General features: G+C 36.4%; 5 protein-coding genes, 1 long non-coding RNA gene and 2 other non-coding genes across 9 annotated transcripts; 4 read left to right on the top strand and 4 right to left on the bottom strand.

The window, feature by feature from the left end:
* Positions 1-913: 913 nt before the first annotated feature.
* On the bottom strand, positions 914-987 carry TRNAV-AAC (transfer RNA valine (anticodon AAC)). The gene has a single exon. It is a non-coding gene; the product is annotated as a tRNA-Val (tRNA).
* Positions 988-2,036: 1,049 nt separating this feature from the next.
* LOC137709701 (3-oxoacyl-[acyl-carrier-protein] synthase I, chloroplastic-like) lies at positions 2,037-5,460 on the top strand. The gene is made up of 8 exons (XM_068448682.2): positions 2,037-2,409; positions 3,008-3,366; positions 3,464-3,895; positions 4,010-4,183; positions 4,293-4,406; positions 4,576-4,677; positions 4,787-4,853; positions 4,962-5,460. The coding sequence occupies exons 1-8, from the start codon at positions 2,244-2,246 to the stop codon at positions 5,027-5,029; spliced, it is 1,482 nt and encodes a 493-aa protein (XP_068304783.2). The 5' UTR covers positions 2,037-2,243; the 3' UTR covers positions 5,030-5,460.
* Positions 5,461-11,544: 6,084 nt separating this feature from the next.
* On the bottom strand, positions 11,545-12,409 carry LOC148696218 (uncharacterized). The gene is made up of 3 exons (XR_015963273.1): positions 12,338-12,409; positions 12,133-12,243; positions 11,545-11,601 (listed from the first exon to the last, which is right to left on the bottom strand). It is a non-coding gene; the product is annotated as an uncharacterized LOC148696218 (long non-coding RNA).
* Positions 12,410-28,541: 16,132 nt separating this feature from the next.
* Positions 28,542-33,452, top strand: LOC137710375 (auxin response factor 9). Of its 2 annotated transcripts, none has more exons than XM_068449333.2 (14): positions 28,542-29,145; positions 29,252-29,358; positions 29,486-29,587; positions 29,882-29,938; positions 30,034-30,186; positions 30,301-30,385; positions 30,566-30,656; positions 30,825-30,989; positions 31,096-31,209; positions 31,311-31,383; positions 31,514-31,667; positions 31,803-32,416; positions 32,515-32,702; positions 32,812-33,452. In XM_068449333.2, the coding sequence occupies exons 1-14, from the start codon at positions 29,130-29,132 to the stop codon at positions 32,939-32,941; spliced, it is 2,049 nt and encodes a 682-aa protein (XP_068305434.2). In that variant the 5' UTR covers positions 28,542-29,129; the 3' UTR covers positions 32,942-33,452. The 2 variants fall into 2 exon arrangements, with proteins under 2 accessions (XP_068305434.2, XP_088551821.1); XM_088695695.1 differs by having other exon boundaries at positions 28,983-29,145; positions 29,882-29,932.
* A 4,401-nt stretch (positions 33,453-37,853) lies between these two features.
* On the top strand, positions 37,854-37,935 carry TRNAS-UGA (transfer RNA serine (anticodon UGA)). Its single transcript has one exon. It is a non-coding gene; the product is annotated as a tRNA-Ser (tRNA).
* Positions 37,936-38,103: 168 nt separating this feature from the next.
* Positions 38,104-40,839, bottom strand: LOC137709709 (putative E3 ubiquitin-protein ligase RHA4A). The gene is made up of 3 exons (XM_068448690.2): positions 40,422-40,839; positions 39,945-40,030; positions 38,104-38,945 (listed from the first exon to the last, which is right to left on the bottom strand). Exons 1-3 carry the CDS (start codon positions 40,671-40,673, stop codon positions 38,480-38,482), a joined length of 804 nt encoding a protein of 267 aa, XP_068304791.1. The 5' UTR covers positions 40,674-40,839; the 3' UTR covers positions 38,104-38,479.
* A 12,717-nt stretch (positions 40,840-53,556) lies between these two features.
* LOC137710686 (small ribosomal subunit protein bS6c) lies at positions 53,557-55,869 on the bottom strand. The gene is made up of 2 exons (XM_068449785.2): positions 55,446-55,869; positions 53,557-54,031 (listed from the first exon to the last, which is right to left on the bottom strand). Exons 1-2 carry the CDS (start codon positions 55,815-55,817, stop codon positions 53,792-53,794), a joined length of 612 nt encoding a protein of 203 aa, XP_068305886.2. The 5' UTR covers positions 55,818-55,869; the 3' UTR covers positions 53,557-53,791.
* Positions 55,870-56,799: 930 nt separating this feature from the next.
* LOC137710475 (26S proteasome non-ATPase regulatory subunit 8 homolog A) lies at positions 56,800-59,376 on the top strand. Its single transcript, XM_068449504.2, has 6 exons — positions 56,800-57,004; positions 57,437-57,515; positions 57,756-57,858; positions 57,976-58,239; positions 58,520-58,631; positions 59,032-59,376. Exons 1-6 carry the CDS (start codon positions 56,900-56,902, stop codon positions 59,170-59,172), a joined length of 804 nt encoding a protein of 267 aa, XP_068305605.2. The 5' UTR covers positions 56,800-56,899; the 3' UTR covers positions 59,173-59,376.
* The last annotated feature ends 1,572 nt before the right edge of the window (positions 59,377-60,948 follow it).

Below are 60,948 nucleotides of genomic sequence, written 5' to 3'. Positions count from 1 at the left end.
ACAGTTCTAAGACATCTTCAACCGAATAGTCCAGAGGGTCAAAAATAGCCTTAAAATCGTCTTCAACCGAAAATCAGACCAAAGGGTTCGTAGGTCTCACTGGATAAAAAAGGATCAAAGGACCAACTGGCCGGCCCCTGGCCGGGCCACATGATGACGTCGTATTTGATTTGATTTGATTTTTTTTTTTACAATTTTTTTTAACTGTTTTTTTTTGTTTTTTTTTTAATTTTTTTTTTACATTAAATAACATTAAACAATATTAAATAACATTAAGTAACATTAAACAACATAAAAAATTTTAACAACATGAAACTTAAACAATATTTTTAAAAACATTTAACAACATAACAATTGTTGACAATCCATAACATAAATTTATTGAGGTAATTTAATTTAAGTAACCATAGTAATTCAATTAAAATAATAAATTATGTTTGGCCACATGATCCTCAGTTGGAGATGGTTTTTTGTGATAGAGTTATGTTTAGCCTGGTCCTCGGTTGGAGATGATAAGAAATATAGTCCTCTGACCCTCCTTCGGTTGGAGATGGTCTAAGGTGAGGTGGGCGAGGGTAGCCAAGGAATGAAAGGGAAGAAGAAGGATAATTAATTTTTTTAATAAATTAATTTCTTGTCCATGTGGTACCAAAATGTGGGTCTCACATTTGACATTCATCACTTAACATAAAAATTAATGAAAATCTAACATTGCTACGTATTTGTAAGATAAGGTATGACATTGCAATGTTTAAAACACGAGGCATGAGACTGTCGTGTAATCTATAGTTGAGGTAGTTTTGTGTAACACGAGGTATAAGATTGTGGTGTGATTTATAATTGAGGTAGTGTTGTGTAATTTATCCAAAAAAATAAAAGGGATTAAGCGCAAAATAATGTATATGTATATATATGGCTTCGCCCGGGTTCGAACCGGAGACCTTCAGTGTGTTAGACTGACGTGATAACCAACTACACCACGAAACCGTTGTTACCAAGTTGCCTAATAGTCGTATATAACTGAAAATGTTAGCAGAGAGGTCTCTTCCTCTTCCTGAGACAGTCTGCGCTTGTTGGTATTGTCCATGATAATTTGACTAATTCATCCTTTTGTTAAAAAAAAATGGACTACTGGTAGTTACGGGTTTTCCACCATTTCATAGAATATTATGTGACAGATGCAATGAAATAAGAAAGTAAAACATCAATGTCACATTTCATATACATGTAGAACTTGTGTCTACGTGCAATCTCACCTGGGATCATTTTATAAGATCAATATATAATTAGTTATGACACTTGTTTTAACAATACTTTTCTTCTAATTAAAACTTTTAGTGACATGTTTACTTATTAGGAATGGGAAAGTATGAGCATCATTTGTAATTTTCTGACAAATCTATCATTTACTAACACACAAGAAATGAACAAATTAGTACGTCTCATGTTGAAAATGTGTTCTATTCAACGTTGACAAAGCATCATTACCAAGGGGATATGTGGGAAACAAATTTCAAACAAGCATAGAATTACTTGGATGCCTGCAACCAAGAAAGAGAAGAAACATGTTTGACCTTGTCGCACCGACTTGGCGTGAGCCAAGGGCTCTCTGATGTCTTAAGTGTGACTTAGAGCTCAAGTTTCTTAGAACATTACCTGTTACGGTTGACAGCCAAATCCTTATATAGTGGCAAATCTAAACTTGCAGATGATTCAATAGGACACGCTTGGTGTCCCATAATTGGCTAAAAATAGACAATACAACCTTTGAATCCCCGGATGTAATGTTCGTTGTGCACAGCAATCTGCTAGCAGGCAACAAAACATCGTAATAAACTACCACTGGAACAGGTAAGAATTGAAGAGCAAGTCATCCAAAACCGCAACAACAATTCTTCGTTTTCTTAGGTATTTGCATTGAATAAGTTGAACCCCAAGTTGTTTGTGGTAGCTAAGCTGCCGCAAAGAAACAAAAATGAAACCAAAACCGAAAGCAATCCAAGGACTATTTTGCTTTCATCGCCCTCTAAAACTTTGTTCACTAAACCAATTAGATCGGTGGCGGATTTTCCAACCATATTATCTAAAGCCAAAACAAAACCCTCTCTTTGTTACCTCCTTCAAGTTTCTCTCTCTCTCTCTCTCTCTCTCTCTGAGTTACCTTTTATCTATTAAACCCTCATCTTGTTTTTGGAAAAATAGTTAGAGAGAGGAAGAGGAGAGGAGAGAGGAGAGAAGAAATCATGGCTGGTATTGCTGGTCCTTGTTCTTCTGGTGTGCTGTTTAGATCAAGAGAAGCTGGGAGCATTAATGGAGCTTCCATGGCACAGTTTGATGGGCTTAGGCAAGTGGAGACCATGCATATGCCTGTAAATGGTAACATGTCAAATGGCTTGAGTTTTACCTCAGGTAAATAAACTCTCTTTCCTCTGTTCTTATGATGCAACTGCATTATAGTTAATATAAGTGATGGAGATAAGAAATGGTATTAAACGAAGTTAGGTTCCACTATAAAATCAATTAGCGGGTAAGAAGAGACGACTATTTTGTTCGAGAAGGGCCAAGTATTTTCCTTCCAAATGTAGAAATAAGTCTAGTAGCTGACTATACGTGTCTATGACACCTTTCCTAGCTGTAGTGAGGCTTGAGATGCAACCATGGTTGGATAAATATGCTAAATTGGTCCATCTTTCTGGTAATTGTTCTGTCTTGCGCCGTTGCTACTACTATAAATATTTTCTTGAGAGATGTCAGTCTGGTCAAATCTGAAGTTCTGAATTGTTGATCAAATACGTTTTTGTTCGAGATTGAGGCCTATACTCCAATCTGACAACATAACACGCGAGATATATTGCAAAATAACTTACTTATCAAGTCATTCAATTAATTTGAATTCTCATCTTTGCATTGTGTGGCATTTGTATCGGCTTGATACTTTGGTCGAGTAATCGGAGAAGTGATTTTTCTCAATTGGGTGTCCATTTCTAATCTAGTTCTTCATTCTCAGCACCAAAATGCAGGACAATCAAGGCCATGATATCTTCAACTGTTTCTGTTCCCAAAAGAGAAACAGATCCCAAGAAACGAACTGTAATAACAGGGATGGGTCTAGTCTCAGTTTTCGGAAGTGACATTGACACATTCTACAACAGACTCCTCGAGGGAGAGAGTGGGATTACTCTAATAGACAGATTTGATGCTTCAACTTTCTCAGTTCGGTTTGCCGGACAGATACGTGATTTCTCCTCTAAGGGCTACATTGATGGGAAGAATGATCGCCGTCTTGATGATTGCTGGAGATATGGTATTGTTGCTGGCAAAAAGGCCCTTGAAGATGCCAATCTTGGACCTGAAGTTCTCCCAACTGTCAGTCACATTCTACTTGCTCCAAAATGCATTTCAGGGTTTCTTGCCCCTTATGACATCGAGCGCTTATATAATTCATTCTTTTCATGTTTAACAGATGGACAGAACCAGGATTGGAGTGATCGTGGGAACTGGAATGGGAGGCTTAACAGCTTTCAGCGCCGGAGTTGAATCTCTTATTCAAAAGGGATTCAAAAAGATTAGCCCATTTTTCATTCCTTACTCCATTACCAACATGGGATCAGCATTGTTAGCAATCGACACAGGCTTAATGGGACCCAATTACTCCATCTCCACTGCTTGTGCCACAGCGAATTACTGCTTTTACGCAGCTGCAAATCACATTAGAAGAGGTGAAGCAGATATCATGGTAGTTGGTGGGACTGAGGCTGCAGTCATGCCTACTGGTGTTGGTGGGTTTATTGCTTGCCGGGCTTTGTCTCAGAGAAACGATGAACCTCACAGAGCTTCCAGACCATGGGACAAGAATCGTGATGGTTTCGTTATGGGAGAAGGCGCTGGTGTACTGGTAATTGAAAAATCATATATCATTCTTCTGTGTGGCTTTACGTATGACTACATTGTGTATTTGATGCATGTATCCTGGATCTTACCAAATATTTTTTTGTTTCGTTGTGTGAAGGTCATGGAGAGCTTGGAGAGTGCATTGAAAAGAGGAGCACTGATAATCGCAGAGTACTTGGGAGGTGCTGTGACGTGCGATGCTCATCACATGACTGATCCTAGGTCAGATGGTCTTGGTGTATCGTCTTGCATAACCAAGAGTTTAGAAGATGCTGGAGTTTCCCCTGAAGAGGTAAGAGCATTTGTTGTTTTCCGAAACTAAGGCAATTTTTATTTGCCAATTGATTTATCTACGGTCAATCGAGATTCTGATTTGTTGTTGACAAATTTATGATTCACAGGTGAACTATGTGAATGCTCATGCAACATCTACACTAGCAGGGGATTTGGCTGAGTTTAATGCTATCAAAAAGGTCTTCAAGAACACGTCCGAGATGAAGATCAACGGGACCAAGGCAAGAAACCTGAATCCCATTAACATATTTACTCTCAAACAAATGATTTAGTAACTCAGTGTGCATACTATTTCGCACTTAAAATCCGGCAAGATGGATTATTTTCATATTTCACTTATCACATGAAAACAGCATATTCTAATTATCTTTTTCTTTTATCGTGTTTCAGTCGATGATTGGACACGGTCTTGGAGCTTCCGGTGGATTGGAAGCCATTGCAACCATTAAAGCAATCAACACTGGCTGGCTCCATCCTACAATTAATCAAGATGTATTGCTTTTTCCCCCTCTACATTTACTTTCCCCTGCTTTTGCTTCAACTTTTTCATGTCAAATTATGCTCTTTTAATTCAATACTTGCTAATACTTGTGGTTCTTAGGACTTGGAGCCCGCTGTTACAATTGACACTGTCCCGAATGTGAAGAAGCAACATGAGGTTAACGTTGGTAAGTGCTTTTACACTCTCATAAAAAGCCCAAAATATAGTATCTGAGTTCCTTGTATTACAAGATACTTAGCTTCGTTTGGCTAATCAAAAGATTTCCCACTTGCAGCTATTTCAAACTCATTCGGCTTTGGCGGACACAACTCTGTGGTTGTCTTTGCCCCTTTTAGTCCCTAAATAACATTCAAGCCATGCAGAAAAGAAGTATCTTCCCTCACTATTATTTCGCTATTTAGAACCATTGATTCGGTGATGTTTCCATTTCTCTGAAGCATACAAGATGAGTATCAGAATCAAGTGCACTGTAGGGAGTCCTCAAGCTCACATAGCCCTTTTTCAACGTGTGCAAACAGTCGAATTTAGTGTGAGAATCAAGTGCACTGTCAAGAGTCTTCACGCGCATGTGACGGATTTAGGTTTCTACATTTTTTTTTTTTCCATTGAATAAAACATGAAATCAACTTTTTCTTTTTTTTTGGTTCTTGTCCCAGAGTGTCTTGTTTTCTGATTTTCTGTTTGTAATATAAGTGGATTTTGTATGGAAGAGGTCAAAACATTGACCCAATAAGGGCTTGAATAAAATTCCTTTCACCTTGTTCTTTGTCCAAGTTAATTGCCATCGTTTAACCAATTTGAATATAACTAATATGTATTAGGAACTAACATTCTGCTAAGCTCCAGAAATTAAATATGACCATTATATAAACGATATTAGCAACAATTAGGGAACTAAACCAATGGAAGATATCGTAGCTTTTCCTCTAAGAAATTGTTTTCTGGACAATCTTCTTTGAGAAATTAAGAATAAGACTGATAATCCTTCATCAAAGTATGTAGCAGATTTAAGATTAATCTCCAACAATGAGGATTAAATAATTGTTCAGGTTTTAATGAAAAGTCACCTGGAAGTGCTGTGTAGTCAGCCGGAGTAACCATCTTCTTATTTGCCTCAGGCACCAGAGTCGTAGTAGCAGCAGATAATTGAGTAGGCTGCAGAGGAGGGAGCAATGAGCTGCGGCTGATGAGGAGCTCCATTTATCGTAACAAAAAGAACATTGGTAGTATGTTAGAGAACTGCCCAAAAGCTTAACTTCTATTAGGAAATGAGTCAACAATTACTAAATTAACACTCTCCCTCGCATGCAGCACCCGTGATCTACATGGAGAGACAATCGGACAAATGCATGGCAAGTTTGAACAACTGCAGCAGCCTAAGGTAAGTAGCTGAAAACATGTGGGGGATCGGGGTTCCTCTTTGAACCGGAGCTCTGATACCAAGTTAGAAAATCACCATCTCAAAAGTTTAAGATATTAGAGAATGAGCTAACAATATATATCAAGCTAGCGTAATAGCTAGTGGTCGAAGGATCAAGGGTTGTTAATTGTTCTTTATAACTATGAGTTGTTGTATACCCCAGAAGAAAATTAAATCTCAAGTCCTGCTATCATCGCCTTAGAAGTGGTGTAATGCTGAAGGGACTCTGGAATGGATGCCCGATGGGAGCACAGTACGAGGTCGTTACCGTATCACAGAAGGAAATTAAATCTCAAGTCCTGCTATCATATCAGTACCGCACTGTAGTGATGTCAAGTGTTATGCCCTAACTCCAATATGATGCTATGACGTGACATGCAAGGGAATAAGAGAGGAGGATCCGTGCATCAATTACAACAAACTGATCGTGATTTGACTGACCTAAGCTTTCGGCTTTGGGTGCTGAGAAGAACTAGGGTTTTGGCAATTATTCAACATCCTCTGGCTAGCACAAAACCTAGAAGCTCTTGCAGCAGGTTTACCAAATGGACCTAAATGCATAGTGATTAGTGAGTGTAAGGAAGCCATCTCAAGAAGGCATATATTTTATTCAACTAAAGCTATCATCTACATTCAACCAAAATACAATCTAATTTTGTAAGGATTTAAAATAAGATGAATCTAGTTAAAAACCTTGACTGTAAATGATTGATAGCTTTAGTTGAATAAACTCAAGAGCAATTACTTTTTGATATTTGGTTACAGAAATGATTATCTTTTAATAAAGACGATATATTGATTTATATTGAGGACACAACGATGACATAACAAGCACACAACAATGACATAACACCTGGTCATTTCTATAACCAAATGTAAAAAAGATAAACATTCCTGCTAATTTACATTATTTTAGATTCTTCCGACAAGATTGAAAGGAGTTTTTCAAATTGCAGTCCTATGACATAAAGGTTCATTGAAACGGTCTACTGCCATTTTTTTCTTTCTAAAATTAACTATGTGGATTTAAACTTCGAGACTATAGCAATCAATCCTGTATCTTTTTCTAGGTTTTGCATTTGTATACAAGTACAAGTTTCAAAGTGATCTGGGGATTAATACAAGAGACACAAAAACCACTATATCAATTCACAACAACCGCCTCTCAAAGATCCGAATTTGACTGCTACAAAAGTTCACTTTGATAGAACGGGAAAACGAACAAAACCACAAAAATTCTTCTCACCAAATGAAAAGAGAGAAGGAGCGACACAACCGGGGGATCAAGATGTTTAGAAGATACAAGAAACATGGAAGGAAAGAGAGGGAAGAGATCAAGAGTCAGCGGGGAAGAATTTTATGAATAATGTAATCGTAGAAAATCATTTCCTTTTATTTTAGCAAAGATATATGAATTCATTCTTATTTATATTCATTTTTATGAAGAGAAATGTTAAGGAGACTGTTTTAAAAGTGGGACTCTCTGTCACTTCATGTTTTTGTCACAATGTTTTATAATATTGATATGAAATTGACGTTAAATTGTAAGATGATACAAAATCCATGAACAGTCTTATTTTAAGAGAATTTCCTTAGTATGTATCTTCTACGAAACTCTGGCTCTTGTGTATAGCCATCATTAATCGATTGATTAATTATGTGTTGCTGCCTTTTACTTTTCTATAAATGTCACTCTCTAACTAATAGTTTAATTATAATTAAGCAGAAAAAGAAAGTTCAAATTAGAAACAGAAAAAGATAGATTCCAAGATACATGAATTAATTGGGTTTTTAAAATTTTGTGTGATTCCAACCACTAGGTGCTGCAACTTGCTAGAGACTATAAGCCCTTGTCAATCATTCACTCGAAATAAAAATTCCAATCAAGTGAGAAGTTGCTTCTGAGTCTCAATGTGTGGACCGTATTAGTACCCCAATTATAATCTAATTAACCATGGCTTTAGGCCGACATTAAAGTTATAACTAGTAAACCCACTTGCTTGGTGCTGATTACTGTTCTCTGATGGCTGATGAATCAGTGAATAATGCGATCCAAGACAATTAGGAGAGTTGGTAAACCCTAACTATATTTAGCTAGGGTTTGTTAGTTGTTATTAGGCGGAGAATATTTAATCTTTTTTTCCTGGTTTTGAAAGTTCACACTTTTAAGTCCTTTGATGCTGAAGCATCATAAGCTTTAGTGTAATAGAGTATATAATCCTTTGTTTAATAACCAATTAATAAACAATAAGAATATGCCTTTACAAGATCCTCATTTTTCTTCAACGATTCTATGCGATTGTATATCTCATCTGACTTTCAAGACTCGTTTGGGAGTGCTTTTAAAATAATTGGAAACGCTTTTGGTAAAATTGGTGAAATTAATTTTGGATTCCAAAAACACTTTAAGCGTCTGCAGAAGAAAACATTTTCAGTCATTTTTACCAAAAGCGTTTTCAGTCATTTTAAAAAGCACTTCCAAACGAGTCATTGATCTTTTTATGTGTGCGTGTGTGTGTGTGTGCATATATATATGCATATTTTTGTTAGGCTTTTTAGCCAAAATGATCCCTGAGATTTGCATAACACTTCACTTTGGTCCCTGAGATTGTCTACCATCAATGTCCTTCCATGCAAAATTATGTTAAATAAAGATCAAAATGACAAATATACCCTCAATTAATAAGCAATGGGCCAAAATGATTTGACAAAAATTAAGGGTATTTTAGTCATTGTATTCTTATTTAATGGAGATTTTTCAAGAAAGAACTAAAATGATTGATGGTGGACAAACTTAGGGATCAGTTCTATTGATTTCAAATCTCAAGGACCAAAGTGAGGAGTTACGCAAATATCAGAGATCATTTTGAATAAAAAGCCTTTTGGTTAAGATGTCTCCTCTTTCCATACACCAAATGTGAAGTATACATGAACTAGTTAGTTTACTGTCAAATGTGTAAGTATTATATGTAAGATGGTATATATATGAGATTTGGACGAGCAAGAAACCACAAAACATTAGATTGAAGGATTTGAAATGACGTAGATAATGTTTGAGCCCAAAATAATATTATTGGGCCGAGCTTAGGTTTGTTGTCAGTCCAGTACTCTTCCAGAAGTATTATGGGCTGTCCAGCCACCATAGTCAGCCCAATCAGGTTAGCCGAGTCTTATTGTGAGAAGGATTTGATTTGGATAAAGGCAAAGAGGTCGAATCCTGGTATAACAAGGGGTCTCAAAGCTGAAGATGCTGGGAATTAGGAATTGAATATGGTTCATTATAGAGCTTAGTTCAGCAACCTATTGGAACTAGGATTGTCCGAATCATAATCAGATTGGGATAAGGAATTCTAGTTTGATTACGTCTTTGGTTCGGCTAGGAGTAGGTTCACTGCTATAAATAAAGGAGGGAGTGCATCATTCAAACCCTCTCCAACTTAACACACAAACTGCTCTGCGCAAATTCTCGCTCTACATGAAACCTCTCAACAACCTTGAGATTTTTATTTTCTTTTTCCGCCAACACATCTTCAGTTTGGATAAACAGTTCTGTGAGGGCAACCGGCGGCATCTTCAGTTTGGATAAACAGCACTGGAGCCGTAAAATCAGCCGATCGAGGAGCACCTTCAGTTTGGATAAACAACATTGCTTCGAGGCCGACTGGTTACCTATCCAAGCCTCGGTCAACAAGGATTTTCGAATCCTTGTTGGTAAAGGTCATCTCATCAACCTTCTCGGCAAAGTGAGGTGTTACTAGGTTACTATGTTCGGCACATTGAAAGCTAAATTTGATATTTAAACTTCGCAGAACTAGCAGCCTTGTCTTCAAGCTCTATAACCCGAAGGCCGAGACGTGTTCCTTCCTCGGCCGCAGTCACAAGATCAAGAAGTCAGCAGCGCGCCCAACTCCACTTCGACATATTTTACTCCCCAGCCAAGCTCGCCCGAAGAGTTGGCACTCCCCATACATAACCGAATGACGTAGTTAGCTCATTAGTTATTCAGCTTGTGCGTCACATAAGCTTGGTAGTTTTTAGGGTCAACAGATACACAAAAGAGGTTTGTAAATGACTACTTGAAAAGAGCAGTCATTTCAAATATCTCTCTATGATATTTTGCATTACTTATGTAACTACTTCAACCTAAATCTCTTGGTACTTGAACATCCTCTGTTTGAACAACCCAAGAGCATAGAAATGGCAAAGAGAGAAAAAACTGAGTTTTGAAGCAGGAAAGAGGCTGCTTCTAGATGTACACTACTTCTCTATATTTAAGTCACTTAGTACTACAATCTTATGATATTTGACACACCCCGACCGAGATCGGAGCGTGCTGGCCGTCACACAAAGGTGACGTAACCATGTGCACGTGCGGAAGCTAGTAAAGTAGAAATAAAAGTACGAATAATTAAAAACTAGCATACAAGTACTAGAATAAGTGCTAGTAAGTGCGATACAAATTCAGAGCAGGTCTATAGCAGTCCAAATAAAACGACAACAGTAGTACGCCCGAAGGCGACCCTACAATGTGGAGTGTCTGTCAGAACGCCGAAAAGCTCACAAGGGAGACCACCGCAACGGCTAAGCAACTAGAACCTGGAGGGGCGCAAAACAAAAGCGTGAGTGGGCAAAAACAAAACTCTTTGAAAACCATTTAGCAAAAATACATTATAACCCCTCGCCGTAAAACCTGTATACTTCCCAGAAAATAAACATATATACGTATGTATAGATATACCAAACATGCTCAAGGGTATGCTAATCATGCTCGAGAATATGCCATGTCAAAACCTCATAATGATATGTAAGTGCCCAGGTATAAATCATATCAACATCATAACATCTGGCAGCCGGAGTCACCTAACGTGACCTGTACGGTTGCATCTAGAGCTCAAATCTCAATCTCAATATCTAAACCTGCCCACGAGTCGGAACCACCTAAAGTGGTCTGTACGACAGGCCTGGGTGTAAACAAGTGCTACGATCACGTGAAGACTGGGCGAATAATCGCGGGTCACCTACGAGTCGGAACCACCTAAAGTGGTCTGTACGACAGGCCTATGCACCTAACTTGGATCCAAACTGAGCGTGTGGTGCGGGAGGTGAACATCACGTGAAGGACTGTGCCCTACTCTGGGCGGGAGCACTAACACCAGGGGTGCAGGTTATGAGCTCTCTAAGCATCTCTAACCACTATTTAATGCAATCGTTAAATAACGCTTACCTGGCACTTACCTATGCCTCCACAGCACCAACATATAAATATATATAACATATGCATAATTGAATATATAATTAAACGTATATGCCACTACTCATGCATAGCCACAAATTATATAAAAGAAATGGCATATAACGAAGCATTTATACTAATTTCTGGGAATTAATATGTATATAGGTATATACGGAAAACAAAAGCCCACTCACTGGTATGTAGAAGGGTCGTAGCCCCCCTGCCTCGCGTGTGCACGCTCGTCCTCGGGGTACGTGTCACCTAAATGCGAAACAACTATAAAAACGTTAACTTTAAAGCACATAACTAACTTCTCGCAATAACTTCTCATACATTGCTCAAAATGGACAAATGAATATACCAACGTGCTCTACACAACCTCAGGATCACAACCATATTTTTAAAATAATTTTCCTCCGCCGCACGCGCCCCCACGCGCCGGCCAAGGCACGGACCTACGCGCCCCCCACGCGCGGCCACGTGCCCTGCACACTGACGGTGTCAACAGACGCCGTCAGGAATATTCCGTCAAACTGACGGAATATTCCGTTAAATCTAACCGGATGCCGTTACTGCCGTTAGGAATATTCCGTTAGATTTAACGGAATATTCCGGTTTCTTCTCCGGTCTACCCTCGCCGGACTCCGGTCGCCGGAAAACTGGGAAAAGTTCAAACTCACTATTCTCCTTCGTTTCTCAACCATTTTCTATGATTCTTGGACCAAAAGAAAGCCCTAAACTAGTAGAATCACGTTGGACCACTTTTAAAGGCTAAAAGTTACGCGATCATACCTGTCTCAAAACTCAAAAACCGGCCAACTTCGAACCAGGCCTTCCCGACGTCCAAATTCGTCCAACGAGCTACTCCGACGCTCCTTAGGACTTCACCAACACACCTACAAGCTTCAAATGTTCAAAAACTAAGTAAATTAATGTTGCATGAACAGTGCTCAAAACGGACATCGCGATATCGACGTGAAAACGTCGAAGTTCTTACCTGAAAGTGGTATATTCGTGCTCCCCTCGACCTCACGATCACAACTGCACCCTTGGTTTCCTCGATCTGTTAGTGTTTAGGGTGGTTGTGGGTTTGTCCGTACGTAACAAGGTAACGGGGAGGGAGAGGGAGATGAGAGACAGAGACAGAGAAAGGGCAGGGAGAGAGAGACAGTGAGTGTGCCTGTGTGTGTGTGGCCCAACACATGCCACAACACACAAAACAACCAATAACGTCAAAGAAACGAACTAGGGGTAAAAATGTCTTTCCACAAGTGCGTTTTAATAATCCCGGGACGGGATGTCACAGTATTCCTTTTAACGTATAAGTGAGAGGATTTAGGTTCAGTTCTCGTCAAAGTCGATTTTAACCATATTATTTCTAACCCAATATGAGATTTAACTCACTCTCTCATTCCTTTAGTGTAGATAATAAGGTCTTTTTTAGAAAAAGAAACACTATATTTAAAACATAATTGAAATAAAAAGGCATTTTGATTTAGACCCAGTTAACTCACCGTATTTTAGGAAAAATCTAGATTAATTGTTTTAGTAATTAATGTCTATTGAAGTTATTATTGTAGGATTGACTTTTTTTTTTTTTTTTTTTTTTGACGAATTTGCTATAGATAATAAGGAAAATTATTTTAAAAATCTTGATTAAATGCATTATTTGATCCACCTTTTGGATTTTGAAAACTTGCATTGCCGCCATAAGAACAATTTGTTAGCCATAAAGCCTATTGCTGAGGTAGAATAAAATGCCTGTTTAAAAGTTAAAAAAACAACTTAATACTACTATCTAGTATTATTTCTCTTTACTTGTAAGTGTATGGTTTTAGAATCAATTCTTGTCAAATGCGAATTCTAACTAAATTAGTATGGTAAACCCATTGTGAGCTTTAGCCTACTCTCCCAACCCAACCCATAGTATAGATAATATATTTTTTTTAGTACAACGATATATTTTACCTTAAGGAGAGGGGGAGTTCAGCTAAGCCACACAATGGGTAACCTAATTTGGTATTGAATTCGCCATCTATGAGATTCAAACCTAAGACCTCTCACTTACAAGTGAAGAGAAATATCATTAGACTGTAGTACTGAGTGACCATAGTATAAATAATATTGAATGTATTAAAAAAAAATGGACACTTAGGCATTATCAATTGAAACCTTATAAATAGGTAAATAAATCCTATCCACATCATCTCTGCAATAGATACCAAAACCTATATATCCACATTATACATTTTTTAACCAGTAAACTTTATTTATACATTTGGTATCAAACTCATCAAGATTATCTACACATTCGGTATCAAACACATCCACATTACAACTATATAAGATTCAAATATAATAAATTTTACATAAACATTAATTTATTTCACATAAATAACATTAAATTAGAAAAATGATGGTTGACAAAAAAATAAATTGCAGAGGGGTAAAATAGGCATGAAATGAAATGATAAATGGGAACGCTATTAATTAACCTCATCATCTCACTTTGGTAAGTTTTTAATATAAAAATGAGTAATGTTAGGTAAATTAAATTTAAAACTATGTAATGTGTCATTAATAGAAAATAAGTATGGTAATCATCACTTAAGTGATAATCCAATCATCAACAATCACGTTATATACTTTACAAAATATAGTTTAAATTGATGATTTCCCTAACATTATCCTAAAAATATTTAAATAGTTTATAAGTTTTTCCTAAAATATTGGTGGAGCAAAAAATAATCCAAAAAATTATGTAGGTGACACGTGAACTTTTAGGTGAAAATGACAAGATTATCCTGGAGGCACACCGGGATTCTCACGCGCATGCAACAGACAATAACAGCTCATTCAAGGAAGAGTCCAAGGTGATCAATATGGTCTTATTGATTTCATTCAAAAAGTAACTCCAAAAAAATCCTATTTAATTTAGGAATAATTGTCATGTTAATTACATGATATCTTTCAGTTATTCATCCAATTACACCATATATAACCGGCCACTCTCCACCAATAGGGCTGACCACCCTTCTATAAATACCCATTTTATCCCACTAAAATGCTAAGTCATTTGCTACTTACAAACTCACAAACTCCTACCACACATTCTTTTTAGAATTCTAAGCCAAAGCCCCCTCTCCCCCATTTATCGTGGGCACGTGAGATTTTTAACTTTAATCTTAAATGTTATTATTTTGTAGGTACATTTTCGTCAAAGGAAAAGACGGAAAAAATTTGCATTCATAATATTCTAATATAATTAGGTTGACATCTACTTTTCTACAAAATAAATCCTCACAAATTCATATAATTGGCCATTTCTCTATGGGACCTTTGTTGATTTTGTTTTTACGCAAACGCGCGTGTTATTAATTAAAATAGTAACAGTGGAGGAGGATAACCAAATGGGCAAGACCAGATGACCCTACGAACCTCAATGTTAATGGCAGAGGAATTTTATTTGATGATTTTTGTATTTTTATTAAAAATAGAACGACCCATAAAATGTGCCCATTAGTCATTTCCCACAATCTGAAAATGCTGCCAAAAACCAATTTTCAAAACCAGACATAAACAAGACCAATTTTTATTTTTAATATTTTATTCTTTAAACAAGGAAATAATATAAACCTCGAATCTAATGGGAGCTTGTAATTAATTAAGCAGGATATTAAAGCGACTGATTATATCGAGAATAAGTCAAAGTCGGTTAATGATCTGTTGTCCTCATGCAAAGTCAAATTAAACACATCCTACACATCGGATTAGTAAGGCAACCCCACTTCTAATAAGAGAAATGCTAAAAACCTCTACGCTAACCATTGTATTTGAATCTTTTTACTTCTTCCAATATTTGTCAGTTACATAAAAAACAAGAACTTAATATGACACGTCTCAGTCTCATTTCTTCAAATCCAAATAAAAGGTTAGTGGTGCTAGCACTCCCACTCCCAATAAATGAGTAAAAATTCGGGAAAACTAATGAAAATAATTTGAAAATTTTAAGTTTTAATGAAAATAACAAAATAAAGAATAAAATGAATAGTACCAAGATTGACTTTTTAGTGTAAAAATATGATTTTTCGTTAAAGTAAACAGTACCGTAAGTTTTTCGTTAAAATTCCCTAAAAATTCATCTTAACGAAACAAAGAAAGGACATAAACATAAAAGGTGGATGATATTACAACAATTAAAAAAGAATCCCCACTAAATTTTCTTAATTAAAAAAATGTATATATTAGCCTGCAGAGTGTTTATTTACTGAGCAGTTGGCTTCGTTCTATGTTTGTCATCGATCTTTACTTTGACCAGGACTTGGTCAAATACAGCACAATTTACAGACGGTTGAACGACTAATTATGTTTCATCTTCGGTCATACTGTTGGTAGGTAAGCTAACATTTAACATTAAACTCTTGACTTAATATATTATTATATGCAACAAAATATAATGTTACTTTATTTCCTCCACAAGCACGCCCACAAATGGACAAGTTTAGGCGACAAATTTTAATTAGAGGCTTAATTGGATTACACGCAAGTTCTTTGTTTTCGTAACTCATTTTTTACGTCTAGCGCAAGAGGTTAGCATCTGAAATTTTGTTTTGACTTTTCCTTTTCACAGCATAGGTTGTATAAAGAAAACACCTTTAATTAACACCAAAAACATTATTAGGCTGAGGAAAATGTTTTGGGAAATGATTTTCACATTTCCTTTTTTTTTTTTCACTATGCACACCTTTTTTTATTTACATCTCTTAATTTTCTTTTTATTTATTTAATTCAATGATCATAAATAAACATAAATACGTAGCTAGACAAAAATATGTTGAAAATTTGAAAATTACTTCTCAGTATTCTTCATGTACATGCTCATTAGATCCTATGTCAGCATCATGAAACTGATGGTAGATTTCCATAAGATCTCAACTTTGTATTTGATCCAAAAATGTCATAATCCAAGACATGTCTTCTGTTTGTCATGGCACTAAAAGTCGAAGGAAAAAAATATATTCTATGAAACAATTTATTTGTAATATGGTAGGCCATTATAGTAAATTAGTGCTTGAGCTCTCTACATTTTTACATGATTAATTTTGATATGAACCTTCTAAATTATTTTCCCATTTGACACTCTGCTAAAATGGATGGCTTTATTTATTTATTTTTTTTTTTTGAGGAATTACAAAGGGGGTCTCAGCCTATTTTCGGTTTTTACAAATCACCCATCAAGAGGGAATGCTAACAGCGAAACTCGAATTTAAGTCTTGGTCTAGCGAAGAAAACACTCCTTACCAACTCAACCAACCCTCGTTGACGGATGGCTTGGTTTTTCAATTGTCTAGGAAGGTTATCAAAAGTCTAAAGTAGTCTAATGATATTGTGCAATGTAGTTATCCATGTATCCTAATTGAAGCACCTAATTGATTGCCTATAGGCTTGTGATTGACCAATCAGAGCTAAGTAACATGGAATTTGACTTGATTAGTGATAAATAATCATGGTTAACCAATCTCATAGAACTAAATATGACTTGCTTTGCATTCTCTTGAAGCAGTTACTTAATAGGAATCTTGTGTGCGTAGTTAAACAAGTACATGTTTTAGTTTAAACATAAACAAAATTATGGTGTTTCTGCTTTATACACGCGTGCTTATGCTTTTTAAAGAAGACTGTATATTGTGGGAAGAGCATTTGATATGTTGTATCATTTTCGTTTTGGAATCAAACTAATAGTAAGTGATTAATTTTAGTTTGACAAAATAATAATAAGATAACTGAATTTAGAGGCTCTTCGCAAATGTGCGTGAAAAAAAAAATAGAGAGAGATGGAAAATGGGTTGGATTCGGTATGAACACAAAATATACTTCTAACCTAGGCACAAGCGCAAAATAACATGCATGAAGCACAAACACAAGAAGAACTCGATTAGACACCAATCGCTTAATATTGCATTTTAATTCATTAAAAGTATAGAGTTATTCATATTGTTAAAAAGTTTAGATACTGTAACACGTTTTTAAAAATATAATCTAGCAAATTGAGCTACAAATCCATTACCAGATTTTGAGAAATTTAATTTAGCAAAACAATTAAGTAATTGAATAATTTAAAATAGCATCTAATAATGCATTAGATATTCAAGTCAAATCTCACTTGAGAACTTAGCCTATTTATCTAACAACAATGTTTGGCTACTTAAGGATGAGTAGGAACTCTTATTCAAAATTTTTTGTGTTCGAACCACAGAGTTTCACTAATGATCAGAATCGTTAATATTATGAATCATTTTGTAAATACCATCTCTACAAAGATGAATTAAATGGAAGATCGTTTAATCAATCTATTGTAGCAAATATATAGACAGGTTCGCAATACTTTTACCATTTCCTTTCATTTGTTTTTATACAATTTGATGATTAAAAAACTTTAGTTTTAATTAATTTTTTGCTGAGTAATTTGTAATATAAATAGTTCCAATTACCAACACGAAGTTCTATGAATCAGTAACGAATAATTTTGAGTAGAAACTCTTACTCATCCTTTGAGTAGTTAAGTATTGTTCTTTATCTAAAACCCTTGTTACTTAATATTCATCAACTTTGTAAATCATATTGATGATTGCTTGATAGAGACGCATGATAACGGGGTGGTGAGGTCCCCAAATCTGTGTTCTAAGTGTCAAACGGTAAATTTCAAGAAAACCAAAAACCAAAAAGAAAAAAACACTTCATACAAATGTGCAGTTAATTTTAAGCTTTTTGAATTAGTGAGAAATTTCAATGTGAATGTTTGATTACGCAACTCTTATATTAGGTGGGACCAACATAGAGTCCAAGTTTTTTTTTTTTTTTTTTTGACCAAATGATATTATCTATATTAAGGGGGAGATGATGAGTTTAACCTTACAATGAATTAGCAATAATGTGGTTCAAATTCGCTTTTGGCGAGAATCAAACATAAAACCTTTCAATTACAAGTGAAGAGGAATATCACTAAACCATAGTACTAAGTGGCGACCAACATAGACTCAATTAGAATAAAAAATACATGTTGATTTACCTTTGTTGTAGCTTTTGAGTTATATTTTACTCAACAACTTCACGTAATGACCCATTCCAGAAAAAGGGGCAGCGAGTACACAATCGATAAGTAGATATGGTCTGACCTCACACAACAAATACATATTTAACGAAGTAGATTCGGCATGCCCCATACAGGATCGATCTTCTAGCCTAGCACCAAGGTGATTTTTTTTTCTTTCAAAGAATTCATATTTTTACGATAAGTGCCCTATAAATGATATGATCGAGCGCCTTTATCCAAGTTTGTCAGGTTTCTATCCTCAAATTTAAAAGTCTAAACTCAAAACCTGTGTGGTTGTGGAGACCAAAAATCCAATTTACCTTTCTCTATCACCTCTTTGTTTAAAGAAATATATGCTTACATGGAGGCAATTCCAGGGTAGCTGTCCACCCACAAACTCAAAATGTTGCAATTTGCCCCATGATTGTCCTCACATGGATTCCAACCAAAAACAAGTTTTCTTTAATGTTTACAAGGTATTACCTAAAACAAACCTTAATTGCATTTCTTTTATAATTAGTTTAAATTTTTGTAGGGTACCCTACCCCACATGGGATTTCAACCTCAAAACAATTTTTTTTTTTTTTAACAAACAATACTATCTATATTAAGGGCTATATTAAGGGGGCGGAGGAAGTGAGTTAAACCTTACAATGGGCTAGCCATAATAATATGGTTCAAATTCACCTTTAATGATAATCGAACCTGATACCTCTCACTTACAAGTGAAAAAAAATACAACTAAACCGTAGTACTAAGTGGTACCTCAAAACAATTTTTTAGATGATGCTATATCAACACACATTTTCTTAATTTCTGTCATTTAGCATTCTTCAATTCATTTGATATGAGAGCCAAAAGTTGGAAAATATTAATATTCTTCAATTCATTTGATATGAGAGCCAAAAGTTAGATAGAACATGTGAAAGGTAAAAAAGGGTGAGTGAATAACGTTAATTTTTTCTTTGGTTTTCCAAAACCAAAGTCATTGATTTCATTTTTTGGGCAGGCGTGAATGCAGCCAAGGAACACCAACCAAATTGGTCTCCACATGGGGTGTGCCTCTACAATACCACAAACCCCACCAATCTTGCTACTTTCTCTTTCTTGTAAACAAAAAGATTTATTAAGGTAGAAATATACATAAAATAATGTATTACTTTCTCTTCTGAAGCACATTTAATTTAATAGTGAGTTATTTTCTTCTTTTCATTTAAATAATTTTTGTCCGTAGTCTTCAGTGACAAGAGCATTCCAGGTTTGAAGGGCTGTGGTGGCCCTGGTGGGGGCAAATACACCGCATGTTCCTTTCGAAACCGTAACAGTGGATCAACATGCAGCTACATCTCTTAGGACGTCATCACGATTGGATGCAGGAGCAAACCACTCTCAGATTTTATCCAAGCCATGATAAAGTTGGCATGGAACACTAATCAAATTAGATGATTTAGTTATGCGCATGATGATGAGTAACTGATCGCCGCCGTTTGGATCTAATATGTTGTGGTCCTCGTTATCCTCTTCCTTAACCTAAATCTCAAATTTCTCTGACTTTCTTCCTCTCTCCATTTTGACCCCAAACAAAAGTCATCTTCAAAGCTCAAAAACACAATGAAAGAAATTATAGTAAAAACGTCAGATTGGGGCCCTAAATCGACCGAAAAACCTTGAAATTCATAAGTATACCACTAAACTTTTCTGCATGAAAAAAAAATGTCAAGATGAGCCTAGAACTATTCTGGTTCCTTCATGACTCTGCCTCTGATCATGCATAATTTTAAACTTGGAATAATAAATATGTGATGAGTAATATAACCCCATGAACATTGTAGTTTGTGGATTTTGTTATTTACTCAATAACCTAAATCATTTTTGTATGAATGTACGCTTGATATTAAGGGTGTTGAGGTAGTAGGATTTTGAGAGAAAATGAAGAGTGTTTCTGGGTTTTCTTTTTGTATTTTTATTTTCCAATTGATTTGTAAAACATAACACAAAAGAAGTAATTCCCCCCAATTTAACAAAATATTATGTTATTGTAAAAACACATCCAATAATTAGCACAAAGATAGTACAATTAACATAATAAGAGGACAGGTGTCGAACGATAAAGTTAAGTATAAGAAAATCGAAGTGTTTGGGGCCTAATTATGCAAAGCCATATATTAGAGAAAAAGAATAGGTACAGCCAAACACACACATAACCAAATTGTGATTGGTTTGTCCTTACTCTCATCCACGTTCTCTAATTAAAAAAGGATTAACAAAAGTAATTAAAGACCCTAATTCACTTTGCTTCTGCACTTATCCACAGCACTAATGCTGTTTTAACTTTTATTCGTATTAAACAAAACCAAAAATGCTGACCAGAATTCACATTGCTTTCATCAAAATGTTGTTATGCATTGCAGCCTTGCAGCCACCACCAAAACGACAAATTATAATGCAAATTTTAATCCAAAAGGCAGAATTTGCATACAAGCTTAACTGTCATTTTTAAATTTATTCAAATTGACATTACTATCCTAAATAACATTCAAGAGAGAGACGGTTGAACCAATATGTAGTAAGTAGATGAATAGGGTGATGGTTTAAATCCGAGATACAGTGAATTAATTAATAACTCCCTATACATCAAAGTAGTCCACCGATTACAATGATCATAGTTATGGTCCAGTGGTGAACCATAATTTATTCGAGCGGGTGAAATTTAAAAGGGTAAAAAGTTCCAATAAAATGTAGACAAGCAAATCCTAACGACATGTTTACACATCTAGTCGGGTAATACTGCAATTAGTACATACCAAACACAACTACAAATAATGACCACCTTGAACCAAAAGAACAAGACCATGAAAGCCATAAAAAACAAAGAGACAACACAAGACTAAATTCATTAGACTGAAAAGGGTACCCAGAGACTGAAAAAAAAATAGAGGGAAATAAAATGCTAAAATGCAGACGAAGGAGCCACTGACATGCCCTTGGAGCACTTGGGAAGCTGGAAATTTATTAATACGAGAAGCAGCTCAGTTGGCAGCTCCACATACAACTCATTTTCTTTGAATACAAGCTCCCTCTCCACCTCATTTCTCTTCCTCTCATCCAATCCGTAAACACATGCAAGCTCCTGATCAACTCTACCAAATAAAATAAATAAATAAAAATAAATAAAAAAATAAATAAAAAAACCTCTTTTTAAAAAAATGAAAAAACAAACAAAATTCAACAAGCAGAAAAAGCAGAAAGATTCAATATTTGGAGAGAAAAGGGAAAAATTGGAAAACGGGGATGGTGCGTTTTGATAAACTCATCATGGTTGATGATGTTCTTGAAGACTAGGAGAGATCTCAGCACAATCACAGAAATCTATGGGAAAGGAGAGATAACATCATGGTGTTGTGGGGGTGGAAAAAGTAAAAACCGAAACCATTCCGTGTAAGTTCAGAGGAATCAAAAAGGTAAATTCTTGCTCTTAGGTCAATTTCCAACTGCCACAGATACGACCGCACCTCTTTCCTCCTATGTGGCTTTCGGTTATGGTTGTTTACTACAAAAAGTGTGTGCAGCATAATGATGGTCTCTTTTCTTCTTACACTGTTTGATTAATATAATCCTTTTTCTTATACGACCTTTGCGAAAAGGTAATCACACTTGGCAGTTGGCGGCATCACCAAAGATTATATAGTCTAATTAATTATTTTCGCTCGCAATTAGAAGCCCCATTATTTGTAGGGGTTTCTTAATCTCTCTGTCACATATGCGCACAATCACATACACTTGCACGCGCCTCGCTTTTCTTGCGCGCCCCTCACTTTCTTGTTGCTACATTTTACCTTCGCTCATCCACACATATTTAACTTCGAACTTCAAACTTGAAAAGTTATTTTTTGACTTGTAAAAAATTGCCAATTTATCTTCTGCACTTTAATTTTAGTTAATTACCCTTTTGAACTTATAAAATTAGTCAATTACTCTCTTACCGTTAGATTTTCTAACTTTCCTTCCAATACTCCGCCAAATGTTTTCCACATGAACAATTTTTTAGGGTAAAAAAGTTATTTGTTCCTCCACTAAGTACTGATTTGGTATCAAGGTGTTTTTATAAAAAGTGGGTATCAAAAAAAGCTGAGCTCAAAAAGGTGTTTGGTAAACACTTAAAAACGGCTTATTTTCACAGTTTTGGGTGAAAAAAAGATGAAAACGTGAAGAAGAAAAAAAGGATCTTATTCTCACAACACAACAGAAGAAGTTTTTTTTCAAAACACAACAATACCAAACCAGCCCTAAAACCCAACCCTATTTGTTTTCTTTGCATTCTCATCTCCTTTCTCCATAGCGACTCTCATGATCACAACTCTTGCAAAGCTTGACGAAGATGAAGAAGAAGACACAGAAGAAAGAGCTGATGGCGGATATGTTGTGAATGCCTCGTACGTATTGGCGCCATCATTGGGGGACGACAGAGGAGAGGGTGTGTCGTTCATGGATGGGATTAGGGAGAAGGTTGAAGGCTGATAAGGTGCGGGCATCAAAGGTGACGGCCAAACATTGAGAAGGAGGTTATGGCAGCAGATGAGATAAATTTGAAAGTGGTGACGGCTACAATGCCATTTCTAATTCTTGTTTTAGTATACAAATGGACAATTTTGTTGATACATTATAAATAATTGATGTAGTACTAAAAAATAGATGCACATTATAATTCGAGTGAAATTATAATATAATGATTCACGTGATGGTGCGACCACACTAAAAAATAACTCGGGTTATGGATGAGTGGGAGGAAGAGGATGAGTGTTTTCATTTTCATTACTTTGTTTCAAATGTATGAGGTAAAATAAATAACATATCCGATTTAGTAAACCACATATTTATAATTGCCTTTTACTTGTGTGCAGTGGCGGATCCAGGATTTCAAGATCGGGGGGTCCCAAGATAAAAGATTCAAAAAAAAAAAATTAGACTAATTTGGTTCCATATCACTATTTTTTATTGAATTTGGTTTATTGAATAATCAAAATTAATCAACCACGTCAAGTGGCCAATGGTAAGGGTGCGGATTTAGGCTCTCAAAATACAAAAAACAGGGAGGTCCCGAGTTCGAAACTCCAAGCTGATGAGTCTGTTTGACTGTGGCCAGGCTTTCATTATATACATTTCAATCAACTTATGATTAAAGTTTGAATTTGACTACCATACTTACAACTATTTAATACTATCACTATTGAATGGTCATATATACAATAATGACATCAAAAAGGAATATCTAACTATAAGATGATGACAGTAGTAATTAATGTAGTCGGTCCATATTTGACATCATACAATAAGTTTGTGTCATTGTACAAAAAAAAATACACACACACACACATATATATCATTGAGCAACTATCAAATCTCCAGCACATATCTAGATTTTAGCTGGAAAATCGAGACCTCCCGTATAGAAAAAACCTTTAGTACAAAACCCCATTACCAGTACCAAGTTGAGAGAAAGATGAGAGAGGAGAGAGGAGAGAGGAGAGAGAGAGAGAGAGAGTCATAGATCTGATGATTCGGAAGAACAAGTTTGAAAAGGTTAGAAATTTTTTTCTGTTTTTCCAGACTTTCAGAGAGAGTGAACATTAAAATATTTAGTAAAACGAATTTGAAGCTGCTGGTAAATTTGACAATAAGTTTTTTTGCTGTCATTTCATGTCATGTTACATAGAATTTGGTATTTCGATGGAAACAATAGTGGCTGTCTTTTTCTTACTGTTATAACTTATATGGACAATTTAACATCTCTTTTAAAAATGCTCTAAATCACGCTCTAGTAGTCAAAACGTCTAATCAGAAGTAAACCTTAATTGATATCAGTTCGTATCTCCAGAAAAACTCATCATGAATACGAGAAATTTTTCCAAGTGCCAGGAACACCATGACACATGGTGTTCCCTCACCCATTAGGATTTAATTTTATTTATTTATTGAAATATAAAATTAAAGGATATCCAAGATGTCAAATCCTAATGTGTGAGGGAAGACCATGTGTCATGGTGTTCCCGGCACTTGGAAAAATTTCTCCATGAATACGAGCGTATATTGAACTACGTACGTTAACTTGAAAAGAGTGATTAAAGACGGGCATATATTTGATGGCAACTGCTCCTCTTATTATGGAGTCGGTTACTATCAGTTTCCTAAGAGGTTTTAACCCCCTCTCAATTCAAAATGAGTTCAATTATTTTTTCTCCATAATATTTTATTAGAATTAAATATATTTAGTCCAACACTAATATCAGTTCAATTACTTACATATCTTCTTTTTTTTTTTTTTTTTTTCCGGTCAATTACTTACATATCAAAAACATATATACCAAATTTATTTTAATCTCACTCAGATTAAAAGTAGAACTCTTACCCATAATTTTTTTTTTAATACAAATGCACGTAATATTTAACCACTTGGTTGCATTGTAGGGAGACTAAAATTTTAAACTGCATTTGCAACCAAATGAGATGGATCCAATCAGAAATAAACACGTTAATCAACATTTAAGCAATAATCAAACCATCAGCATCCACATCATTTGGTTTATAAAATTTGGTCTCCTTAACATTACCCATTAATTAATATATATGGTATGATCAATAAAATGTCCTACCCACAGAAAAAGAAGGAAGCTTAGCACTATATTATGCATGATATTAAAAAAGATTAGATTAATAAACTAATTAATTATTAAGATAAAGCATATAAAAATGAGGTGTGTGGAAGGCATCTTGGATAATAATTTGATTAAAATCATATTCATATATTCATATATGATAAGATATATTATGGTAGTGGGGACAGAGAGTTGCTTAAGTTGTTAAAAGATGCAAAGTAGGGAGAGGAGGACTACTTAGACTAGTAATTAACTTGTTAAATAAAGGTGGGTTTAAACAAATATTTTTACATCCTTTTCATTGTTCTTCCCCGAGAGGGGAGAGGTAAAGCAAACCCTAATCTGACGTGGCATGCATGTTTTCTCATCGTCTTTTTTCACAGTTTACTGTGATTATCAAGCTTGATGGCTGCTGCTTTTTGTATTTTTAATATAAAGATTTCAATATTTAAATTCTTTCCTTGCTAAACAAATAGTAATCAAGTCTTGATACAAAAAGCAAATACTAAACAAGTGAGAACTTTTAGTTTCAGTGGTAATTAAGGAGCATATTTTATTATTTCTTAGTTTCCTTTCTCTAATAAAATCATATAAAAAAATAAAAATAAAAACTTTGGCAGTGATCGCTCCCTACTACATTTGGTGATATATACCGTACGTTCGTTATAAAATATGTCATGTGAAGAGCCTCCTACTATTTGACATATTGAGCGACACGTACCATCTAGTTAAAATATGTCACGTAAGCACAAATTTTTATTTATAATTTTTTTTTTTTAAATATGACGTGTTTTTATTGAACAACACTTATTACTCAACATTCTATCGGGCACATCACCAAGTTTTTCTTGAGCAAAATGATACCAACATAGGTGTAGCCTCCTTTAAAAATAAATAACCAAATTTTTATCTCGTCATGATTAAAAACTATTTGAATAATGTTAGACATACTAAATTTATGTACTAAACTTATAAAATTTCTATTCAAATTGAAATTTGATTAATAATTATGGGATGTGATATCCATACACCCCATTTTACTTCTCACACACCTTTTTAATTTTCGACCGTCAGATCGGATTAATTGAAGAAGATCAACGGATAGAAATTATCAAAGGGTATGTAATAAGTAAATGGGGTGTGTGGATAGCACACCCCATAATTATAATAAAAGTTTGTATCATGTGGAATGTGATACATAATTTGGTGGACAAATCATGTTTCTCTAGCATTACCCAGATAAATTGTTATCCAATTAAATACTTTCATACAAAATGGCTCATTACTTAAGAGAGTGGCATGACTAACCATGTGCTCATACTTCTCTATTGGAATATTTCTCCAGACAGAGATCTCCCACATCACTTTTCCCAAGTTAAATGATACCCTGCATGAAAGAAACTTAAGTACAACCATTTCTATGGTCCAATTTCAACTCTACAGTAAAATGCAGTTTTATTGATCAATGTAAATTTAGTTTTGCATTCAAAACTGTAAGGGCCTGTTTGTAGGTTGATTGAGATATATTATGACCATTAAAACGGACTTGAGTCTAATTTATTGTTTGTCATGTTAAAATGTGAGACAGACAAGATTGAATGAGTGAGTTATCTAATCTATTCTTATATATGGGTTACAAATCTTGTCTTATATGTCCCTGATAATCCAATTCTATCCTAAATGCGCAATCCAACACAACCCGCGAAAGGGCCTTAAATGCCTACCTGGTAGTCCGGTTGGAATAAGTTGTGACCAATTAAAATTGACTTCAATAAAGTCCATCAATCAATTGTTTGTTGTGTCAAAATATGAAATGAACAGACTGAACATTATGAATTACAACTTCTGTCTTATATGTCCCTGCTAATCCAATAATATCCTAGAGATTCAATTTCATCCAACCCACGAAGCAAAAAAGTTACCACATCATCATTGCTAGATAGGAGATAAAGATTACGTGGAAGTTAAAATAAGAAAGGTAAATAACATGTCGCCATGGGACCCTAGAGGTTCACCTCCGCTGACGTGCGTGACCAAGAACCACCAAACCGCTCACAGATTGTCTGGGGAAAAGAAAAGGTGATAAAAACCGACCAAGACCAAGATCCAAATGCTCACCCACGTGTTTCGGCGAGTGCCACCCTCGTTACCGAGTGCCATGTAACGTAATTATCAAACCAAAGATTCAAAAATTAAGGATGGGAGATAAATCCACTCTATGTCAACCATGAGTTGGTGATTTAGTGGTAAATAACAGATTACAAAGCTTCCTTAAAAATAAAAAATGAAGATCTCAGGTTTGAAACACGTTGATGGTATAGAAGCCAAACTTGTGGCCAGGAGAGGTTAAAATACATCTGTGAATCTTCCCAACACTCGAAAAGAATGGATAATCGTAACTTACCACCCGTTGAGACCTTTAAAAATAAAAATAAAAATAAATCCCCCCTACTGGTTTATAAAATTTTTACTACCATTTTTACTGTTTTGTAAAATTACATCAAAGGACCTAGAAACATCTGCTGACCCACGCTCGCGTCACCGGGGAGGCCTACGCCGTCATGGCTCTTGAGTGTGTCCCCGCCGACATCTGATCCTGGGGCGGCATCGCTCGAATGTCCAACCCCTAGCTCATCAAGGAAATCAATCGTTCCGTCACCATCCCCGTCATGGCCAAAGCCTGCATCGGCCATTTTGTCAAGGACCAAATCCTTGAAGCCATCGGCATGGACTATGTCGATGAGAACGAGATCCTCACCCTCCCGGTCGGCACCGGAAACATCTTCGAGGAGGTTCGACTTGTACGACACGTGATGGGGGAACATCGGGGTTTTGAGGAACATGGACGATGAGGAGGTGTTTGTGTACTCGAAGAGAATCGCGGGGCCGTACGATGTCATGATGCAGATGAAGCAGTTCGAGAGGCTGCCAGTGGTGCATTTTGTTGCCGACGGTGTGGCGACTTCTACATACGCTGATGATGCAGTTGGGGTGGAAGAAAAAAAGGATTTAGATATTTGAGGTCATTTTAGAAATAATTAGGATGAATTAATAGGATTTTAGTTTTTTAATTTTTTTTATGGTTGGTGTAGAAATTGGACAATGGGTAAGTCTAGTAATAAAAAAAATAAAAAAAAAAATAAAAAAAAAAATTAACAAAAACAAAAAAGAAATTAAAAAGAAATTAAAATTCCAACCCCAATATTCTGCCGGGTTAACTCGAGCCAACCCTGTTGCCTACTTCGAAGCAGACAACGAAAGGAACGGCGACAAACAGCTCCGTTACACCAAACCACACGCATCCCGAAGCGCCGTTCGCATCAACGAATTAAAATTTAAAACCAGCCGTTACGAAACGCCGTCGTGTTTCTGCTCCTTTACACCCCGCAGGACCCCACCTTTCCGTTACGCGCTGCTCCTGTCCGTTAACCCACCCCTCCGGTTACTCTCTAACTACGGTTAGTTCAGTCACACAGAAGGGAGGGGAGAGAGAGAGAGGGTCAGACGTCAGAGTTAAAGCGAACACAAAGTCGCGTATAAGAAGACGCGCGCATAGCGGTTTGTGGATTCTCTCTGTAACTGCGTTTCCTCGACGTGGATTCCCGAGAGAGAGAGAGAGAGAGAGAGAGAGAGAGAGAGAGAGAGAGCGAGAGTGTTTTTAGAGAGAGAAAGAGAGGGAGCGAGGAGGAAGAAAAGCGGTTTTGCGAGCAGAGAAGGCGGTATTGTAACGGTTTGTTGGTTTCGGCGAAACGGTTTTTATCGATCAGCGATTGTTACACGAAGGGTGTGTGAAGCGATAAAAAGTGGAAGCTTTGTGTGATTAAAATCGTATTAACGGCTGATTAAGGAGTCATTATTGGTGCTATTATTGTGCTCAAGTATAAGTATACATTCAGCTCAGCGTTGTCTGCGTAGACCGAGAAAGAGACAGACAGAGACAGAGAGAGGTAGAGAGAGAAAGGGGAGAGAGAGAATCAGAATCGTCTGAGCTTTTGTTGGGGCAAGTTTGAAATTTTTTGACTCGGGAGGGTTCGAGTTCAACGATGGCGAATCGGGAAGGTGAATATCCGTTGATTTTCTCTCTCATTTTCTCAGACTTTCTCGGATTTTCCCGGAAAATTAACGTTTTTTCTTCCCCTTTTTGTTTGGGGGTTCTGTTTTGCAGGCGGCGATCTGTATCCGGAGCTATGGAAGGCCTGCGCGGGCCCACTCGTCGATGTGCCTCGCGTCAACGAGAGAGTCCTCTACTTTCCACAGGGCCACATGGAACAAGTGAGTTTTCCATCTTCCTTTTTTATTTTTATTTTTTTTCTAATTTTTGTTTTTCTGCATATGGAATTGTTATCCTTTCGTCGAAATTGAATTTTTTTTTTTGCTATTTTTGGGGATTATTTTTTAGTTGGAGGCGTCAACGCCAACAAATCAGGAACTGAATCAAGGGATTCCGCAGTTCAATCTTCCCTCGAAGATTCTTTGCCGCGTCGTTAACGTTAACCTACTGGTATTTCCTCTTTGTTTTCTCTAATTTGTGTTTGGTTGCTGAGAAAACGAGGGATTGGAATTAGAAAACTTTTGTTGATTCCTGCAAAATGATAAGTGAGATCAGTTGGATCTGTTGGTTGAGTTCATCTTCAGCTGATTAGGAGGTCCCAATGATTGGAAAGTCTTCAACTTTAAAATCTGTCGAATATATGTCTTCAATTTGCTGGGTTTTCTCAGTAACCAAACAAGTTTGGAATAATTTGTGAAATTATTTGTTTGGAAATATCTTACCTTGAGTTGTCTGCAATATTAGGCTGAGCAGGAAACAGATGAGGTTTATGCACAGATTACTTTAATTCCAGATGTAAATGTAAGATTCAAATGAGCTGCTTCTTCCTGATTAACTTTTCTCTGTCCGAGCATTATTTCGTTGTCATTGTTAATGTTATATGTTTATATGTTTAGCAAACGGAGCCTACTAGTCCTGATCCATGCCTTACTGAACCTCAAAGACCTGCAGTTCACTCATTCTGCAAAGTTTTAACTGCCTCTGATACAAGCACCCATGGCGGGTTTTCTGTTCTTCGGAAACATGCCACTGAATGCCTTCCTCCACTGGTATATACTCTCTCTGTTCTAGCTTTTGTTTTGACTGTTCTTTCTAGGTCTCATTATTTCTTTGATTTGATTTGCATGTCTGTACTTCTTCACCATGTGTGTATTCTTTTTCAGGACATGACCCAGGCAACCCCAACTCAGGAATTGGTTGCCAAGGATCTTCATGGTTACGAGTGGCGATTTAAGCATATTTTCAGAGGTGACGTATTTCATTTGCTCTGCACTTTTGCAGTTGTCCCACCAAATGTGTGATTTGATTTCATAATTATTAGAAAGAGCTCATGAGTTGGACAGCTAATCCTATAAGGAAAATTCAGACATGTCAATTAACCATATCAATCGTTGCTCACAGTTCCTCTATCTGTGATTAACTGAACAGGTCAACCACGGAGGCACTTGCTTACAACAGGGTGGAGTACTTTTGTCACCTCCAAGAGATTAAGTGCTGGAGATTCCTTTGTATTTCTCAGGTATACATATTCATTTGTTCTCACCCCTTCATTCCTGTTGTCTCTTTATTAGTTGTCCACTAAATTTAACAGTGTAACTGCCTGGAAAATTGAATTTTCCCGTATGATATATGGGGCATATGTTTTTCGATCAAACAGTCACTAATCTGTTGAAATTTGGTTTCTTAGAGGGGTCAACGGGGAGTTACGTGTTGGAGTTAGACGTCTTGCTCGTCAACAGAGCAGCATGCCATCATCTGTGATCTCGAGTCAAAGCATGCATGTAGGGGTGCTTGCAACTGCATCTCATGCACTTGCAACCCAAACTCTTTTTGTCGTCTATTATAAACCAAGGTATGTTGTATTATGTTAACCAGATGAATTTAAAATGATCTATACGTCGAATCATTTAACACATGATTTCTCATATTCTATCTTGATTTCCTTTTGAAATGTCCAGGACTAGTCAGTTCATTATTGGTTTGAACAAGTATTTGGAGGCTGTCAACAATAAGTTTTCAGTCGGAATTAGATTCAAAATGAGGTTCGAGGGGGAGGATGTTCCTGAGAGAAGGTAGAAGTCAAATTCAGCAGTGCTATAGTGTGTTTACCGGCAATAAATTTGTTTATGGGCTTTCTAATGTATTCTTGTTCTATGTTCTTTAATTTTTCCAGGTTTTCAGGCACAATTGTTGGTCTTGAAGATATATCTCCTCACTGGGCAGATTCAAAATGGCGATCACTTAAAGTAAACTCTTTGTACCGGTTTCCTTTTCTTTTTCTTGTCGTCTTGTTCCTTTCTCCTTTCCTCCCCCTTGTCCTTGTATTGGACCTTAAATGTTCCGACATAAATTTGCTCTTGTGAAATATCTTCCAAGGTTCACTGGGACGAATCTGCATCCATTCCAAGGCCTGACAAGGTATCGCCTTGGGAGATAGAACCTTTTGTGGCGTCTGTACCTCCAAGCCTTCCTCAACCAGCTGTGGTGAAGAACAAAAGGCCTCGACCACCCACTGAAATCCCAGCTCTTGGTAGGAACCTTTTACCTTTTGTTTCCCAGTAACCAACTAAACAGCAACACCGGCCCCGTTTTTTCCATTTGCCTTGGATTGGTTTTTTTTAGTTCCGAGTGTTCTAAATTCTAACTTACCTTGTGTGGATATTAGATGCAATGAGTTCAACAGCGTCAGCTATGTGGAATTCTGGGCTGTCACAGTCCCATGACAAGTCACCACTGAGTGTCTCTGCTGAAGGCAAAAGAAGTGAAAGTCATGTTGGATGGCAACACCAACAGGCAGATGTGATCAGCAACAACTCTGTTCCAAGGACTCAGACTGATGCGGGATGGTTCTCTTCTCAGGCAGGTGGTTCTCCGCACATGTTTCAGGAAACAATGGAGGATAGTAAAAGTGTTTCTGCTTGGCCTGTTTTCTCTGGATATTCGACTCCAAACTCATCAAAGCTGAAAAATGACTCAATGTTTGACCATGTTGAAAAAGAGAAGAAAACTGAGACAGCTACTAGTTGTCGAATTTTTGGAATAGACTTTACAAATCATTCTACAAGCTCCCCTGCCATGGAGAAGGTACCTCTGCAACCAATCAGTGGATCTACTGGAACCCCTGAAGGACGTGTTAGTAACATGTTAGCAGCCGAGTCAGACCAGAAATCTGACCTTTCAAAGACTTCTAAAGAAGGCAAACCTGGACAGCTGCAAGTATCACCGAAGGAAACACAGAGCAAACATAGTTGCTCTACGTCCGCCAGAAGTCGCACCAAGGTGCTCAAAGTATAATTATTTTATATTATTTCTGCCTCTGAAGTGTGATATTTGTGTTATAGATTATGATGATTTGTGGTGTTTGTACATTCCAAAAGGTTCAAATGCAGGGGATAGCTGTTGGCCGAGCAGTGGACTTGACGACATTGGAAGGATATGATCAGCTTATAGATGAACTGGAGGAGATGTTTGACATCAAGGGACAGATTCGCCACAGTAACATGTGGCAAATTGTCTTTACTGATAATGAAGGAGATATGATGCTTATGGGTGATGACCCGTGGTCGTAAGTATACTTTATTGCAAAAAATATATCACACAAACGTGTTGTGTTTGGATTTTCCTAACATGTTTCCTTGTTTAGTTATGAAACCTTTGCGTCGTTTTCTTTGCAGGGAATTCTGTGACATGGTGAAAAGAATCTTTATATGTTCAAGTCAAGACATGAAGAAAATTAGCGCCGGCTGCAAACTTCCAATGTCGTCACAAGAAGTTGAAGGGGGACCGGTAATAAGCTCGGACTAACATCGAACAGGTTGTTGATTTTTTAGTTACCGCTTTGGTTTCGTTGATTTTCGGGTCACGTCGTTTGTTTGTTTGTGGATGGAGGGAGGGAGGGAGGGAGGGAGGGAAGACTTGATTTTTGGGCAGGAGGAGGAAGAAAATTGAAGTTGGAAGAAGGGACATCGGCTAATTGATAGCTCGTTTTTTAGAGCTAGCTAGACAACATTTGACTGGAAACTGAAAAAGATGTAATGGCAATTGTGTAATTGTAATGTGTTTGGTAGTGGGTAGGATTAGGAGTCTGTGAATATTTAAAGGCAATTTGTGGTGGGTCGGAGGAGGAGTCGGGTGTTTTGAGGGTTTTGGTGGGTTTTTAGGGTATTTTGCTTCATGTGATGCTGTTGTAAATATATGTGTACTTTGGCAGTGTAATATTTTGGTGGTTAGTGTGTGACAGTATGCAGTATGCAATCTCGTGTTGCTGGATTAGTTAATTAATTAATATAATTAGGCTTTGAATGGTTTTTAATAATCCTTTGCTAATTTGTTTTAATCCCTCAAAATTTGTGCATATGTCGCTTCTTGTGGGTGGGATGGGTTGTTAACTCTCTTGTTCCCTTGCCATGTTTTTTATGTTTTTTTATTTTTTTTTTATTTTAAGATTAGCCCTTAGTGGAGACGGCTTTGTTGTTGTTGTAGATGTTAAATTAGCCACGGACGGAATTGTTGTAGATGTTAAATTAGCCACGGACGGAATTTAAACTCACGATATCAAGTAAGATCTCAACATTTTCTTACCACTGTGATAAAAGGCTACTTGTCCTTTGTCATGAGCTTGGTTTGGACTATATGAGCGGATTGGATTACCAACCTTCAATCTGCCCAAACCAACTGATTGAATTCAATTGAATTTTGTGAATGGCAAGTTAGATACAGACTAATCAATCGAATTTAATTTTGATCGGTTGTTAATCACAATTTTGAACGCGACGTGATTGGATCTGATAGACACATCCAATTGAGTTAATTCAGTCTAGTTGTTTGGTCGTAATATCCAACCCAACCCAAACTAGTTATTTTATTTTTCGAATTAACCCAACCCAACCCAATCCAATCTAGTTTCTTCATGGCTTTGTCTTTCCAAAGGTTTTTCAAGTCGATTCTTGAAACTGCTATATTTAGAGGACTAAAACACTTTCTAGGGCATTGAATTTTTGTCGGGCAATTAGCCACAAATGTTTCGACATTTGGTTGCACTTTTCGTTACTTTCTAAAAATTACTTTTTTGATCGAATTTGCCTGTAAAAAGTTCATATTACACTTAATTAATCAGGAAGAGATAAAAAATGAAGCGACGCACTAACGACTTCTAACAACATGCTCCCATTTTGATGTTGCACCATCACTCAAACAACACAACCACACTAGCACCACAACTATACTCCCAGTAATTTTAAAAACAACCAAAAAGTCATTTTAAAGAACCTCATTTAACCAAAAAAGACTTGTATTTCAATTTTATTTAAACCAAAATTCTTAGGATTTTGAACTACCACTCCAACGACAATCTGAAAATGCTACAATGACACTCCAATACTCCCTCTTTTATAATTCTAAACAATACAACCACAGAACAATCTAATGGTGCCACGACACTCCAACCATAATCCCCCTTTAATTAATTTGAACCAATACAACCACAATATTAATCTGATGAAGCCACAACAATCCACCCCCTATTATGATTTTGAAACAACACAAGCATAACAACAATCTGATGATGCCCCAACGTTACTCCGGCAATACGCCTTCCATTGTCTGATATCAAACCACCACAATCACAACAATTCATTCAAGGAACCCTCTCCTTATTCATTCTCCAACCACCACTATCAAATTTCAAATCCGAAAAATTGAAGAATGGATTTGAGAGGTGGGGCAATCCAAATTTCAAATTAGATGTTCTTCGCCGCTCACAATTTGATTAGTCAAGGCGGAGCAACTATAAAATGGATCTGACAGTGTCGTTAGGTGCCATTAGGGCGTTATTGTGTTTTTGGTGGTTTATGATGAATGAAGGACATGTTGATCAATAAAAAGATCAATGAAGGATAATATGGACTTTTCACAGGTAGAATTGATCAAGATAACAATTTTTAGAAAATTTAATCAAAAGTGTAACTAAATGTCAAAACATTTCTATTGTAGCTAATTGCCCATTTTTATTTAACACTTACATCTAGTAAACCGGGTGACTTTATTAGATTTGATAGGAATTAGATTCATATTTTGATATATTACAAGTGATCATCCAATCTAACCCAATGCAGTACCAAATCAATCTGATCGGCTTGGTTTAGGTTAAGATCAATTAGTAAATTAGTCAATTACAATTGTAAATTTGAATACGGTTGTATGTAATCATCCATTCTAATTCGACAAGCATGCCTAGTATTCTAACAACATAACATATAATTCAATGGTTATGCATGTCACTAACATGCATGCAAAATATGTCTTTTACCCTGAGTAGTTTTTATTTTTTATTTTTACAAACGATAGTGTTAGTGGGTTAAACTATTAGTGGTTAAGGGGAGGGGGGTCAGCGGAGATTAAACATGCACCAGAGTACATAAACATCATTACTGCCGATCACTGCAGTAAAGCGTCATTTGTTTCTGAGTAAATTTTATTGTAGAGTAGCAAAGACAAGGACATCATAGACCAATTAATGCCAAACCTAATTTATGTCTCTAGAGAAAAAAAAATAGGACATCGCCTCACCATTTCAAAGCTGGTACCCTTTGTAAGCTTCCATACATATTGCTAAGTTATTATATCTTCCATGATACGTTATACGTAGTACTAAATGCTACGAGCATTGGATGACCTAAATTGATTTGAATTATTGTCTCGTAAATCCAAGCCATCTATTGCTCATAGCACCAAAGTGAAACCCAAATAAATTAGTTGATTAACTTACTCTGTATTCTGTAATTACTGCAAATTAGCTTCGAGTTTCAGCTACCATCACCAATGCTCCAATAGATTGCAGTGTGAGGGATGGAAGTCTATATTCTGTCATCTTGACAGGGCAGCATTTTATGGGGATATCCTTCCCAATCAAACTCCTTGATATGTTGAATCAAAACAAACGATGGGTCATGGGCCTCCTTGATGTGGCTTTCTCTAAATACAGTCCAATTATATTTGGCAAGCAAGATATGGGCCTTTTGAAGGGCCTTGCTTATGCTCACTCTGGGTTTTGGCCCATTTGGTCAATTCCAATCACTGTATATGCTTTCCTCCCCCGCTACTAGCTCTTCTCAAGGGAATTATCATCTTTCCAAAGGTAACATGCCATTTCAATCATTTTTCAAGATAATATTTATTAAATTACCAAACTGTCTAACTTCTAAATAAACATATTATCATCTACATACATACTTAAATAGAATTTTTTTTATTAATTAGTGCAAATTAACAATCTGATGACATAACGTGTCAATCTGTCTTAAAACATAATATTCGATTTTGTTTTGTAGTTTAATGGTCTAGGGTCAAATTTGACGTGTTACTAGTACAATTGCAGGTTTTAGAGCCAAGTTTTTTCTTATATGCATTCTTTTCCTTGGAGCCTACGGTCAAGACTTGCTAGACTTTGTTTTAGCAGGAGGGAGGAACATTCCAAAGGTGGTGGAATGACCAAAGGATGTGGATCATTAGGATGTGGACCATTAGGGGACTCTCAAGCTACTTGTTTGGATCCACTTGAGTTCTTGCTCAAGTCCTTCGGCGTTTCCACACATGGGTTCAATCTGGCTAGCAAAATCTTCGACGACGATCAAAGCGAAAGGTACGAACAGGGAATCATGGATTTTGAAGTCCCTTCGTCCATGTTTGCGCCCTTAACAATGGCTGCCGTTGTGAACTTGGCTGCCTCCATTTGGGGGCTTGTGGAGATTTTCAGAGGAAGCAATAATCTGGAGTGGCTGTTTGTGCAGATGTTTATAGCTGGTTTTGGAATAGTTAACACGCATACCAATTTATGAAGCCCTAATCTTAGGACTGATAAGGGAAATTTTCCAACAAAAACTACCCTAGTTTCAGCATTTCTAGCAGTTGCTTTCATAAAAGCAATCAAAGAAATAGAGATTTGTACATTACTTATCATACTCATAATTTAAAGCCAAAGCCATTGCTAATAAAATGGAACTATGTTTGTAGTGGATTGAGCCTTGATAGGATACCAACAGCATTATGACAAAATTGTTTATGTTTATCGTCTATGTGACATATTTGCCTCAGAACTCTTAGTTCTAGTGGTGTGGTTTGTGTGGTAGCCGTATACCGTTTAAAATTACTATTGTGTTTTGTGTGAGTCATCTCCAGACCAACAAAATTGGTCACTGAAGAATATGTATCCATCTAGAACTGTTGTAATCGATTATTCTTGGTAATGGAAATCTATTAACTCTGTAAAAATAAAAAATAAAAAATAAAAATAATTGTTTAAGTCAACTAATTCGCTTGAATCAGAATAAAAAACAATGTGAATATTAAAATGCTCTTGTTCTATAAGAGATTATATTGTATGCTAATTAATAGTGAAATTGGAAATTTAGAAATTGTATAAGTGCATTATAGGTATAAAATATGCATTCTTATTATTCTTTCTTGCGAAATTAGAATGCCACCTCTCCTAAACAATGTGAATTTCTTATTCCGTATGGAACCCACTTCTATTTTGATTCCTCCATGGTTGGTAAACACATAACTAAATTTTAATCGCAGTCCAACCTATTGTTTAGTTTTGATTATAGATTAGTAAACATGTTATAAGCTTGGACTAAACCTAGAGCCGGAAATATGTTAGAGTGGAAAGACATCATTAAAGGTTTTATATAATGAACTTTCTTTTTCACCAAAACTGGTCGATATGTCCGAGTGGTTAAGGAGACAGACTTGAAATCTGTTGGGTTTCGCCCGCGCAGGTTCGAACCCTGCTGTCGACGATCATTTTTTTCGTTTTTCCAAATTTTCAGTTTATTTTATGATACTCTGTTTCCCTTACCCAAATAGTGTGATTTTTCTATTTTTCAATATTGTTCACATAGCTTAATTTTTAAGGCCTACTACCACTCTAAAAAATAAAAATGAAAAAAATAACATAAAAAAACCCATTATAACATGTATGCTGTGAACTTTCACTGCTCAAAATTTTATTGAGGCTTTTGACAATTAGGTTTGTGCACACCTTCATTGAGGTTTAAGAAAATACAAGAGCTTCCCCCTACTCTCCCATTCCCTAATCTCTCATCTAACTAGTTGCCGCCAAAACTGGACTCTCACTATGATGCGACTTCTTTCGTTCAACACCTACTCGTGTAGGAATAGTCCCACGAGAATGTGGTTTATATCATGTATTCAGCACTGTCATGTGGCAGGAACAGTCTCACGTAAGTTTTTTCTCTTACACTTCTTGGCTTATGAATCATGAGTTTGGATATAGACAACGACTGGTTATGAATCATGAGTTTGGATGTAGACAACGACTGGTTATGAATCATGAGTTTGGATGTAGACAACGACTGGTTCTCTCAGATCTTGATTAGTATAGTACCCAGGTAACCTCCCAGAGTCCCTTAAAATCGTACTACTTTGGTCACTTGATGAACCTTCTTCAGTTGGTGTTGTTACACCAGAAATAGCATTATTGCCCGTTTGATGCTGTTGTTGCTGATTTTGTTGATCCAACAATACAATACTACCTGGACTCTGATGGGATATTATTATGCTATGGTGCCGCTGTTGTACTACTGGGTCGGACACATCAGCACCTGCAGGTGGTGTTGCAGGACTATCAAGTTTGGTACTGATTGGAATCACAGTGCACCTGCAAAGTGGGCAAGTTGTGTTGTTATGCAGCCAGTGATGTATGCAATCAACATGAAACACGTGTTTGCATGATCGCACTTGCAGCAACTCTTCTTCCATTTCGAATTCCCCCAAGCAAACACAACATCTGTCACAGTTCAAATTTTAGGGTTTTGTTAGCCTAACTTAAATCTGGTAATTACACCAAATTAAAAAGAGCCTGAAAAGATAGAAGTACATGATGAGAGGTTGAATAAGCTAATAATATTGAGCTGTAGGTGAGGTGTCGTGATTTCAATGTTCGTTAGCAATCCACTTTCCGTGAAGAATCTTAGAAAGCAATTGGACACACAATTTTATTGAACTTTATTCACGTTTTGTCTCCTCCAAATATGCCACTTCCCATACTATACTTCTGTTTGGAACTAAAAAATATTTTTTTAAATACTTCTGATAATGTTTGGCACCAGAAACACTTTCAAATTATTTAAAATATACTACTGTATATGAATGTGATTCTTTTAGAAAATACTAAGTTCTTTGTTTTTTGTTTTTTTCTAAAAAGCACTTGCATAGTTGCATTTATATCAAGATATAAATTTCTTTGAATAAAAGTTGTTTTATTGAAATCACTTCATAAATGTTTTTTTATAAAAACATTTCTAAACGGGTATCTTTCTCAAAAGCACTTTTGAGAAAAGTAGTGGCTGCCATGTAAGGTTCTAAACTGACATGTGTAGAGATTTAAACCTTCTATTACAACTACCTTCGAGGCCTTTGTAGCCTGTAGGCCATAACTGGTAGCAAGAATAAAACTCCATGTTAACTAGAGGGTAATTTCCAGGACGTGTCCTTTTCTATAAGAGTTTTGAGGTAGAAACTTAACTGTTTAATTTCTTCTTTTTCCTCAAATATCCAAATAGTTGGTTGGCTAATTAGTGCATATTGACTTATCAACTTCAAGATGTGATATGACACCATATTGGCATATGCCACTTCTTGTATGGCACGATGATTATGGACCGCATTGCTGTCTTCGATACAAGGTCTATTCGATTTGGGTAGAAGTATGCTAGAGATACAGAATGCGAAACCCTCTTTTATAACTAAAAACGTACAGTTTATGGTAGAAATAATTTAAACTTACTGTGAATCCTTTTTCCTTTGTTCTTCATCAAATAAAATTGTTTGAAGCTTCTCCTTGAGCTCCCCCTTCAAACCCACCGGACAATCCTACACATATAATGTAATAATATCAGATATAAGTTGGATTTGAAAATAAAGGAAGCTGCATGTATATAATCAGACTCTGCAGATTGTTATATGAATATGTTGCTTTGTTAATACAATCGTGCGTACGAACACGATCGATGCTATAGGTCTGCAATTGGAACTCAAGATATATTTAAGCATAAGTTATAACACAAATAATATTAAATCGATACGGAATCTTTTCCTTTTTTTTTTAATTACAAAGAAGGGTTTCAAACGCAATATATCTAGCCTACTCTTACCATCACCTTACCCAGCTTCACCAATATTTTGTTAGTTTGTATGCATGCATCTATGTTAATGTTATGAGAGAGAGAGAGAGAGAGAGAGAGAGAGAGAGAGAGAGAGTTACAGTGGAAACATGATATGTGGTAGGTGCAGCTTGAAGATTATAATTATTACTCCTTGGAAGAACTGGTTGAGAAGATGATAAGAGAGCGGAAGCCCTTCTTTTGAGGTAGAACAAGTAGAAGAGGAGAAAAAGGATGATGGAAAAAAGGATAGGAATCGAGAATATGAAGGCCTGGTAAAGTTTAAGTTGGAGTGCTTGAGGATAAAGGTGAGAATTACTAGTGCTGTTTGGAGTTTGAGGAAGACTGGCCATATCTGATCACCTAGCTTCCAAAACCCGGAGAGATTATTTTGCCTGTTACTGATTAGCTCAATATATGTAGGAATCAGAAACGCCTTGTTGATGACTGTAATGGAGAGAAGTTGGCGTGGGATGCAGAGGGTTTTTATATAATATTATTATATACACAGTCATTCTCTTTTGTATAATATATATATATAGTTGATCATGTGAAATCTTTTTTGATTTTATATGATCCCACCTAATTAAACAATTTGGTTCATATTTTAGGACAGAGCTTATCTCACTATCCAGTACAAAGGGAATTCTTAAATGCAAACTAGCATAGAGCACACACTTTATGTGTGTGAACAATTTATTTTAATAAGTGCATATTTTTTTTTAGGTCAAATTTTTTTCATGCTCCTTGTGGTGACACTACACTTTCAATGTGACTCTCGTGGTGAAAAATCTGTTAATTAAACCCTCGTAGTGAGCCTTGTTAGCAATTGAGGTCCAATCCAAACTTCCGTTATTTTTCCGTTAAATAAACTCATGTGACTATCACATTGAGGGGTCAAATTCGTCAATTCAATTCAAATTACATTGTATGCGATGGACATCTAGTATGACTTAGGGTTTAACTGAAATTAGATTTTACAAAAAAAATAAATAAATAAAAAATAAAAAATAAAACTTAAACGCAGTGAAATTAAACCTATAAAACCGTGTCAATGGCTAGGAGAAGAGGTGAATGTGAAGTCACGCCTCATTTCTTAGGTATGATTTCATTTGGAAATCCTAATACTTTTAATATACTATTGTTTATTTTTTTTCAATGCCAACACGTCTTTGATCATGAGTTAGAGACTTAGTCTTATTTGAATTTTAATTCTTCTATCAATTTGTACCAGACTACATATATGCCTTTCAATTTTATCTTTAATTCATAGTGTGGTTTGATGCAGGTTATAGTCTTGCAGTACAAAACCTTTTAGTGCACCTTGGAGACCTCCTGCAATGACCTCTGCAATATCATCAAGTGCTAAAAATCCTTGGAGACCTTCTGGAATGGCCCCAATGCACAACATGCAAAATTAACAGATGAAAAAGCACAATACTTGCAAAAAAAAAAAAAAAAAATTGATGAAGCGAAGGGAATTGATTTTGTATCATGAAAAACTAGATTATTTGTTTATTTTGCGGAAAACAATTTTAATGACCTTTTGTTTTGACGAACCACAATATATTGTGGAAGACATACTTTTGTCTTTGTGTGTGTGTGTGTGTGTGTTTTTTTTTTTTTTTTTTTTGGGTTGGATATATGCTTTTGTAATTAGTGTGCAAAATACATTATGGTATGAGAAATGATGAAGTTATTTTTTATTTTGTGAATGGTTAAATGTAAGTTATCTCCCCTTTGTTTCAATTTGCTTTGTACATTGGAATTAGATGCCAACTCACAAGAGAAACAAGTGCATGTCATAACTCACCTAGAAAGAACACACGTATACGGTATACCTAAGTCATGCTAGATGTCCATGGAATAGGATGTAATTTGAATTGAAATGATGAATTTGACTCATCCGCGTGATAGTCACATGAGTTTATTTAACAGAACACTAACAGAAGTTTGGATTTGGACTTCAATTGCTAAAAGGGATCACCACATAGGTTTAATTAATAACTTTTTTTTCACCATAAAGGTCACATTGAAAGTGCCGTGTCACCATAGAGATCAAGAAAAAAAATTGGCCTTCTTTATAATATTACATGATTACTGTTTTGTCCTCCTTATGCAAATATTGTGTATCAAAAGTGAGGGTAAAATTGGAAAAATAAGTATATGATTGTCATTTTCTCAAAAAATGAGGGTAAAATAGGACAAATAGGGATATAATTGTCATTCTGTCAAAAGGTATAAAATTACTATTTTACCCTCCTTTTGTCAATAGTGTATATCAAAAGTGAGGGCAAAATAGGGAAAAAAAAGGAAAAAAGTTGACAAGGAGGATTCTCTTAATAGAATAGATTGATTAAGATAACTATTAAATGATGAAAAAGTGAATTAAAATTAAAATTATTTCAAATTATACCAAGTTGTTTTTCACTTTCAATATTTTCTTTTTATTTATTGCTTTTTATTTGTTTCCCACCCCCTCTCACGGCCTCTTGTTCATTCCTCCTTTCTCATTTATATATTTCTCTTTATCTATAACACAAAAACCCAAATCATTATTAAACGCACCTTAAGTTTTAATCTTTTCACAAGCATCGTTGAGTTTTTGCATGGCAGTAACTTTAATCATATTTCTGAGATGGTTTATAAATTTAGGGTGAACTCGCTAATTAGGGTTCATATTTTAGGGTTTTAAGTCTCTGAAACTTAAACCCTATAATTTAATAAGAGTTCAATGAGTATTAATCAATTGGTAAATGAGTGTCGATCAATCAAATAAAGGCTTCTTAGAGCTTGCAAGTAGATCATATGCCCTTTTTATTTAGGATGTTGCTATTGACATTCTAAAAAGTCATCTTATACTCTCGATTTGCTATATTTACAAACTCGGATATACTTGTAAAGAGTGCAAAATGACTTTTTTAGTAAGCAAAAAACATCTCCCTTTTTTAACTGTCTTCGAATGGATAATAGAACCAAAATATCTATTTTGAGTGTGAATTTATTTTGGCTTGAGAGAGAGAGAGCTCACAAAGGGCAGGGTATACATAATGATTGCTTTTAGATTGGGGAAAGGACACATAATACCTTGTTAATCTTATCAAAGAAATAAAATAACAAACTAAAGCAATAAGCTTTCTAGAGATCAAAGTTACATGATGCTATGTTGGTATTATATTTCTTCTTTAACTTCAATGATGGGAAACCCATGTCTATCAGAATATCTCTAAAACATGGGGTCCTCAGTCCTCACACCAAGTGAGGTCTAAATTGCTCCACAGTAACATCAGGGACCCAAAACATTATATCATAAATTCTTTCAATTCCATGTTTTATGGTAAAATGTTGAATTCAATTAAAAAAAAGGAAAGAAGAAGAAGAAAGTTACTGTGTAATTAGGTGTAAATGTTGGTTTAGGCCAAGTTAGTGCATTGGTATTGATTAAGCGAGCTGTTGGTCGATCTGGTAGTCCATGGTTGGCAGGTCGATGACCTAACAAACCTACAAAGCGACAGAGAAATGTATATGCAGAGAGTTAGGCTGTTGTTAGCATAGATGGTGGTTTGTCTCAACTTCAACTGATTGACACACCTCTCCACCTTATAGATATAGTTTTGGTCCATAGATCATGTGACTAGACCCATAATTATATATAATAAGGCCTGCATGTTCACCAATGGACATCAAGTTTGTTGGTATATGTTAAGGTGTGCAACCTAACATTCTTAGTGTTTCTCCATCTGATTTGGTCTCTCTATCTAGTCTTTTGCTTTTTCAGAAGCAACGTAGAACACTAGAGGTTTATTCACTTCAATTGCATACCGTCACAAGGATGGGTTGCTTGTATTTATAACAGTATTACATGAAGGGTTTGAAAACCCTACTTACATGGCAAATTTGAACTTCAAATTTACAACAGAAACGAAAGACAAACTATCAGCTATCAAAAAAGTATAACAAACATTTGAAAACAATCCTAGACCTAGCCAACTTCTTCTTGGATAAGGCATAAAGATCAATAAAACAAACTCAGGTAGTTGTATCCGAACTAGAAGTGTGACTTGTTCTAACAGGAAGAATGTTTGAATTCGATACACAGTGAGTTGAAAAGAAATGTCATACCCATTGCGACAATCCACTTGTTGCAAAATATTAACCAAAGAGAAAGGTCTCTTTAGCTAGGTTTAAGGGCTAAACAAATTAGTTAAGAAGTTTGACACACATAAAAGGGGGTGGGACAATTTCAAACTCAAATATGATAGAAATCATTATAAAAGCAGCAATATAGAAGTAAAATAAAGAAATAAATGGGATGGATTATACACTAAAACCCTATTTTTTTAATTTTTCATACACGTTGTTTGTCATACAACAATGATCACTACGTAAGTAGTGACTATAGTTCATTTTTCTTGTAATGCACAAACTTCGGTGTAAAAAGTGAAAGCATTATTGTTCTTATTTTGAGCTATTAGTACATATATGTCAAAGGTAAAGAAGGCTTCAGTAAGAGCAAGTCCACGTGGGATTTTTAGGCCGGCACCCAGCATCATTCTTGGCCCGGCACCCAACCAATCTCCTCTAGCACATGTGGATAGGACGACACACAACCCAAGCTGGTCTCCAAGCTAGCCCAAAATCGACAGACCTATGGGACGGCCCATCTGACATCATGTTGACGTTAGCGTGACGTTGGAAGCCATTTTAAAAAAAAATTGCGCAAGGCGCGTGGGAACCACGCGCGATTGGGCACGCGTTGCCGACAAGAAATCAAAGGCAGGCTCGTTTGCGCAGGGGCACTAAACCGAACTAATGGGAGGCCACGTGGCCCGTTGGATTTCCAATGGCTAGTTTTTTGGACCATTGGATTTCCAATGGTAAAAAAAATTTGAATTTGTCATCCAACGGCTAGTGACGTGGGTTGATCTGGATTGTTTGATCCAGAGATCAACAATCCACGTTTTCCCCCCATAAATTATATATATAAAAAAAAAAAAAAAAAAGGCACAACGGTCAGAATTACGACTGTTGGCCACGTGTCAACGTATAGGCTATTGGGTTTGATTTTTTTTCAAATCCAACAGTCCAGATTAATTACCTAAATTAAAATTTATAAAAAATTTAATAAAACTTGTTAAAAAAATACATAAATTTTTTTTAAAATTTATTTATTTTTCCTATAAATACCTAACCCTCATCTTCCACCTTACACCATATTTCAATATTTTCAACACTTTCTACCAAAGCTTATACTTTTTGTGTGAAAAAAAATACCATGAACCTCATCCTTTCTTTTTTGTGTCCATATAAACCCTACATCCATCTTCATTGTTTTCAAATCTTGAATTCTTACAATGCCTTCTTCAAGGAGAGTGTATAAACAGTTTGAGGAGCAACATAAAAGATTGTTGGCACAACATGAAGAATTGGTCAAACTCGAGGAAGGTGGAGGTGGAGATGAGGCTTTCGCAATGGAGGAGGATGACGATGATGACCATAGAAGGCAAAGGGCCTCATAATCCCGCCGTGTCATGGAAGTTGTGGGTCAGATATCCAAACCCAGACGTTACAATCAATTGATCGTTGAGTGGTACAGTTCATTGCTAGAGCCATACTGGCACTGTACCCATCAAAGTGACTTGATTGAGCACCAATGGGGATTGCAACAAGGTCAAGATAATTAAAAGGAATCTTAATTAGTGTGTTTTTAATTGAGCACCAATGGGGATTGCACTCTACCAATGGGGATTGCCAGAAGAATAAATTTCTTAGTTTATTTAGTGTGTTTTTTTTTAAGTTTATTTGATGAGTTTATGTAATTTTATTTAGTGTTTTTTTTTTTAAGTTTATTTGATGAGTTTATGTAATTTTATTATGATAATGACGCGTTACGTGACAAGATTGATTAAAAATCATATCCAAAATTTAAACTATTTTATTTATTTATTATTTTATAAAAAAATTAATAATATTTTAAATAGGCTAGGTGCTAGCGCATTTTACAGGAATGGAGATCGTTTATGCCAGTGCATTTTTTAGGGGTGGAGATGCATTAAACCTATTACTATTTATTAGGGTCTATCACTGTTCACTGAATGGATTAAATGAGCTCGGTGCTAGTGCATTTTTTTAGAGGTGGACTTGCTCTAAGAGATTAATATGTAAAGTTGTTAACGACATACGTAATCTGATAGTCCTAGTGAAATAAGGATTATGGAGTCTTAGCCTTGGCAATTGACCTCAAAGAAATCTAATAGGTTTCTCTACAAAGATATAGAATCACGGTAGGACTCAAACACTTAAGTGATATGGTTTAGGGGTGGGCACGGGCCGGGCCGGGCCCAAATTTGGAAGGACCAGACTGGACCTGCTTAAAAAGGAAATGGGACAGGTCAGGCCAGGTATTGCAAATCTGATCACTGGAGCCGGACCTAACCCGGCCCGTTTCAAACGGGCCGGTTCAGGACGAGTCCGCGGGTCCTCTTAGTTTTTTTTTCTTTTTTTTTTACTTGGTTTTGATCTCCTCCGCTCATCCTCCAGATCTTCTCCGACATCAAGACCCTCATCGAGTTTGTTCTCTTCTTCTTTAGCTCTCCCGACGAGCTCGTTGGGATGGTGCGGGGGTCCTACTCCTCGGAGTTCTCTTCCAATAGCTACTGGTGTGAAGGAAGAGCAAAAAGACGAGCTTGCCAAGTCCATCAACTACCAAGTTCGACCGAAGTAGGGTGAACTTTCAATTTCTATCTTTTTTTCTTCAAATCAATCACTCACAACACCAATTCAACAAAAAATTACATTATCTATATCTATATATCTAATATCTATATCTGTATAAATGTGATTGTAATTAAAGATCAAACGAAGCTAGATTCAACTCAAAACGCAAAACCCAGAAACATATCTGAGAGTGGACGGAGGACAAGGGCTTCGGCAATGTGGCGGCGGGGCTGGCAGGGCACATCTGCGCCATGTACTGCAGCGTCCTCAAGCAATACCTAAACTGAGTGGAGATCCTGCAGCTGGAAAACCCAAGCAGTACCCACCAACCAAGACCATCTTCATCCCAGACAAGGAGTACCAGAAGCCAAACCTGCGATGTAAAATTTCACAAATTTTGTAAATCAAAATTAAGAAATTGACGAAATTGGAAGAAATGAGGGAAATGAGTTACCTCGGTATCGAGATCGGAGGAGGAGACGGAGGAGTTGGTGGGGGAGGAGGGCGGCGGTATCATATCATTTCTCAGTGGGGTGTGTCTGTGCTCCGGGAAGGAGAGTTGCAGAGATGGGGGGAGAAACAAAGAAAAGGAATGAGGGAGAAGGTTCGAGAGATTGGATGAGGGGGAAACACTGGGAAGTGGGGGGTGTGTGTGTGTGGAGAGTTCTCGAGAGTGAGAACTGTCGCGGGGAGGAACAATAGGAAGTGGGCCTGGGAGACAGTACCCAACAAGAGGTTTTCTTGCAAACGGGCCCGGGTACCCGTTTTTCTATACTTTTGGAACCGGCCCGAACCTAAAATTTCAAAGGCCCGCCCCGCCCCGTTTCTCTTTTTTAAAATTAGGACCTGCCTCGTACCCGCCCCTACCCGCGAGCCCAGGACCCGTTTGCCCACCCCTAATATGGTTTGATTTTCACAACCAATAATAGGCCGGCTGTGATTAAACCTTAATGATATAAATACTATGGTGAAGTCCCTGCTTCCATACCCTTAATCTCTAAGATACGTTGAACCCTATTCATATAGCAGAGAGATATTATTGAAGTATTGTAAGGAGAAGACAACCTAGAGTTCATCAATGGCTTCATCTTCATAACAATGTCTTCTGCATTATACATATAAGTTTAATATAATTAGTCGATCTATTTGTTATATTGATTTGATTTATTCGTGATCCTAATGTCTTGTAGTTGTGATTTCAGAATATGTTTACACGATAGTCGTACTAAACAAAGGTAGTTTATGAATCACTTTGAAAGCATTCCGCAACATGTGATTATTTTAGAACATCGTTACTTTGATATTCCCGTTTTAAATTCTTTACTTTGATATTCCCGTTTTAAATTCTTTCTCCACTCGAAAACCACTACCAAGCAATCCAGCAATTTGGCCTTTTTTCATTCTTTTATGTTGAAGAAACGTGCCAAAGACTTTCAAGTGGGTATCTAATTAGCACCAAGGCTAAATTTTACAGGTGCACAAATTAGAATAGTAGCTTCAAATATGTAATGTGGGGAACTGTTTGAGCATGTTTATAAGATATGGATGAAAAGAACAAAGCATCCAAATTCTCTCCTATATCGTACGAAGAGTAGACCCAAATCATTCTTTAATTCAACCACGTATGCAAGCACGACCAAAAAGAAATACAAAAGAAACGAAGAATCTTGGTCTACAACTACATGATTTCAGAACAAACTTTGCGCAGCTCATCACCTTTCCGCTATATATTTTATGTAGATTAAATTGTAGCTATGCTCGTTTAACTTTAACTCAATTGGAGTAATGGTCCCTCAACTAAAAATTCATTACCATTGGTCCCTCAACTCATCAAAATGTGCAGCTATGGTCCTTCAACTAAAAATCTATTACCATTGGTCCCTCAACTTTAATTCAACTGAAGAAATAGTCCCTTAACTTTAACCTAATTGTAGCAATGGTCATTCCAACATAACTTGTTTTGACAAAAATTTTGACATAGTTGACGAAAATGACCATAATTACACACTTTGATGAGTTGAGAGACCCTTATTATATAAATGGTTATCTCAACATAACTTATTTTGACAAAATGTTGACGAAATTGATGAAAATGACTATAGCTACACATTTTGATAAGTTGAGGGACCAATGGTAATGGATTTTTAGTTGAGGGACCATTGCTCCAATTTGATTAAAGTTGAGGGACCATTGCTACAATTTATTCTTTTATGTATTTCACATGAATTTTATGTTTTTTTGTTGGTTCAACTTGTGTTATTTTATATATGCTTTATCTTTGGTTTGGGGGTGTATTGTCCCTTGATTGACTTGAGGAGGTTTCAGTGGTAGTGGTGGATCATGAAGAAAGCTCTTTCGCACAAAGTGGGTCGAAGATAATATCTCGTACTGCAGCACAATCAGATTCTCCAGCTATTAACTAAAGGGTAGCACTAACTCGTGTTCAAACTTTCTAAATTGTGACCGATGTAGCTGTAGGCTTCGTTGTGTTGGAAGAGTTAGTGATTTAGTAATTTGGTTTATTTTTGTATTGAGTACTTTTTATATTTTATGTTTTAGGAATAATTAGCTTCTACTTGTTATTAGGGTTTAAGATTGCTCATTTGTTTGTTCCAAGATTGAATTTTTATAAGGGTAATGTTAGGGAAATTAAAATTAGTAACATATCATTTGGTTTAAAAATTTAATCTCTCTAGCATTATCCTTTTTATAAATACACTTATTATAACTTTGCATAGATCATGATTCACGATCTGGCAAGATATAGTTCATCCCATAATGTAGTTGTTTTGGTAATATGTAATCTTTCTTCTTTCATTTCATTCAATGAAATAATGATCAGAGTTTGTACTCAGCTTTTTCTCATCATTTGTTTTGTTAACACATTATTTATCTCGAATGAGGATCCTCTCCGGATCCTCTTTTTGAGGATCCCGGAGATCCTTTAATCACATTTGTTTATCTTACATTATGCGGCTAGTTTTCGTCAGGTACTATTTATATTCAATTTTAAATTAAAAATATATATTTACAATTATTTTTGACCGCAAGATGTACAATGAACAGACGTAATTGGAGGATTCACGGGATCCTCACAAAAAAGATCCAGAGAGGATCCTCATTCATTTATCTCTTGCCCCATCAGAAACCCTATTCATTTAGAACCACTAAACCGTCATGACTCATGAGACAGGCAACATATAGTATTAAACAAGTATTAACACCACCGCACTGCAGTGAGTCGAGAAATTTATCATGTAAATAAAGAAATATATTAAAAGTTTTAATAACATTTATTTGTGCAAGAAAAAAAAAAATCATGTTTATTCTCTCCTTAAAATGAAATTAAAGCAATATTAAAAAAGAAATACATTTGTTTTCAACAACAATACTGGTTCGTTTGGTAAATGCTTTTAAATAATTGAAAAAGCTTTTAGAGGAAATGTTTTTAGATTCCAAAAGCACTTGAAGTGCTTTCTGCTAAAAACACTAGTTATGTGCTTCTTGCTGGAAGTACTTTAAGTGTTTTTTCATAATTAACTTGCAGTTTTACTAACGTTTGGCTCCAAAAATATTTTATGTGAAAGCGCTCTCAAATCGTTTAAAAACACTTGCCAAACGAGTCCCAACTAGTTGTGGTTACATATTATGGCATTCAACCCATTATTGATGAAAATGATCTTTGCCCACTAATAAAACTGTTAACCCTAAAGAGAAATCGTATATGTTTAAATGGGTTACAACTAATTGTGTTAGACTTAATACATGCATAAATAGTCAAAGACATTACTCTAACCAAGGAACACCACAAGGCCAAAACCATAAATCCACACTATAGCCCATGCAGGGGCCGAACCCACGATATAACCCATATTTACATAAATAAAAATAAAATTAAAAATATATGGCAATTTCGTAATTAAACCCAAATTCCCACTTACAGTGCCACCCCTTTCCAAATTTAGAATCCAGTAATTGTCTTGATCCACATTTCGTATAAAATGTTGAGATTTGAGTTGGTGTCATTATACTCTTAATTAATATAATCTCACTAAATAATAACTTATAACTCAAGCAGTTAAAAAAATTTATTTTTTACAAGAAGTCTTCAGTTGAATTCATTCCTCCTCGATATTGCCTTTTTGTTTGTTGAGAAGTTGATATAGTTTTGTATAAAGTGCTCATACTGAGTAAAAACTATTAGCTATATCTTATTTCACACATTTGTTTTGAGGTATTCATTAATTTACTCCCTGAACTTATAAGGTTTGGCTAATTTCCCCTCTCAACTTTAATTTGGGCCAATTTCCCCCATCAACTCTCATAATTAGTCAATTCCCCTCTCAACTTTAATTTTGGCCAATTTTCCCCCTCAACTCTCATAATTAGTCAATTTGCACCCTATTGTTAATTTTTTTAATTTTTCATCTATTCTTCTGTTAAGTAGGTATCCACATGACTGCCTTTAAAGAGCAAAAAAGTCATTTTCCCTACACCTTCGATTTTCTTCCTTTTCTTCGAACTTTCTCTTCTTCTTCCTTGTCTCCATGTTGAGCCCGTGACTGCCGCCAACGCCTCCCTCCTCTGCTATTTGCAACCCAGTCCATTTGATATGCTACTTATACAGTTTGCAGCTGCCCACACCCTGTCGCCTCCTCCCTCAGCCTCGTCTACCTCTGGTAAGGTGTAGGGAAACCTACTTAACGGAAAATGACAGTAGGGTGCAAATTGAAAAAATGACAATAGGGCACAAATTGACTTTTTTTGCCTTCAAAGGCAGTCATGCAAAATACCTACTTAACGGAAGAATAGATGAAAAATTAAAAAAATGAACGATAGGGTTCAAATTGACTAATTATGAGAGTTGAGGGAAGAGATTGATCAATAGTCACAAATTCAAAGGATAAATTGATGAATACCTCTTCTGTTTTTACTGAGTAAAATGCTCGTACTTTATTTCTGAGTAATCCTTTAGCAGCAATGGAATCTCTGCATGTAGAAATTAGGCGTCGGCTTGTGAGTTGTGTCTGCGTCATTGTGCTTTTCATAATTATCACTTACAAAAAGGCAGACACCATAAGCTTATGATTAAGGGCAAAGTGTGTTTTAATTAGTGCTCTCCAACAAAACTTGGTGACTCATTAAGGGCAAAGTGTGTTTTAATTAGTGCTCTCCATGAGTAAATTGTAGCAATGGTCCCTCAACTAAAAATTCATTACCATTAGTCCCTCAACTTATCAAAATATGTAGCTATAGTAATTTTCATCAATTTCGTCAAAATTTTGTTAAAATAAGTTATGTTGAGATAACCAATTATATAATAAAGGTCCCTCAACTCATCAAAGCGTGTAATTATGGTCATTTTCGTCAACTACATCAAAAATTTTGTCAAAATGAGTTATGTTGGAAGGATCATTGCTACAATTGAGTTAAAGTTAAGGGACTATTTCTCAGTTGAATTAAAGTTGAGGGACCAATGGTAATGGATTTTTAGTTGAGGGACCATAGATGCACCTTTTGATGAGTTGAGGGACCAATGATAATTGATTTTTAGTTAAAGGACCATTGCTCCAATTGAGTTAAAGTTAAGGGACCATAGCTACAATTTACTCTAGAAAATTTGTATTTTTGAGTTGAAGCACATAGTTTTTCGTTGTCCTCATACATTTTGAGTAGAAAGTGCAGTTGCTGACAAAATAGCCGATTTAGGACTTCTCTAGTCTTCACTTGTTAGGTATGCCGCTCCTCCTATTGAGATTATTCATTTTCTGCATTCAGATTTCTTTGGGCGCAGCAGCCCACAAGTTTGTCTACCCTTCTTCTTGATTTGTGATTTTCATTTTTACCTCATCCCTTTAGATTTTCCTTTTTGTTTTGCAACTTATCTTGCAGCCAGGTTCTTACCTTTTAGGTTTTAAAGGGGTTTGATTTATGTCCCCTGTTTTTCTGTTTTTCTGTATTTCGTTTTTCTTGTTTTATGAGAAGTAAGATTTATGTCTCTTAACTAGGTTTAACTTCTTTTTTTCATATCAATAAAATTCCCTCGGCAGAAGTTCTAAAAACAAGACAATTAAATATGGACTTGGATCAAGTTTTGTCCAAAAAAGCAAACCCCCACCCTTGAGATAGCGCATTCTGCTGTGCTAAAAGATAATTTGAGCAATGCGATGAAACCTACGACAGACCAAATACGCGTGTTCCATTGATTCCAGAAGTTTTGAGTTGATTCTATGATTTCGTCCTCTGATTCATCTTCTATATCCAGGTGCACCAACTCGTTTCGTCCTTCGAGCAAACCTGGACTTAAGGCAAGTCGGCTAAAGAGTGTGCTCCGTCCTCTGCACTCAAATTCGAATTCCTCTCAGCACCCATAATGACACTCCTGAAATCGTCCATAGTAGAGATCTATACTTTCCTTCTCTACTACGGTCCCTCAACATTTTAGCACGAAGCACTTAGGAAGGTAACCTCTGTGCAAGCAACTGGCCTTTTTTCATCCAATCTGTATTCGAACTGAAGAAAAAAGGTTGACATTTCGTTCTTCCATTCGAGTTTCTGCTACAAATTTCATTCTAGACACTGCATATTTTTCCTTTGGTGATTAATTCAATTATGTTACAAAACATACTGAATAATCGCAAACTCAATAACAAAGGAACGAATGGACGGTTGAAAACATCTGAAATTACGTTGTACATGCAACTTTTTTCTTTCCTGCCTTCCTCTGAGAGAAGGACAAAAGATTCAAACCAAACTAGTACTTCCTCTTCCTTATTTTGAAGCTCATTGATCGGATGACATTATCATCAGCTTTCAGATTTGCTTCAAGAACTTCGAGAGATTCGGGTTTTGTGAAGTAGGTAAAGAGGAGGTAGATACCATCCAGGTAAGTGTTGGACTCTCCAGCTTTGTTTTTCTTCTGGATGCCATAGGCTAGTGGAATTACCCCTCTGTTGAAGACCTCCACGTACATGCCACCCCCGGCTATTAGCAACTGCAAAATAAGGATCCTCAGATTAAAACCCTGTAACCAACTACACTCAGACAGTTTTATAACCTGAGCAGGCAACGTAATGCTGCTTAAATAAAATTGCATGTGTCAAAATTCATCTTATTTCAAATAAGCTCTTACACGGTTAACACAGTCATGGCGCAATCGTAGGTGTATAGCTATGTCTAAAAGCCTAGACTAGTCCAACACTATGACACTTCAATTACATCATCATGAGATCAAAAGGAAGTCACAACCTAGTTCTCTGAATCTTCGTAGCTACAAATAACGCATAAAATGCATGACTAGAAATCAGAGGGGTAAAATAAGGCATGACAAGATACAATCTGGCATTTCTTGATATTACAGGAATTATTGGGTAACAATCACAATCTATCAGGTTTGCCAGTAGTAACCAACTTTCACACCATTTAAAATAAATTAAGAAAATAAGGGCATAGCTTGTGCAGTATTTAACACTCTCGTTGTGATTGATTGCTCACTGATAATATACTCGTTGATTGCCCATCCAAACTAACACAGCTACAATTCAAATGACAAATATTACTTCTTCACGGAAAACAACCACGGTTAACAAATTAATATGTATATGAAGATAATAAAAGATATCAGTTTACCACTATTCCTGAAAGGTTTAAGCTATTAGGAATCGGATATGGTTATTTCCAAATTCTAATACTACCTCCCATGTGTAGAAAGACAAATTTGGGATCTCCTACTTTGACATCATGATAAACGAACAAAAAGTACTTCGATCTTGCAACCTATGACGTACTGGGTAAACTTATACCTCCGACTAGATTATAAAAGATGTCAGAATGATCCAGAAAAACCACGGTGCCTAAGCTACGATAAAGTTACACATTTGCTAAATTTGAAGTGTTCGATATGAGTTCTTCTCAATATACACAATTGGGGACCTAAAGACGGTTTTTCAGAGGAAAGTTTCTCTTACGAAATTTAAATCAGCAGATGTACACTGCACAAACTTAACTACATTATGAGGACTCAAAATTCATTCGAATAGTAGTATCTTCGAACATATCGCTCTAATAGCGAAAAGAATCTCGCACTGCAAAGTAAACTTTTCAAAACTAAGCATCTCTGAAGGTCCTAACTCACTAAGAAATAAATGCATCAAATACTATCCGCCAATTGCCAGTGTTATGTATCAATTCAACGCAAAATTGGAAATTGTTCACTAATCTGCATATAAACTCAGCTTAACACATTCTTATATTTTCTTTAAATTTTCTCATCAGCCAAACAGATAACAAACCAAAATTGAAAACACATAGATAGAATCCACTAATTTTAAGAGCCAAAGAAATCAAATTTAGTTCACCAAAATTAAAAAAAGCAACAGAATTTGAATTAAAAAAAAAATTCCTTTTACCTCCTCGTACTTCTGGGTAAGAGTAAGTCTTTCATCCTCGGACATGTCGGGTCTGAGCACCGCCATGGTCTCGTACTGTCGGAGCCCCGGTGGGCACGGGGGCTCCTCCTTCTCCTCCACGGCGGTCAAGCCCGACCCGGGCGGGGAAGTCGGGTCGTCCTCCGATTGAAACCCGCCCTCAAAAAACGAGCCCGAGAACTCCAGGGACTGGACATTGGAGGTTAGGCGCGAACTGGGATTCGGTCCGTTTCGGTTAAAGAGAGGGAAGGAGACGGTTTGGGGTAGAGATGGGATTTGGGAAATTGTTTTGGGGAAAAAGGGGAAATTTGATGTAGGGGTAAGAGACGAAATGAGGGACGAAGTGGAAGCCATTGCTGGAAGCTTTATTTGGAACAGAAGAAAGCTTCTGGGTTAGTCCTCAGTGGATATTGATAAGGGGCTAGAGGAGAGGGCAATGGTGAATGAAACGACGTGTCGTGTACTTTGTTGTGTTTTTACCATAGGTCGAAAGATGATGCGACGAGATGACAATTTCGGACACTGACACGTCATAAAATTCGTAGCTCACACAAATATAGGATTTGATGTGCGCGCCATTAACACAATTGAAACATGAGTAATAACCATTCAGCTAATTTTAATTTAGTGAAATCATAATTTCTGATGAATATAATAATTTATTGTTTAGATTAATTACATTCTACAAAACCAATCAATTTATGTCTTTGGACTGAATAACTTTCTAGTCTTTCGATAAATTGATATTGTAATCTTGGAACTGTTTTTTGGATTGACATGAAAGCCATGCTTGCACTTCAAAACTAATCATCATAAAAATTCGGCTTCTTCTTAACTAATTATTTGTATCCCAAAATCACGTAGTTTTGTCATATAAAAGTGCGAATGAGGATCCTCTCCGGATTCTATTTGTGAGAATCATGGGAATTCTTAAATCGTATCCGTTCATCATACGATTAATTTTCATCAAGTACTGTTCAGTTTAATTGTTAATAAAAATATTTAAAATAATTTCTAATCGCACGATGTACCATAAACGAACACAATTTAAGAATCTTCAAGATTCTCACTAAGAAAATCCGGAGATGATCCTCATTCTGCAAGTGTGTCTTCTATGGATACCAAAGAGGTCCCGTATATGCCACGTGAATAATGGCCGAATAAACAAAAACAAGTTGATCCGATTTCAAAACATGACGCATCAATGACGATCACACATGTATAGGAGGGTATACCCGAATACGGCCCATTATCACCCCGGCCCATGAAATCAAACCTAGAGGCCCAAGTCCAACCCACATTGAAGCCCAATAAATTACAAGTTTCTTCTTGTAAAGGAAGCAAAGAGCGAACATAAACTCAGCAAAGTAAAATAGCAAAGGCAATCGGAGGAAGAAGTAGACGAAGAGGCAAGCAACCGCAGGAAGACGAGAGAGATGGATCCGAAGCTCACAGAGGTCGCACAGCTCTTCGAGCGATTCAAAGCTGCATTCGTGCGGAACGATTTCGATACCTGCTCCAATTTCCTCTCCCAGCTTAAGGTAACTCGCTAATGCCCAAAAACCCTAATTTTCAATCCCAAATTCGAGATTATCAGCTGCTTGTTCACATGATTTAGTAACTATTGTTGTTTCGTTTTACTGCTTAGTGCTAAAGTATGATTCTTGTGTGTTGCCCCCAGGTGATTAGGTTTTTGGGTCAGTCAGAGTGATGGGATTGTCGTTTTGATTTTCTTCCTTTGAAAGATTTTGTAATTAGATTTTGGGTATTGGTTAATTGAATTTACAAGATTTCGAGATTTTGGTGTAAGGTGTTGTCGCAAGTGTTTGGTTGTTAAGCTGCTGGGGAGTGAAATGCTATTCAAAGACGTCCGTTCGGAAGATTTATTAAGTTATTTGTTGGTTTTTATATGAAGATATGTGGAATTATGGTGTTGTTGTAAGTGGATTGAGTTGTATCGGTTGTGTTTTCAGGTTAAGCTGACCGAATTCGGAAGCCTACCACCGTTGTTTCAAAACACACCTAATGCTGCCAAGGAATTAACATTAGCAAGTAATGTTCTTTATCCAAATCTATTGCTTTTACTTTCCTGTCCGTGTAGTTCCAAACTTCGTTGTTGAAGTAGTGAATGCGCCAGAAACAAAAATTATGCTTTTATAGTTCATTTTGCTACCTACTTATGTTGTAACGAAAGAGTGTGCTAGTTTAATATTGTTCATTGGCGTATTCCCCTTCATTATCTTAATCCAACAACCTCGTCATTAACCTTTTTCATGTTTCATAAAATGGCAGGGGATATATATGAGCATGCTGTCGTGCTTAGTGTGAAGATTGAGGACCAGGATGCATTTGAAAGGGATTTCTTTCAGTTGAAGTCTTATTATGTAGACGCTCAGTACGTTATCATCCCACTTTGTTTATCTTCTATCAATTACTCGGTCCATTTTTCAAAACAGAAAATAAATGTTTGTTTAAAAGGATTGTTAATGAATTTACTGTTCTTATGGAGTAGTGACCGTCTTCCATCATCCCCTCAAGAGTTCCCAATTTTAGGTCTCAACCTGTTGAGACTCCTTGTCCAGAATAGAATTGCTGAGTTCCACACTGAACTGGAACTTCTTTCATCTGCTGCTTTGGAGAACCCTTGCATTAAGCATGCTGTAGAGCTAGAGCAATCTTTCATGGAGGGAGCTTACAACCGTGTGTTGAGCGCTCGTCAGACTGTGCCACACGAGACTTATGTTTATTTCATGGATCTACTGGCTAAAACGGTCAGGTAAATTTGTTTTACTTAATAATTAGGATTATGTTTGAATAATTGCAAAAGCTCTTCAAACTTGTGACAAGAAATGCTAATATCTGGAAGTTGGGAAGGTTTTTTCTTTGGAACATTCCATCATTGTCCGTGACTCATAGGAACATGTGAATGATTTGAGCCCATCATCTTCCTATTATTGAACTTATTGTGTAGTTTAGCTATTTAGATAATATGTTTGCAGTGCAAAATTAAAAATGTCTTTGCGGATTTCTATTTGGTTGATCTGTGTCACTTTTAGGGATGAGATAGCCGGATGCAGCGAGAAGGCATATGATTCACTCTCAATTAAGGATGCCCGTCAAATGTTGCTATTTCCTTCTGACCGCGAACTTTTGGCATTTGTCAGTGAGGTACGTCGTGTGTAACATGTTATTTTCCTTTTTCATAAAAAGTCCAAATTGACTGAACTTCTTAGAATGACTGATCTTCTGTTTTTGAAATAAAATGCCTATAGCTTTCTGGCAGAAAGTTAAAAATGCATATCCTTGCAAATCATGGGTGGGAAAGACAGCATGTTTGACTTGTAAATTTCCAATAATATAAATTGACCGAGTCCCTTATTCCCAAATAAAACACTGAATGAAACCCTTACCCGAGGCCTGGCCATGGGCTTCAGCTTCGAGTATAAATCTAAATATAAACCATATGCCTAGCATCAAGGCACTACTGCTTGTGCTCCACCAGCCTTAGTAACACGATCTTTTCTCCGTTGGCTCTACAAGTTTATAAGACTTTGTTCCGTGGATACAGGATCATCCTGAGTGGGAGGTGAAGAATGATGCTGTCTATTTCCAGAAGGCAAAGGAGTCTGCACCTTGCAAAGAGATACCCTCTCTACAACTCATCAACCAAACTCTCAGCTACGCAAGAGAGTTGGAGCGGATTGTCTAAAAGAGCTGCTGCTGCTGCAGTCTGGTTGTTTGTTTTGTGATTCACAACTGTTGCTCTCATACACTCACTTCCAAAATTTCTTTTCAATTCAGTACTGAGCCCAAAACTGTGTACTATTGTATTTTAGTTCGACCACTTTGGGTGGCAATATTTTTCAGATTTTTTCTTTCAATTTCATTAGTCAGACAGGTTGCTTTACTTTAATTACAAATCTGTCTACTTTGAGTCAAACGTCACCAAAAAAAAAAAACATGTTTATCATTAAACGTTGTCATGTTTAACATGTTTAGCATTTGGCGAGACTGGCCGCAGCCGGTGGCCAACTTGTACGGCAGCCTCACCCACTCGCTTTAGTGTAGGTCTTGAGTACGGCTACCGTCCGCAGGTAAGGTACCCACACCCAAAACTCTCTTAAAGAGTCGGTCTTGAGTATGGCTGCCGCACAGGCATCATACTCGCAATTAGTGAGATCGGGTCACGCAAGGTGTCTTGCCATTTGGCAAGTGTATTGACCTGTTATCCGTACTGAAAACATCTAAAAGGCTTCCAAATTTATTATTTCTATGCACCTAAGTTCAAATCATTCATTTTGCAATTTAGATAGTTTAAAATAGAAGCGTGATAAAAGTGTTACATGATCGGACTTGTAGGATGGTTTAATAAAAAGTTATCACGTTGTCACGAGTAGGTCAGATTAATCAGAAAATAGAATATCATCTATATCAAAATGTTAAAAAGGGTACCATCATAGTTTAGAGGACAAAGTAGTTGGGTCGAAAGGTAAGACATGGTAAGATTGAAGCACTGGATTAAATGTTTGATGAGCTAAAAATGCACGATCTGTTTATGCCCACATTTAACTTTCTTTAGCCAACCAAGCGATGCACTATAATCACTCCACCCTAGATGTCAGATCAGATTTATTCACCCTATTCCCATCAATTTTGGGCGTCCCATTGTAAACACGAATTTTCCTGAAACAAGAACACGTGTACAAAATATATTTTGTATTGATTTTAGGGTTACAATCTCTTTTACAATTTGATCTTCTGATTCTATCTTCGTAAGTGTAGATCTGTGGATGAGATGTTGATCCAAAGGGCCGTCGGGGCTTGGTCTAGGGATGAACAGTTGTGCAGATTTGTTGATGCTGTTGATCCAAAGGGCCGTTGGGGCTTTGATCTTAGGATGAACGGATCTTCAAGGGCCTTCGGGGCTTGATCTTGATGAACAGTTGATGAACGGATCTTCAGGAGCTTTTGGGCTTGATCTTGAAGAACGAGTGTGTGGATTTGTTAATGTTGTTGATCCAAAGGGCCGTCAGGGCTTGATCTTAGGGATGAACGGATCTTCAAGGGACTTCGGGACTTGATCTTGATGAACAGTTGATGAACGGATCTTCAAGGCCTTTTGGGCTTGATCTTGAAGAACGGGTGTGTGGATTTATTAATGTTGTTGATACAAAGGGCCGTTGGGGCTTGATCGTAGGATGAACAGATGATAAACGATGAACGCTTTTTTCAAGGGCCGTCAGGGCTTGATTTTGAAGGTTAAGGGAAGTTTCTTCAAGGGCCGTCGGGGCTTGATCTTGAAGGAGGATTTGAAAAAGAACAAATAGGGCTTTCTTGATCCTTGGGGATTTCCTTGAGAGCTTTAGAATTTCAAAGCTTCAAGGTTTTGGTGTGATGTGAATTGGTGAAGTGAAATGAATGAAATTGGCTTCTATTTATAGACTTTTTCAAGGCCTAATTTTGAATATAATATTTAGATGAAATA

The sequence above is a fragment of the Pyrus communis genome, chromosome 6 (genome assembly GCF_041283825.1).
Source record: "Pyrus communis isolate YQ-2024b chromosome 6, ASM4128382v1, whole genome shotgun sequence".
NCBI lineage: Eukaryota > Viridiplantae > Streptophyta > Magnoliopsida > Rosales > Rosaceae > Pyrus > Pyrus communis.
This window is presented reverse-complemented; position numbering and strand designations above follow the sequence as displayed.

Bases quoted from the DNA above. Each gene is read 5' to 3' on its own strand.
- LOC137709709 (XM_068448690.2), bottom strand. From the start codon at position 40,673: ATGGCCAGTCTTCCTCAAACTCCAAACAGCACTAGTAATTCTCACCTT. The intron at 40,031-40,421 runs GTAACTCTCTCT...TTATATGTGTAG, and splicing joins CCACATATCATGTTTCCACT to GATTGTCCGGTGGGTTTGAA. The intron at 38,946-39,944 runs GTAAGTTTAAAT...GAACTGTGACAG, and splicing joins CAAAGGAAAAAGGATTCACA to ATGTTGTGTTTGCTTGGGGG.
- LOC137710686 (XM_068449785.2), bottom strand. From the start codon at position 55,817: ATGGCTTCCACTTCGTCCCTCATTTCGTCTCTTACCCCTACATCAAAT. The intron at 54,032-55,445 runs GTAAAAGGAATT...CTTATTTTGCAG, and splicing joins TTACCCAGAAGTACGAGGAG to TTGCTAATAGCCGGGGGTGG.
- LOC137709701 (XM_068448682.2), top strand. From the start codon at position 2,244: ATGGCTGGTATTGCTGGTCCTTGTTCTTCTGGTGTGCTGTTTAGATCA. The intron at 2,410-3,007 runs GTAAATAAACTC...CTTCATTCTCAG, and splicing joins TGGCTTGAGTTTTACCTCAG to CACCAAAATGCAGGACAATC. The intron at 4,407-4,575 runs GCAAGAAACCTG...ATCGTGTTTCAG, and splicing joins TGAAGATCAACGGGACCAAG to TCGATGATTGGACACGGTCT.
- LOC137710475 (XM_068449504.2), top strand. From the start codon at position 56,900: ATGGATCCGAAGCTCACAGAGGTCGCACAGCTCTTCGAGCGATTCAAA. The intron at 57,516-57,755 runs GTAATGTTCTTT...ATAAAATGGCAG, and splicing joins CAAGGAATTAACATTAGCAA to GGGATATATATGAGCATGCT. The intron at 57,859-57,975 runs GTACGTTATCAT...CTTATGGAGTAG, and splicing joins TCTTATTATGTAGACGCTCA to TGACCGTCTTCCATCATCCC.
- LOC137710375 (XM_068449333.2), top strand. The intron at 29,939-30,033 runs GTAAGATTCAAA...TTATATGTTTAG, and splicing joins CTTTAATTCCAGATGTAAAT to CAAACGGAGCCTACTAGTCC. The intron at 30,187-30,300 runs GTATATACTCTC...ATTCTTTTTCAG, and splicing joins CTGAATGCCTTCCTCCACTG to GACATGACCCAGGCAACCCC.